We start from the raw sequence: 72,089 nt of genomic DNA, 5'->3' as shown, positions 1-72,089 counted from the left end.
TAGATGACTATAAGGCTCATCAGGAATTGCTGAAGAGGGTGGCCCAATATTTGGACATACAGGTGGAGGTAGTAAAAGAGTCCTCCCATAGTCTGGTTCACATTGTGGCCATGGCGGTCCCATTGAAAGTAGCCCTGCCTCTAAATGTGGCAATCATGGACCCTGTGAAGGCCTTGTGGCACATCCCCACTCACCCCCGGCTTCCCTTCCCCTCACATCAAAGAGAGCTGAGACAAAATACTTTGTTCCTGCCCAGTGTTATGAGTTCTTGTACACTCACCCCTGCATCTCCCCCGCCTCCACCCCACCCCACCCTGCATTAAGTCTTCATAGAATACCAGGGTTGGAAGGGACCTCAGGAGGTCATCTAGTCCAACCCCCTGCTCAAAGCAGGACCCATCCCCAATTTTTGCCCCAGATCCCTAAATGGCCCCCTCAAGGATTGAACTCACAACCCTGGGTTTAGCAGACCAATGCTCAAACCACTGAGCTATCCCCCCACCCTGGGATCCCTGGTGGTCTCTGTTGCCAAAAAAAGGGAAAGGAAGGGTCTGCAAGGTACAACACCAAAAGCAAAGGACTCCAAAAACTTGGATTTGTTTAGAAGAAAGGTGTACTCTACCAGGGGTTTGCAGCTCAGGATTGCTAACCAGCAAGTGTTGCTGGGCAGATATGACTTCAACATATGGGACCCCATGTTGAAGTTCAAAGACTTGCTGCCTAAAGAGGCCAGGCTGGAGTTTTCCTTGCTGGTGGATGAGGGGAAATCCATAGTGAGGGCTTTCCTGCAAGCTGCCCTGAATGTAGCAGATTCAGCAGCCAGGTCCATGGCTTCCGCAGTAGCCACGTGTAGGAGTTCATGTCTACAGTCCTCTGGCCTCCCCCAGGAAGTCCAGCAAACTCTCCAGGACCTTCCCTTTGAGGGAGCTTTGCTCTTTTTGGATCAGACTCATGTGAAACTTCATATACTGAAGGACTGCTGGGTGACCTTTAAGTCCCTGGGATTGTATACTTCAGTGACTTTAAGGAAGCACTACAGATCTCAGCAGTCCTCCTGGTACTCCATCCCACTGGCCTGTCAAGACGTGCAGAAGAAAAGGAGCAGGAGCTTTAGGTGTAGACCACTTCCCCCTTCTACCTCAGCATCAATGACTGCCACACCCAGACACCTGAGAAGCTCCAACCAGGCCTTTTGATGGGGCACTCGAGGACGTACCAGTTCCCAGGTTTCAGGACCCTGTTTCCCCTTTAATTGCAGACCTCCTGTCCCACTTCGTCCATGCATGGTCCCATATCACTACAGACCATTGGGTGCTGTACATGGTGGAAGTAGGCATAGGTGCCGATTCCATGGGTGCTCCAATCCTGGAGCACACATGGAGAAAAATTAGCGGGCGCTTAGCACACACCAGCAGCCAAGCTCCCCTCTCTCCCTCCCACTCCCACCCACTGGCAGCCCCTGTGCCTCCTGCACAGGAGAGAGGGGAAGGAGTGAGGACGGGGCACACTCAGGGGAGGAAAGAGGCAGGGAAGAGGCGGGGTAGGGGTGAAGTGGGGCCAGGAAGAGGCAGGGCGGAGGTGGGGCCTTGGGGACAGAGGTGGAGTGGGGGTGGGGCTGAGAAGGCGTTGAGCACCTTTGTGGGAAATTAGAAGCTGGTGCCAGTTCATTTTTACCTTTCCTTACCACCCTCCCTTGCTGTCCCTCTTCAGGGACCCCTCTCATGAGCAACTTCTGGCCCAGAAGTTTCAATTTCTCCTTTGAGTGGGAGCTGTGAAAGAGATTACACATAATCTAAGGGGGAAGGAGTTGTACTCCTCTTGTTTCCTAATCCTGAAAGCCAAGGATGGTCTCAGACCTGCGCCAGCTCAACAGCTACCTCAAGAAACTGAAGTTCCGCATGGTCTCCCAGGCTTCCATTATTCCCTCCTTGGATCCTGGAGACTGGTACAGCACCCTTGATTTGAGAGACATCTACTTTCATATATCGATTCTTCAAGGCCACAAAGGTTCCTCAGGTTCATTGTGAACCACACACACTACCAATTCACAGTTTTCCCATTCAGCCTGTCGGCAGACCCGCAGGTGTTTACAAAATGCATGGTGGGAGTGGTGGCCTTCCTGAGGAGACAGGGATACAAGCCTACCTGTATCTGGATGACTGGCTAGTCAAGGGTGAGTCCAGGGCCGAGGTGGAGTCCAGTATCCACCTCATCCAGTCACCATTCAAGGCCTTATGCCTGATAATAAATGTACAGAAGTCCACCTGCACTGTCGTGCAGGGGTTAGAGTTTTTTGGAGTGGTGCTTGACTTTACTCAGGCCAGAGCCTTCATCCCAAAAGACTGGTTTCAGGTGATCACATCCCTGATAGTACACCTCAAGGGCCATTCAATTACATCAGCCTGGAATTATCTGAGGCTTTTGGGTCACATGGTCTCATGTACATACATAGTTCAGCAACCATAGTGCATACACCTCAGACCCCTCCAGGCATGGCTGGCTTCAATGTATTTCCCAAACCTCCACCATCTGGACTTGGTTCTCTCAGTACCTCCCCCAGTTCTTCCCTCCCTCAACTGGTGGATGGATCCACTTGCTCTTTGTATGGGTGTTCCATTTTCACAGCCCCAGCCCCCATCAATATCTCTGGTCTCAGATGCATTGGCGCTAGGCTGGAGAGTTCACCTAGGGCCCTTCAGGCCCTTTGGTCTCCAGAAAAGCTCTCTGCACGTCAACATCAGAAAGCTCAGACAGTTTGCCTGGCTTGTCAGGGGTCCCTGCCTCATGTTATGGGCAAGAGCATGTTGGTTCTTACAGACAACATGGCAACCATGTTCTATCTTAACAGGCAGCAAGAGGCTTGCTCTTCCCTCCAGTGTCAAGAGGCAATTCAACTATGGAAGTTCTGCATGAGCCACTCAATTTACCTCGAGGCTTTCCATCTGCAGGGAGCAGAGAACAAGCTGGCAGCCCTCAGTAGGTCTTTCTGCAGTCACCATGAATGATCCCTTCGTCCAGACATCATGAGGGTCATTTTTCAGCAGTGGAGGGCTCCCCGGGTAGATCTGTTTGCAACCCAGTACGACAGAAAGTGTTACCAGTTCTGTTCCTTGTGAGGTCACAGTCTGGGATCACCCTTGGCTGCCTTCCTGCTCTCGGGGGCAGGTCACCTGTACTACAGTTTCCTGCATATCCCACTCATGCTCCAGGTTCTGCTAAAGATCAAGTGGGACCGGGCGCAAGTCATTCAAATAGCCCCAACTTGGCCCCATCATCATTGGTTTGCCACTCTGCTAGGCCTCTCTGTAGTGGCTCTGATCCTGCTCTTTCTATACCCAGACCTGATTTCTCAGGATCATGATCAGCTACTCCACCTGAACCTCAGCTCCCTCCACCTGACAGTCTGGAAGCTCCATGGTTAAACCCCACAGAACTGGGCTGCTTAGAGCAGGTTTGTCTGGTCCTATTAGGTAGAAGAAAGCCCTCCACCAGGGCTACTTACTCTCAGAATGGAAGCGGTTCTCCATCTGGGCTTCCTATTGTGGAGTCTTGCCTATGCAGTTGTTGCTGCTATGCGGTTGTTGCCCCACCCCAAGCACTGGCCCCGCAGCTCTCATTGGCCGGGAACCAAGGCCAATGGGAGCTCCAGGGGTGGCACCTGCAGATGGGGCAGCACACAGAGCTGCCTGGCTGCACCTCCATGTAGGAGCCGGAGTGGGGACATGCTGCTGCTTCTGGGAGCTGCTTGAGGTAAGCACCACCTGGAGCCTGCACCCCTGACCCCCTCTGACACTCCAACCCCCTGCCCCAGCCCTGATCCCCCTCCCGCCCTCCGAACCCCTTGGTCCCAGCCCACAGCACCCTACTGCACCCCCAACCCCTCATCCGCAGCATCACCCCAGAGTCCACACCCCCAGCTGGAGTCCTTCCCCACTCCCACACCCCAACCCCCAATTTAATGAGCATTCATGGCCCATCATACAATTTCCATACCCAGAAGTGACCCTCGGGCCAAAAAGTTTGCCCACCCCCAAACTAGGAAGATTGGTCCAGGCTGGATGGGAGTTCAGTCTGTGTATTAGGAACTGTGAGCTACCTGTAACATCTATTAAGGTGAGAGATTGTTTGATTCAAATCTTGCTTAGTCTATGAAAGTTAGAATTTGCCTGCATTTCTATTTTTATTTCTTAGGTAACCAGTTTTGATCTCTATGCCTGCTACTTATCACTTAAAATCTATCTTTCTGTAGTTAATAAATCTGTTTTATATTTTACCTAAAAAATTGTGGTTTTGGTTGAAGTGCTTGGGGAATCTCAGGTTGGGTTAACAAGGGCTGTTGCATATCCATTGCCCTTTTGTTGGAGTGATGAACTAATTAAGGAGTTTAAGCTGTCCAAGAGAATTTTCAACAGTGTAAGATGGTATATTTCTAGGGTGCAACACTGGGTTGATTGGCTGGTGCCTCTCTCTGTATGATTCAGGGAGCATTCATGCAATTTAGCTGGATCACATCATGTATCCACAAGTGTTACAACAGGCAGGTGCTCCACTTCCAGCTATCCTGACTGCTCACTCCACGAGAGCATAAGCATCAGCAGCAGCATTTCTAGCACAGATCTCTATTCAGGATATTTGAAGAGGATCAACTTGGTCATCAGTGCATACGTTCTCTTCTCACTATGCCATCACTCAGCAGTCTAGGGACAATGCAAGATTTGGTCGAGCTGTCTTACAGTCAGCATGCCCATAAACTCTGATCCCACCTCCTATTCAACTGTTTGGGAGTAACCTACAGTGGAACGCACGTGTGCAAGCACTCTAATAAGAAAAATAGTTACTAACCTCTCCGTAACAGTTGTTCTTTGAGATGTTTTACAAATCTCCATTCCACGAGCCGCCCTGCTACCCCTCAACACCGGAACTGGCGGTAAAGAAGGAACTGAGGGGGTGCGTCGCCAACTGAATCCTTTATACCAGCGCTATCAGTGCGTGGCACCAGAGGGCACCTGAGCCACCCCGACGGGTACCACTAAGGGAAAAATTTCTGATGACTGTGGTCGGGACATGTACACACCTACAATAGAAGGGACATGCACACACCTACAATAGAAGGGACATGCACACACCTACAATAGAAGGGACATGTACACACCTACAATAGAAGGGACATGCACACACCTACAATAGAAGGGACATGTACACACCTACAATAGAAGGGACATGTACACACCTACAATAGAAGGGACATGCACACACCTACAATAGAAGGGACATGCACACACCTACAATAGAAGGGACATGTACACACCTACAATAGAAGGGACATGCACACACCTACAATAGAAGGGACATGCACACACCTACAATAGAAGGGACATGCACACACCTACAATAGAAGGGACATGTACACACCTACAATAGAAGGGACATGCACACACCTACAATAGAAGGGACATGCACACACCTACAATAGAAGGGACATGCACACACCTACAATAGAAGGGACATGTACACACCTACAATAGAAGGGACATGCACACACCTACAATAGAAGGGACATGCACACACCTACAATAGAAGGGACATGCACACACCTACAATAGAAGGGACATGCACACACCTACAATAGAAGGGACATGCACACACCTACAATAGAAGGGACATGCACACACCTACAATAGAAGGGACATGCACACACCTACAATAGAAGGGACATGCACACACCTACAATAGAAGGGACATGTACACACCTACAATAGAAGGGACATGCACACACCTACAATAGAAGGGACATGCACACACCTACAATAGAAGGGACATGCACACACCTACAATAGAAGGGACATGCACACACCTACAATAGAAGGGACATGCACACACCTACAATAGAAGGGACATGCACACACCTACAATAGAAGGGACATGCACACACCTACAATAGAAGGGACATGCACACACCTACAATAGAAGGGACATGCACACACCTACAATAGAAGGGACATGCACACACCTACAATAGAAGGGACATGCACACACCTACAATAGAAGGGACATGCACACACCTACAATAGAAGGGACATGCACACACCTACAATAGAAGGGACATGCACACACCTACAATAGAAGGGACATGTACACACCTACAATAGAAGGGACATGTACACACCTACAATAGAAGGGACATGCACACACCTACAATAGAAGGGACATGCACACACCTACAATAGAAGGGACATGCACACACCTACAATAGAAGGGACATGTACACACCTACAATAGAAGGGACATGCACACACCTACAATAGAAGGGACATGCACACACCTACAATAGAAGGGACATGTACACACCTACAATAGAAGGGACATGCACACACCTACAATAGAAGGGACATGCACACACCTACAATAGAAGGGACATGCACACACCTACAATAGAAGGGACATGCACACACCTACAATAGAAGGGACATGCACACACCTACAATAGAAGGGACATGCACACACCTACAATAGAAGGGACATGCACACACCTACAATAGAAGGGACATGTACACACCTACAATAGAAGGGACATGCACACACCTACAATAGAAGGGACATGCACACACCTACAATAGAAGGGACATGCACACACCTACAATAGAAGGGACATGCACACACCTACAATAGAAGGGACATGCACACACCTACAATAGAAGGGACATGCACACACCTACAATAGAAGGGACATGTACACACCTACAATAGAAGGGACATGTACACACCTACAATAGAAGGGACATGCACACACCTACAATAGAAGGGACATGCACACACCTACAATAGAAGGGACATGCACACACCTACAATAGAAGGGACATGCACACACCTACAATAGAAGGGACATGTACACACCTACAATAGAAGGGACATGTACACACCTACAATAGAAGGGACATGCACACACCTACAATAGAAGGGACATGCACACACCTACAATAGAAGGGACATGCACACACCTACAATAGAAGGGACATGTACACACCTACAATAGAAGGGACATGCACACACCTACAATAGAAGGGACATGCACACACCTACAATAGAAGGGACATGTACACACCTACAATAGAAGGGACATGCACACACCTACAATAGAAGGGACATGTACACACCTACAATAGAAGGGACATGCACACACCTACAATAGAAGGGACATGTACACACCTACAATAGAAGGGACATGCACACACCTACAATAGAAGGGACATGTACACACCTACAATAGAAGGGACATGCACACACCTACAATAGAAGGGACATGCACACACCTACAATAGAAGGGACATGCACACACCTACAATAGAAGGGACATGCACACACCTACAATAGAAGGGACATGCACACACCTACAATAGAAGGGACATGCACACACCTACAATAGAAGGGACATGTACACACCTACAATAGAAGGGACATGTACACACCTACAATAGAAGGGACATGCACACACCTACAATAGAAGGGACATGCACACACCTACAATAGAAGGGACATGCACACACCTACAATAGAAGGGACATGCGCACACCTACAATAGAAGGGACATGCGCACACCTACAATAGAAGGGACATGCGCACACCTACAATAGAAGGGACATGCGCACACCTACAATAGAAGGGACATGCACACACCTACAATAGAAGGGACATGCACACACCTACAATAGAAGGGACATGTACACACCTACAATAGAAGGGACATGCACACACCTACAATAGAAGGGACATGCACACACCTACAATAGAAGGGACATGCACACACCTACAATAGAAGGGACATGTACACACCTACAATAGAAGGGACATGCACACACCTACAATAGAAGGGACATGCACACACCTACAATAGAAGGGACATGCACACACCTACAATAGAAGGGACATGCACACACCTACAATAGAAGGGACATGAGCAACACATCTTGAAGAACAACAGTTAGGGAAAGGTTAGTAACCATTTTTTCTTGAATTATCTGTGTTTGTAACCGATTGGGCAATGGACAGTCAGGCTTCTTGGTGGAAAGGAGATTTGGCCTACTAGTTAGCGCCGGGTCCAGGGTAGGCCAAGTCCAGGAAACAAGTCAAATGCTAGAACTGGAGGGTAAACTGGAGCAGTCAGCTGGAGGCAGAGGCAGGGATTAGTACCAGAGAGACAAAAGGGTCAACCAGAGTCATAAGCCAGAGGCAGAGCCAGGGATTGAAGCCAGAGGGGAGCAGGGGCTGGAACAAGGGCAAGCGCAGCTTCTGTCATGGTATGTGTTGAGCAGCCACTCATCTTTCTTTTCTTTTTCTCCTTTTTATGGCAAAACAGACTTGACTGAATAGTCTACAACCACTACCAACTATAATTCCTCAGTATTTAGTGCTTTATACCCTCCCACTCTGCCCCTTGTCTTTCAGGTAATGGAACAGTGTCTTTTTATTAATTTTTACTAAATAACAATATAATTTTTTAATCCTAAAATGTTTGAATTTCTCAAAAACATTTTCCCTTTCTTTATCAAAGCCCTTACATACCCATAAACGGTGATCAGTTGTTTCTTCCACTTTACAGAGTGCATATATTCCATCATTGTATCTACTTATTTGAAAAAGATTTTTGTTTAAGCCACAATGACCATATAAAAGCAACGAGGAGTCCTTGTGGCACCTTAGAGACTAACAAATTTATCTGGACATAAGCTTTCATGGGCTATAACCCACTTCATCAGATGCATGGAGTGAAAAATACAGTAGGCAGGTATAAACATACAGCACATAAAAAGATGAGAGTTGCCTGCCCGTTATAGCCCATGAAAGCCCAAATAAATCTGTTAGTCTCCAAGGTGCCAAAAGGACTCCTCATTGTTCTTGCTGACACAGACTAACACGGCTACCCCTCTGAAACCAATGACCATATAGTACTCAAAACAAAAGTACTTCATTAGTCCTATCCAGGCCATAAAGTATATCATAAGCCTCAACTCTAGGGCACAATTCAAAAAAATCTTCTTCCTCTTTTTTCATTAATCCAAACTTTTGGCATTCTCCTTTTAAATTTTTCTGTACTTGGCTTTTTAATTCCTGTTTACTCAAGGTTATTTCTATGTCAATCCTTCCATTTCTTACAACTTTTGCTGGTTTGTCCATCATTTCATTTTCCGTTATCCCGATATGTGTGGGGATCCACGCTAATGCTACATGTACTAACTCTGTTACTAGAAATACAATTTCACTGAATAAATCACTTCTGCATACTGAGATACCCTTTTTGATGGCCATGAGGCCTGAGATTGAATCTGGAAAAACGACTGCTGCTGCTGGACGTACATCCCAGATCCAATTTAATGCTAGCATTATTGCTACTAGTTCAGCTGTTATGACAGCTGCATAATCAGATATTCTTTTAGATGTACTAATTCCCAATTTTGGCACACAATATGCCTTTCCTACTCTTCCTGTTTTTTCTTGTTTGGATCCATCTGTATATATTTGACAAAACCAACTCCACTTTTCATCTATATATTAGGGGCTTGTCTCCATTTACCAGTGGATCGACGCTGCGGCAATCAATCCACCGGGGGGTCGATTTAGTGGGTCTAGTGAAGACCCGCCAAATCAACCCCCAATCTCTTTTTTACCATTATGTTTATAAAATAAATCTAAATTGGCATTTGGATATGTGACTTTCCATCTATAACTAATTTTCCAATGACTAAAAGTTTTGACTTTGTTCAGCTTTTCCCTCTCGTTCAACTCCTGTATCCACACATTAACTCAAACGACATGTGGCATTCTAATATTATGTGCTATAGTTTGCCTAATTCCCAACAATTCTCTAATTTGTTTGGTACTTTCATCATTGTGATTCCCATTAACTCTGGCCATAAAGTTAAGTCCTGTAGTTTCATTCATAACTTCTAGTGAAATACCACTTACACTATCTGTAGCATGCCTATAGGTGTTGTATTAAATGCATCGCATGCAATTCACAGTGCCTGGGCTTGTATTAAAACTAATTTTTTAAGATCTGATTTTGATACTGACCCAAAAGCTTGGCAGCCATAGTCAATAACTGGTCTGATTAAGGGTCTGTATACCATCATCAGTATTTTCTTTCCATCCTCCAATTAGTCCCAGCAAGACTTTTAAGCAGGTTAATCCTTCCTGTACATCAGCGTTTCTCAAACTGGGGTCTGCAGGGCCTGCTAATCCACTCCTTCCCCTCCCTCCCTCAACTCCTCCCACCCCAATGCAGGAGGTGCTGGAAGGGAGAGGGAGGAGGGGCACAAAGAGGCGGGGAAGACGCAGGGCAGGGGTGGGGCCTTGGGGAAAGGGGTTGAGTGGGGGCAGGACCTGGGGCTGATTGGGGAGGCTTGGCAGTCCACAGCAAAATTTTAAATCAAAATGGGGGTCCTCAAGTTACTAAAGTTTGAGAACTGCTGCCCTACATGTATCTTTAACATAGTTTATATGATCTTTCCAAAGTAATTTAGTAGCAAATATTACCCCTAAGAATTTGAATGTTGTAACTATATATATTTGTTCTCCATACAGATACAGTTTACATTCCTTTATAAATTTTCTTCTTGTAAAGATCAATCCTTTGGTTTAAGCACTGGAGAACTTGAAACCCCATGCATTTCCCCAGTCAGAGGTCTCAAAACGCTTTGATGATTCTCTTTTCTGCCACCTCACTATTCCTGCTCCTAACACATGGATTTGCGGGATCATCTGCGAATAGAGTGACACCTACCCAGCACTTATTTGTTTTGGGAACTCATTTATCATAATATTAAATAATACTAAATAACACTTCCTTGAGGTGCACCATTTTTAATATTGCGTATATTCAGTATTGTATCTTCATGTTTACTCCAACAACATAATAGATCATGACTCTCTTTAATGAACTGTCTTTTAATCTGGAGGAAAACTTCACTTTGATTTTCATCATTACACACCCCTTGGAAAGTTTCTGCTAAAACTTTTGTTTTCTCATTATCAGAACTTTATGTTGTGAGTCCCAAATAAGACCTGGGATGTGGCTACTCTCCAGCTGAATTCCATTCATTCTTCTAATTTGACTGTATATTTCTGATGTCTTGGTATCTTTGTTTCTCCACCCACCGTACTTCCTCTTTCTCTTTGATTTTTTTATTAATTCTCTGTTATTGCCTTACTTCTTTTATACTTCATCAGATCTTAACTATTCATTGTATTTGCATTCATTGTATTTGTTTCTTTAACTGCCATTTTGCACTCCTCATTCCTCCATGGATGTGAGTTTTTAGTTTGGGGGTTACTTCAATGTCCTAGGTATGGCTATAGAAGTTGTTGCTATTAATCCCTTTCTTACATTATCATTGAAATTCTCTATGTCATCACTCACATGATTATTCACAACTTCAGGACATTCACCTATAAATAGCTTCCAGTAAGCTTTCTTAAAATTCCAGGTGTGTAATTTTCCATTACCTTCAACCTTACCTTGCCCTTGAAAAATATTAAGTATAGGGGTATGATCATTCCCTGTTCCTTTTTCCTTATATATTTACCAGTCGCATTTATTTGCAATATCTATTGTTATAATTCCTAGGTCTAAGCATGAAAAACTACCATCTGCTGCATTAAATCTAGTTGGGGTGCCATTGTTTAAAACCAATTGATTGTTTTCATCAATTAACTTTTTTATGCATGCACCATTTTTATCAGTTGTCTTATTTCCCCACAAATTATGATGACTGTTTAGGTCACTGCATATGATATATGGTCTTTTAGCATTCTTCTCCATTTCTTGTAACTTTGAACTTTCTAATTTCCCATATGGGTTATATATATTGTAAATCATTAAAGAAATATTGTTCTTCTGCATTGGGATCTCAACAGCATTATATTTTAATCTTAATTCTTTTTTCTCTGCTGCTATGTAGTTTAATCTTTCTCTTATGAAAATACAAATGCTTCCTCTTCTTCTTAGGATATGTCTACACTACCCACCGGATCAGCGGGTGGGGATCAATTTATCGCATCTAGACTAGACGCAATAAATCGACCCCTGAGCACTCTCCCATCGACTCCTGTACTCCACCACCGCGAGAGGCGCGGGCAGAGTCGATGGGGAGCGGCAGCAGTGGACTCACTGTGGTGAAGACACCATGGAAAGTCAATCTAAGTACGTCAACTTCAGCTACATTATTCACGTAGCTGAAGTTTTGCATAACTTAGATCGATTCCTCCCCTCCCCCCCCAAGTGTAGACCAGGGCTTAGTTTTCGGTCTTGCCTAAAGGCAGTCTACTCTGGAATTCTAAAAGCAAGCTTTTCAACCCCCCATGTTTCCTGGATACATATGACATCCAGTTTAGTTTTCATTTCCACTATATTTTCTTTTAGTTCTTGACCATGTGCTATCGGACTGTGTCCATTCCAACAAAAGATTGAGATCCCCATACGAATCATATTTCACCATTAATTTCATTCAAAATTACATGAATATGGTCCATTGACAAGTTGCTAACATACACATATTTTTCTGCTGCCCTTGTTATGATTTTCATTTTTCTGATTTTTCACCAGTTTGTGATGTACAATTTATCATTTCTATCATAAATTCAATAAACCTTTATTTTTTCATTACTAGTATATCATTGCCTATTCCTTCCACAGTGTTTCATATTCTTTATAGAATGAGGCTGTCTACACTTCCCCTTTTTCTGTGCTGATTGTCTGTTCTTTCTCCACCTGATACTTTGAGAATGTCCTCACAGCTTCCACTAAAATATATTAATGTTTGTCTTTTGTAACTCTTTAAGTCAACTTACTGCAATTCACCCCTATAAGCCAGACTGTCTGTGACTACCATCACAGTTACTACATTTGACCTCGGTCCCTTCTATACAATTTTCATAGGAATGCTCTCCCCCACATTTACCAGATCTTGTTTTCCCTTTGCAAACAGCTGCTACATGCCCATACCTGTTGGCACTTATATATCCCCCTCCACCAAGGTGTTACAACTTGGTTCTGAATATCTGAAACCCTACTGTTACTTTCTCAGGTACAGCTTTCCCTTAAATGTAATCACTACAGCTGCTGATGGCTTCCTTTCTCCTCCCCATTTACTAATTAGTCACTTACTAACACTTTAACTTCTCCTATGCTTTTGGTTATCTCATCATTGGCCAGCTCTAATGGCACTCTGTATATTACCTCCTCTATTTCAGTCAAATACTTGGGTAGCTGGCAACTTATTTTAACTTTCCCTACTATTTTAGTTTTTCGCAGTTTATCAGCTTGCTCTTTGTTTTTACATTCAGCTAAAAGATCACCATCTCACAATCCTCCAGCTCTTACAATTCCCTCTATACTTTTTTTATTCCAGTCAGCTACTTTCACAGGATTAACACCTAATCTTATTTCTTTAGCTAGGGATTTCATAATTATAACATTTTGGTTTATTTCCTTCCTCATCTTTCCTTTTTTTGCTGATATGATCATCATCTGATTCTGCTTCTACTCTCTTCTCCCCTCCCCCCATCCATTCTCCTTCTCTAATAGACTCTTTTTCAGTTTCCAGAGTGACTTCATTCAGGGCCAGAAAATCCTCCATCTCCCTCCCACAGGCCAGGGCCTCCAGCCAGCCACTGATCTGCTATGGGGGTCAGGCTTATAAAAAGGGCTGCTAAACCATCAGCCAATCAGGGCCAGTGCAGCTGGCCTCACTGGTTGCCTAGCAGCAGAGTTAGTCAGGAAGCAGGCCAGCAGCTGGTCCAGTGCCTGACAATGGTGTCCAGTGCTTGGCGGTCATAGATGCAGCATGCGAGTCAGCTTCACCATAAAACACAAGAAGAAGAAAAAGAAGTTCAGTGGCTGCTCAAAGCATTCGTCTATAGCTGTAATAGCTCCTTTACCTGCTTGTTCTCGGCCCTGCTCCTGTCTTGCCTGACTCTGGGTAACCCAATCCTGATTCTTAGCTCTGATTCCTGACTTTGGCTCTGACCCTTGGCTCTGGTGCCTGGCCTTTGACTCTGATTCCTGACTCCTACTCTAACCACTAGCCACCATTGCCCACATACCAGTCGCTGACATGGTATGCTTATAAAATTTGCAGATGACACCACACTGGGAAGGGTTGCAAGCACTTTGGAAGACAAGATTAGAATTCAGAAGGACCTTGACAAATTGGATAACTGATCTGAAATCAACAAGATGAAATTCAATAAAGACAAGGGCAAAGTACTTCGGTAGGAAAGAAAAATAAAATACACAGTTACAAAATGGGGAACACCTAGCTAGGCAGTAGTACTTCTGAAAAAGATCTCAGGGTTATAGTGGACCATAAATTAAATATGAGTCAATAATTACTAAAAAGGGTAATATAATTACTAAAAATAAAATAATAATAATAATAAAGTAATAAATAATTACTAAAAAGGGTAATATAATTCTTGGGTGTATTAACTAGAGTGTTGTATGTAAGACACAGGAGGTAACTGTCCCCTGCTACTCAGCAGTAGTGAGGCCCCGCTGGGCACCACATTTTAGGAAAGATTTGAACAAATGGGAGAGTTCAGAGGAGAGCAATAAAAATGATAAAAGATTTAGAAAACGTGATCTTTAGAAAAACCTGATATATGAGGAAAAGGTTAAAAAACGGGTTATGTTTAATCATGAGAAATAATCCTGATAGTCTGAAGTTAGTGAATGGGAATCACCAGGACATAGAAGGATTTTGAGTTGTAATCCTCAGTTAGGTTATAGGGTGAGGAAGCATTTAAGGATAACCACAGCTGATTTTCTAGATAAATGTAATACAATATAAACCGAAAAAGCACATTAAAAATATACCTCTTTCTGTGCTCACAATCTCATTTATTCTATTCCTTTAGCTAAGGGGTATGAACCAAAAAAAATCAGGATGTTAACATCCTGTTACTGTAACAGTAATAGGGGGATGTATTAACAGTAATTAATCCTGTTAATTGCTTTAACCCTATTCATATGAGACATTTTGAGTTTTTGCCCTATATGTTAACCACTTAATTCCCAGCATTCATCATATATTAATTTAGTGTTTTCAATGACTTTAGCCCAAAAGGTTAAGTTTAAAAGCTTCATTCTTAAAGTAATGGGCATTTCACCTGCAGCTACCTGCAATACACACAGAGGTATTGTGATGAAGGCATCCATGCAATTCGCAACATCTGAGCTTGGATTCAAGCTTCTCAAATTCATTTTCAATGCCAAACTGAAAGCCTGGCACCCATAGTCCATAATTAGTCTTTTTAGCTTTCTGTTAGTATTCCCAAACCCCAGGAAGTTCTAGAAATACTTTTAAATAATAGTTGATTCTGCCTTTACACTTATCTCTAATTTTTTCAATATGATCCTTCCAAGTGAGCTAAATATCACACCTAAACATTTGAAGCCTTTAACTAGGCATTGAACTGCCACTGCTGCTGGGCTTAAGAGCCAGTCTGCTGACACTTTCAACCAATCAGGCAGGGTAGCCTATCAGGCAGCCTATTACAGACCAGCTGCGCTCATTATTTTGCTTCCAGACTGCCTCTGCTGTAGGCCCTGCTCCTAGACATGCTCTCCACTCTGTTATCCAAATCTTTAATTAAAAGACTGAATGGTACTGGACCCAGTACAGACCCCTGCAGAGGCCTACTAGATACGTCCCCCCAGTTGGACAGTGAACCATTGATAACTAGTCTCTGAGTACAGTTTCTCAAAGAGTCATTCACCTACCTATATTAATTTAATCTAGTCCACATTTCCCTAATTTGCTTATGAGAATGTCATGTGGGATTGTGTCAAAAGCTTTACTAAAATCACAATATAGCAAACGTTCAGCTTTCCCCTATCCTCTTGGCCAGTAACCCTGCCAAAGAAGGAGGTTGTTTTGGCAGGATTTGTTCTAGACAAATCTATGTTGGCAATTACTTATTACCCTATTAGTGTTTACACATTACCCTCTACCTGCTTAGAAACCAATTGCTTACAAATTTGTTCCAGTATCTTTCCAGGTATCAAAGTTAGGCTGACTGGACTATAATTCTCTGGGTCCTCTTTCTTCTCCTTTCTAAAGATTGGTATTATGTTTGCCCTGTTCCAGTCCTCTAGGATCTCACCCATCCTTCATGAGTTCTCAAAAATAATCGCTAATGGTTCTGAGATTGTTTCACGTAGTTCCTTAAGTATCCTAGGATGAATTTCACTGGTTCTGCCAACTTGAATACATCCAACTAATCTAAATATTCTTTAACCTATTCTTTCCCTATTTTGGCTTCCCTTCTTTCCCACTTGTTGCTAATAGTCATTGTTGTTTGCAGTGGTGTTCTAGCTAGGTGGACCCAGGATATGAGAGAGACAAGGCTGAACCAATTTCTGTTGGTGAGAGAAACAAATTTCGAGCTCTACAGAGCTCTGTGATAAGAACTGAAGAGAGAGCTGTATCAGACAACATGCTAAACAAACAAAGTCTTTGGAACAATCTCAGTTCTGAGCAGCTGCTGAGGAAGTAATGAGTAACTGATGAGAGGGCTAGGTTTTTTGTCATTTTTATCTTATGGATGTCAAAATGACTCAGTTACAATACACAGCCCTCTCACTTATCTAGCATACAGATGCATTCTCATGAGATCTTCTAGAGCATGTATTAACCTAGTGTCAAATAGAGCCATTTGTAGACAGATATATGTACACTGCTCCCACTGTAGCCAGTAGGGGTTATGAGCACCTACGAGATAGCAGAATTTCTCCTCTTTAATAACATGCTGGCAACATATTTCTGGGGAAGACACGTCTTAAATGTTGACAGTACTATATACTTTGATTGTAAGCACTTTGGGGCAGGGACTATCTTTTCATTCTGTGTTTGTACTGTGCCCAGCACAACGGGATCCTGGTCTATGACTAAGGCTCCGAGAGGCTCTGATAATATACCTAATTAATAAAATAATAATATAGCTACTTACAAGTAATTCAAAAAATAAAAATGGCACATAAAAATACTCATAGTGAACTGTGATAGGTGAAACTCCATTATTGTTTCAATACACTACACAGTGCTAACTGCGACTCCAGTCGCAGCAAACCTTTACTTATAACAAAGCTTTCTGTGAATGAATTCATTCAGTCTAAGAAGATTCCACTGTGTTTAATGTTACAGTTTTGTTCAGACTGCCAGAGCCTTTCACTTAGTGATAAATCTGTTAGCACAGCACAGAATACATCCATGTCACTTATAGAATGTCTTTGGAAAGGGAAGCCTAACAGGTTTTCCAATTAAATTACCAGGATTGAAAGGAAGCAAGAAGATACAACATTTCATCTGTGCGGATGCTGAAAGTTCCATCTTGTCAGGTGAAATGATGCAAAATTTATTTTAAAAGACATATTTTTTCCCAGCTACAAACATTAGGCCAAAGCTGATTTTAGGAAAGAAGTGGATAATGGGCTATCTTGTGAGACAGCAGCCCTGACACACAAATTTTGATTTGACCACAGTCTACCCTGAACAGCTCAGTGCTGATCTCCAGTTCTACCGCTCTACTGTGTTTGTACATCAAGGATGAAATTCATTCAAGTGCAGAGGACCCATATAAGGTCCTATGCACCATTTAGGTCCTCTGAATTCACTGGGTGGGGAATCAAGCCGTGCAATGTGCCCTCTCTGCTAGCTCTGTATTTACATAGGTCTACTGTAACCCAAGCCCTACATTGGGGATGCAGCAGGCAGTGGCTGCTATTCCAGCTCTTAGGCTGAAATAGTAGCAATATAGATACAGAATGGCAGCCTCATACCTTGCCCATAGGTTTTGAGGTGTGAATTCCATCCTCTCCAACCTTCAGCACATCAGCCCATTTATTCTGTCTGGTACAGGAAGAAGTAAATTTCACTCTCATAACAGAAAAAGGGGAATAATTAGAAATAATGGAGCATTCCAGGCAAAATCTGAAATTTTACAAATCCAAACCACCCAAAAACACACAGAATTCTCCATCCAATCTGACAGCCCATGCTAGAATTAATCCAGAAAACAGATATTAAAGCATCAAGTACTGAACAAGAAATAAAAGTAATATTGGATATAGTGGGTCACAGGTCAACGCCTCATGTCTCACTGGTTTTCTAATGACAATACCTCTGCAGTAACTTGTCTTTCAACCTAAATTTTTATCTTAATTCTGTAGTTGTAATGTTAGCCTCACTTTCCACATAAAAAACACAACAGTAATTCTTACTGTAGTAAAAAGAACAGATCTGGTTCTTAGAACCTTGGGCAACTACATAAGTAACATAACACTGCTAATAGTACTTCGATATTTTAGTTGGCTATACAGTGATGAGCCTCAGTTGCATGTTTCATGAAGATGACTCGTACATCCTTTCTTTGAAGGCATCAAATTACAGAACACATTTGGAAGGGAAAACATGTTTTACTTAAAACATTTACAGAAATATCATTAGGATCAAGGATGTATTCCTGGGGAAATAGCGCTTCTGAGTTCCTTTAAATTATGCAAAAAGAAAAGGAGTCCTTGTGGCACCTTAGAGACTAACCAATTTATTTGAGCATGAGCTTTCGTGAGCTACAGCTCACTTCATCAGATGCATACCGTGGAAACTGCAGCAGACTTTATATATACACAGAGAATATGAAACAATATCTCCTCCCACCCCACTGTCCTGCTGGTAATAGCTTATCGTGGTGGTCCAGGATATGTGAAGATTGTCCTTTTTTTGCCATTTTCTGGCAGTGTGCTTCTGTTTTAAAAAATTGGGCCCAGATCCTTTTATGATGTTTGATGCCTTGCAAATGCAGATAAATCATAATGGTTACAGTGATAATTAAGAACAGCTTTGTCTTAAAATTCTAGAGCCAGATTGTTGTTATTCTTCTCCATCCCCCACAGATTGCCATATGGAAGGTCTTTTCTGTGCATAGATCTCTTTGTTTCTGTACAAAAATAAAAGTAGGGGGTCAGCCCTGCTCCATGGCACACATCCTTAATCTCTGGTACACGGAAGTTCTCTGCAGGGTTTGGAAGGCAGAGAGGCAATGTAAGATGTACATTGTCCCTCCACCAATCTCATGCAGAATCTGCAGAAAAGTTAATACAGTCTGAGACTGCAGCAGATATGGGAATCCATAACAATCTACATGAATTGTAAGATATTCAGATTTCTATCCACCTTACTTTAACTGATCACTATTCTTTGAGAAGTTAATGAAGATAAATTTTTCACCTGGGAATTTCCTTTCTTTTCCTTTTTATTTTTTAAAGGAGGAGCATCTCATAGATAGGATCGGGTGGGAGAGATCAGGGATATATTGGTTTTATCTGGGGAGAGCAGTATAAAGTTGTGAGAACAGAGTTGAAACTGTACAAACATTTGTCTATGTTGAAACCGAACATTTGCAGGAATCAATCTGTATAATGGGATGGGCTAAATTAATGTACAGCTGCTACTGGTGCATTCCCCTTTCCTGCACCTTAGTGTAACTCTTTGCTGAAATACAGGCCAGAGTTCAGTCTTTGCAGGATTTTTTTGGAAAGCATCCCACATGGGGTTCAGCAAAATTTTTCAAATAGTTTATTCCATGAAAAATGCAGTTTCAGTCAGCCTGAAACTATTAATGAATTTGCTCAATAGTTTTGGTCATTTTTAAAAAAAACTAAATTTACATGGGGACCTTGGTACCATTCACAGAATGCACAGCTGAGTTAGTGAAGTCCCTTGGATATCCTTTAGCCCAGTGGTTAGGGCATCCATCTGGAAGAGGGAAGACTCAGGTTCAAACCTCTGCTCTGGTCTGGAGCAGAGATTAGAATCCAGGTCTCCCCTTCCCTCACCCGCATTCCAGGTGGGTGTCCTAACAACCAGGCTGTAGGCTATTCTTGGGTGTGTCCCTCTCAGTTTGTCATGTTGAAACTGTTCCACTTTGTATAAAATACTGGAATATTCATTGGGACAGAGATTTGAACATGGGGTTCCCACCACCTGGGTGAGTCCCTAACAACTGGGCTGTGGAATATTCTGTACTGGATTTTTCTCAATCTCTCCTGTTGAAGCTGTTCCACTTTGTAGAAAATATTTGAACAGTTTCTGGGCCAGAAAGAGAGAGAATTGCTCTATATCCCTTTTGTTTCTGTTCCCAACTCTGACACTGACCCACTGTGAGAGCTAAGAGAAGCCACAAATTACTGTAAGACAAGCCACTTAACCGCACAGTGCCTCAGTTTCCCCTATTTATATATTGGATATGTTAATGATCTGCTAGAGTTCAGACACAACACAGAGAGATATCCTGAGCTAGCATCTGATTAGGTGCAGCTAACTCCCTTAAAAGAAGGGTGGATTAGTTCTAGGCAGAAGACAGCAGTACGAGCATTCTGTGTTCTAGAAGTCAGGGCAAGGAGTGCTGAGGAAATACAAGAGCGACCCAGTTTGGTTTGTATTTTGTCGTTTTGAGTCTACTACTTTTTAAACCGTGTGGAAGAATGCAGGTAGAAGCTTTTGCCAAGTTGGACATCATACAGAACCCGTGCAACAAAACCCAACCCAGAAAGGGTGACTGTCAAACACACCTCAGCCTCCAGTGGATTTTTCTTGTCACTCAGCGACTGGCCTTGCTACAAACCCAACATCACCAAGACTACTTGCCCATACTCCCTCCAGCCAAGGAAGACTGGCCCTTGTTTTTTCTGGAACTTCTGCAGTACCCCTATATTCTGCTGGCCCAGGAAGTGAGGACCTGACCTTGGACCCAGATGTTAGTCTTCCACATGACAGCATGTTGCATTACCAGTAGCCTGCCAGGCCATTATACTTCAGAGATGCTCACATTGTCCTGCTGCATCTAATTATGCTATTATAATGCATAACTAGTAATAAACGCTGCATTGTTTGAAGTCATTACAACTTACAATGTTGTTTTTGTAGGGGTGGGTACAGGGAAGTTGATTGGTTTAGCAGTATGGATGGTAGATGACACTGATATTTATCCTTCCTCAGAGAGTGAACAAGCTAACTTTAAGAAAGGTCTTGAACTAGCTAATACACTAACAAAACCAAACAAAAACGTTTAATCTAAGTCAAACTCCTATGATAGAGAGGACAATGTGTAATAAGTACTATTACAGCAATAACTTCACCACACCCATCTGCTGGTTGACCAAAAGGTCAGCCAAGCAAGAGTAAGGGTTTTTTCCTCCTTTTATATAGTTTTATCTGTTCCCATAAGGAGATTATTTTCAGAATATTTACATGGATTTGTCATAGTTGCCTCCCTTGGGTGGCCCTGAGAAGAAGTTATTCCACAACAAGCTAGAACAGGAATGTAGTCAGTTACAAGAAGAGCACTGCTTGACTGAACATACATACTGAACTGTCAGAGAGAAGCCGACAACTTAACAATTGATATCAGTCACTGGAACTTTAATAAGAGTGTTTCTTCTGACTGTTCACCAGGCTCTTGATTTAAATTGGGGCTAAAAAACAAAGTGGTTCACATAGTCTGGACACAAATCACTTCCTCTCTCAGATAATCAGGCTGGAATTGCATGGTATCTCATTGTCACAAACGCACTAGTTCTCCCAGTCAACCATGGAGTCTTCCAGGAAAGACAAAGTGAACAAAACTTGAATACCTAGTGTAAAAAGAAAGAAGGGGAAAAATTAAATACAGGTGTTCCTGCTACATTATGAAGAAGCAAAAGAGGGCACGAACCCACTTTTCCCCCACACCGAGGTCATTTTTACAACTCCAGTGCTATATAAACAGCTAGAACCAACTTCAGTTGCGAACTGCAGCTCAGATTGCTGTAACAGAAAAGCAGTTCCCCTTTTTCTTTGGTCACAGACTCATGAGCTATAATTGCGTAGGAAGAAAACTAAGGAACTATTTCTGCAAGAAAAAGGAAATAGAAGTGTAGAACAAAGAGTTCTACAGCACTAGAAACAGGCAATAAGTCATTTATTCAAGGTAACAATGAAACACCCATTCAAGACAAGCCATTAGAAAAACTTTTAATAACAAATTGTGCAAGAAGGAGTATGCCAATTCAACCAAGAAACATTGTTCAAATACAAATCCCCTTAGATCTCAACACAGTTCAGAAAGGATCAAGAGAGATGGGGCAATGATTTTTCATGGGGAGAGAAAGTTGCCACCCATCAACAACCTGCTCCCACAAAGACTGCTGTGCAATTTTTGATATTTTTAAATGTGCCTGTGCTCAGGCAGCCACTTCCTGAGCACCTCCTCATGGCCTCAGGTGGCTTTACAGCATTCTGCCTCAGTTTTCCCTCCCCAGGGTCTTTTCTCTCTCCCAGGAATTCACAGGGCTTAGCTCTCCAGCGAGGTCAACATCAGAGTTCCATTCCCTTTCAGGGTAACAAAAGTCCCAACAAAGAAGTTCTTTTGCCCCACTTGGGCTCATCAGCTTGTCTTCTGGCCTCCCTGCTGTGGGACAGAGCCCTAACTCCTAGGTTGCTTCCCTAAATCCCTCTCATAACCTCAGCCTTTCTAAGCTGATTTAGATGTTTCTACAATGCTATGGATTAGAGGTTATTGGAGTAACCAAACAATGTGCACTTAAACATTTCAGGATACACAAGAATAATGCACAAACCTGTTTAGCAGCATTAGTTGAAAGCTCAAAATGTAACATGATGCAGTTCTTGAAACTGCTCTGAAAAAGATGTCATTTGTACCAGTCCAACTACTTTCCCACCCAATCCTGTGAATAAAATACTCTTTTGGGAGGATCTAAATGTCTCTTATAACCTCAAAAAGAAAAGAAGTACTTGTGGCACCTCAATTTATTTGAGCTGTAGCTCACAAAAAGTTATGCTCAAATAAATTGGTTAGTCTCTAAGGTGCCACAGGTCCTCCTTTTCTTTTTGCGAATACAGACTAACACGGCTGTTACTCTGAAACCTGTCTCATAACCTCAGTTTGTGGATTGGAGTAACCAGTGCTAAGTATTATGATAAAATTATCTTAATTTGCATAATATACCAATTTACACTGCAAGTTGCCTATTTCTTTTTCAGCTAAATTATCTGACAATAATTTCTTATTTTTGTATGGCTAACTTCTACCATTTCCAATCAACACCACCAGCACAATGCTTACATGATGAGGATTTATTGTGCTGAATGTCCATGGTCACAGTGTACAGCTTTATTCCAGGCCTCTGAAAGCTTCATAGGGTTATCACTGATCTGGTGCAGCCAGGTTAATCGTTGAAGACTGCAGCTGCTACCAGCCTGTGACTGGACAATGTCCCCTCCTGACCTCAAGTCTGATCTTCTGGGCTCAATTTGTGAGCACTTTATCTCCGATGGGGGCTACATAACCAAAAAGTGCCTGCCGCTGGTGACAAATGATTTCTATCCTCTCAAGGGCAGTTCTCAATAATATCTCCCTATTACTGATAAAATCAAACCATCTTATGCCCTGTAATTGCCGCTACCAATGCATATAAAATGCCTCCAGCCTCCTGATGAATTCTTTAAGCAATGTCCATGTTTCAGATCCATATAAGAAGATTGGAAGTACACAGGTATTCTTCCACACCCCACGCCAAAATTCTGAATAAAAGACTTTCCATGTGTGCCTTATGTTGTACTCTTTCCCACGTTCCTCTTAAGACTGAAAACCCTACTCACATCATGAAATCTAGGCCTTGGCACACATTTTTTTCTTCATGAAAAAATGCCCCCCTTGTCTTTTAGTTTACTTTTATATGGAAAATGTTGCTATCTGGTTTTCATCAAAAGAGGAAGATGGAATCCATGAAGATCCATCTGTTTCTGATGCATTCCAGCTACTAACTTCCCTGTGTTCAGCTGTAAATATAAAACTAATCTCTTTGATTTATGGTAGGTTGTCTTCAATACATTATATACACACACAAAGCTCACTATGAACTAATAAAGCTATTTCTCCTGGTGGCTGGAAAGGAAGGAAGAGACAGAGATTGTTGTTTCTATTTTTAAATACTCTTCAGGCACTCAGACACTATGTTGATACAGGCCATATAAGTACTTAGATCAGGGGTGGACAAACTACAGCCTGGGTGCCGCATCCAGCCCTCCAGACCTTTTAATCCGGCCCTCAAGTTCCCACCAGTGAGCAGGGTCCAGGGCTTGTCCCACTCCAGTGCTCCAGCTGGGGAGCGGGGTCAGCCCTGCTCCATGCGTGCCGTGGCTCCACATGGCTCCCAGAAGCAGTGGCATGTCCCCCCTCCTGCTCCTACCTGTAGGAGCAGCCAGAGGGCTCCGCACACTGCCCCCGCCCCAAGCACGGCCCCTGCAGCTCCCATTGGCCGGGAACCAATGTACATATAATATCATTGCCATGTTGAGTCTGCCATCCCAAGTTTATCCTGGCAATTATGTTACAAGTGGAACAAAACTGAGATCTTGAATCCCCCTTTCAAATTCCAAATTTCAAATTCAAATTCTGGCTGCGCCTCTAAGTAGGAGCTGGACGGAGGACATACCGCTGCTTCCGGGAGCTGCTTGAGGTAAGCGCTGCCCGGAGCCTGCCCGGGCCCCAACCCTGATCCCTTTCCTGCCCTCCAAACTCCTCGGTCCCAGCCCGGAGCCCCAGCCTGCACCCCCAACCCCTCATCCCCAGCCTCACCCCACAGCCCATACCCCCAGCCAGAGCCCTCAGCCCCTCCCACACCCCCAACCCCCAATTTTGTGAGGATTCATGGTCCGCCATACAATTTCCATACCCGATGTAGCCGTCAGGCCAAAAAGTTTGCCCAACTCTTGTGAGCTGTTTCAATAAGATTTCAGCCCACAATGCTGGAAATCTTGTGAGTTTAATTGATCTAGGGTTCTCCTCCACCACGAATGGCCACTATCACCAAGATCAGCTGCTCTTATGAGATTTCCACCATTTAGGACTAAATATTGGAAGAATAGCTGTTCTTGTGGATCCCAACTAGAAAATAGGCCTCTTTTGGTTTTGTTTATGTTCTGAAACTAAAATTTTACAGGTAGGTTTGGATCTGTACACCCTGGAATTTGAAAGGGGGATTCAAGATCTCAGTTTTGTTCCATTTGTAACATAATTGCCAGGATAAACTTGGGATGGCAGACTCAACATGGCAATGATATTATATGTACATTTCTTTTTTCTGTTTTTAAAATGTATTAGATAAAAGGAAAAGCCAGGTAATATCCCTGTCACTATCTTATCCTAGGGTGACCACCTACTGATAAATGAAATAAAGGATAAATGTATTAAAATACCAAATCTGATTTCTATAGTATAATATAGATTTCTATACAAAATAGTTTGTGTGCTACAAAGTCACACACGATTATTGCTGCAGCACAGGACAAAGTACATCATATAGTGACTTAGTATAGGATAAGGATATTAGGCACCAAATATAGTATGTTCCTTAAACTAAAAGACAAAAGGTCATATATAAATCCCTTTCTCCTACAGATCACAGGGTTACTCAGTTATAAAACCTTGGCAGCACAGAATTAAAAGTAGAGCACTTACAAATCAAAGTGGGACTATCCTCTAGATAAAAGCTGTATCCTGCCAGTTTCAACCCCAACACCCAGATTTTCACTGATTCAAGAAGTCTAGCTGCTTCCGTTGCATCAAAAAACTCCAAAGTCCAATGCATCCTGGCATAACAATGCTGCAAAAACTTGGAACAGTTAGATTTTGTACCATGGTTCTTTGAGATCTGTTTTCTTCTGGTGGACTAGGACATGCTGCATATCCATGTACTAAACTGAGATGCTAAAACTGGGGGAAGGGATAGTTATGCGGCCAAAATTAGTCATACCAGCAGAATACAAACACCAAATTGAAGTTAAATGTAAAAGGATGTGCTAAAATCCAGATTTTTTTTTTGGCGGACTAGTCTAAAATTTGGCAGGATGCAGGCATTCATGGTATTATTGTTCCGGGATATATCAGAATTTTTGTTTAAGTGCAAGAACAGCAGCTACACTTGTTCTCAGTCTCTGGCGGGCGAATGGGATTGTGACCACACAGCGGCTGGTTCCGTTTTGCATGGGGCGGTGCCCGTATGCTCTGGGCTGGATTGAGGCCAAGCAGCGACTAGCTGTTTCCTCCATAAAAGGGAAGGGGATGGGGGCGGGGGACACAGGGACAAAGCCTGTCAGGAACCAGTTTTTACTTTTCCCCGTAAACAATGCATGCCTCCGAACCGCTGCAGCTGGCAGCTCGGATAACACAGTAAAAGACGCGGGGTTTGCACAACCCTGTTCCCCTCTGCAAAGCACAGACGCGCGCGTGCGCGCCCGCCCACCGTGGGGCCCTCCCAGCACCTTCAGCCGTGCGCGTGCGCACTGCGCACTTAATTCAACCCTCCTCCCCCGCCCGTTAATAAACCAATCACGTGACCCGTTCCACCTCCTTGTCCTCGTCGTTTGTTTGTTTGGCTCCAGAACGCCGGTGAGGGTAGGAGGAAGACGAGGGATAGACCCCGCGCCGTTCTATGACGTCAGTGTGCGCCAGGCCGCTCCCTCCGCCCTGTTTGGGCATGATGTAGGAGCTTCTCTGGGAGCTCGTGTTCTATCGGTAGAACGCTGGCGGCTGATGTGTCGCGCGCCCCCACTATCCCCGGAGCGCTGCAGTCCGCGGGCCCCAGGCTGCGTTCCCAGGCGTCTGCACTAGGGGCTGGTTGGCCCTGCGGCTTCTTCTGGGGTCTGATCAGCCCTGCTCCTCCGGCTGCCGCGGCAGGTGATTGCCCAGGTGACTCGCCGTGCTGGCTGCTTGGTTGCAGAAGCAGCAGGAGGTTCTGCAGTGCGTGGTTGCGCAGCCTACTCGTCCGTCTGGGATCTTGGTTAGGGCAGTTTGGTGTGTTATAATTGGCTTCCTTTGGCTGCTGTGCATGGGCCTGTGTGGGTCCTGCCAGCCTTTGTTTTCTTGGTGGTGAGAGGAGGGGAGCATGGCAGCCTCTGGGTCGGAAAAAAGCAACAAGAAGAAAACAGAGAAGAAACTTGCAGCCCGAGAAGAAGCGAAACTGCTGGCGAGCTTTATGGGAGTCATGAATACCATGCGAAAACAGGTAGGGCAGGAGATACAGCTGAAGAAGCAGAACGTCCTGTGTTCTCTCGCTGTTCGTGGTGAAATCTGCCCTAGGAGCCAATATCCAGTGTCTAGTAGGCAACTTAATCATCTCCCAGTCTTAGTAAACTGATCTACATTAACCTCAAGTTTCCCAGTAATCGTAGTTAGAACATGTCCTCATTAGTCCAGTCCTTTGTTTTTGGTTGCATATGTGGGTTTCTACTGAGTAAGCACCGGAAACTGTAACCAAGTAATCTACACGAGATCTGAATTCTTGTTCCCATTTTACAAGTATGCAAGTAGTTTTCCCAAGGGCACACATCTGGTCAGATGTTGAACCCAGGAATCTTGCTATCCCACCTGTATTCACTAGACAATCCAACTTTGTTTGATCTTTAATAGATGAGATGTCTCCATGTCTATAGGGTGGTTGCCTAAGACAACTTTCAGTGTTCTTGTGTTAAACCAATATCTGCTCTTAAATATTTTAATAGGGGTAATTCACCAATTCAGAGTTTGAGCCAGCCAAAGCTAGTTTTTCAACTAGGCTTCAGTATCCTTTATTAAATGACTATGTTCATATAGAATAAACTAAAAATCTTGTGGAGCATCTAAAAATCTTTTAGGGATGGACAATTTAATCCTTGCACATATTGGACTTTGAGAGGAAGATGTCACAAAACGAATTGTATGAAATATAAACAATAAGTAGTCCCAGCACCCAGCATGCTTTGGGCATTGTAAAAATAATAAATAGCTGCTGACATACTTATGTGCTGTGGCACAATGAGCATCCTCCTGTGTTGAAAGTTCAGTTATTGTTATGCAGTACTTGTTGCTGAAAAGAAAACAGGAAAAGTTATTGCAGTGGATCCACTTTCTTATCTGAGGACTTCTCCGCACTGAGCCAAAAAGTCAAGTTTGAGTAGAGGGCTGAGTTATTTCAGGTTGAAACTGTACTAACACACAACACTTTTTCAGGTTTCAGAGTAACAGCCGTGTTAGTCTGTATTCGCAAAAAGGAAAGGAGTACTTGTGGCACCTTAGAGACTAACCAATTTATTTGAGCATAAGCTTTCGTGAGCTACAGCTCACTTCAAGGATGAAGTGAGCTGTAGCTCATGAAAGCTTATGCTCAAATAAATTGGTTAGTCTCTAAGGTGCCACAAGTACTCCTTTCCTTTTTGCGAACCCTTTTTCAGAGACTGTTGGAATTGAGGTGGACATGCACAATCAAGTTTTTATGCTTGGTGTAGGTGGAATGGGTGTTGGGTGTGTTTTAAAATGTATTCTCCCAATGTGGAGGAGAAATATGCCTCTTCTCAACTGAATCAGTTGAGACTCTGTTAGAATTCTAGGTGGCAACTCTGCAAAATGTTGGTTTTTGTGCTACATGTCTGCTCTGACTGCTTACCTAAGAAGCCCATGCTCGTGTTTATAGCCTGGTAGGTAGCTACTGAGTTTACCTCTGTTCTTTTGAATTGCTGAATGCTGGCGCTAGATTTGTCTTCAGGTTGATCAGCCTCCTTGGCCAATAGCCTGTTGGGTATCCAGGCTGGCTGTCACTTGATGAACATTGTCCAAAATCATGACTCTGGAAGTGGCTTTCAGACAAAATGGCAGAATTCAAGAAGTGCCAGTCACTACTGGAAAAAGATTAAATTATTGCAGGTTTGGTCCAAGAGCATCCAGGATAACCAAAATGACTCCCTGATGCAAAGGAAGACCTATTTCTTTTTTAATGTGAGGAAGCGAATCATAGAATAGAAATGTAGGACTGGAAGAGATCTTGTTAGGTCATCTAGTCCAGTCCCCTGCACTGAGGCAGGATTCAGTATTAACTGTAGAGCCCTGCAAATTGGTGGATATCCGTGGACCAAGTTTGCAGATAACGGATCGGATGTGGATACAAATTTTGTATCCGTGCAGAGCTCTAATTATCTATACTGGGGTAGTCAATTATTTTTTGTCAAGGTCCACATTATTTTGGTCAAGTTAAACCCAAGGTCCAGACTCCAGAGACAATAATAATAAAAATGATAATAATAAATAAATAAATAAATGATTTCAGGGTCCGTTCAAAAGCATTTGGCAATGTGGATTTGGCCCGCGGTCTGCCTGTTGACTACCCCAATATAGACCATCCCGGACAGGTATTTGTCTAATCCATTCTTAAAAACCTCCTGTGACAGAGATTCCACAATCTCCCTAGGTAAATTGTTCCAGTGGTTCATCATCCTTATAATTAGGAAGTTTTTCTTAACATCTAACCTAAATCTCCCTTGCTGCAATTTAATCCAATTACTACTTGTGCTGTCCTCAGAGGTTAAGGAGAACAATTTATCATCCTCCTCCTTGTAACAACCTTTTATTTACTTCAGAACTGTTATGTCTCCCCTTAATCTTCTCTTCTCCAGACTAAACAAATCCAATTTTTTTTCAATCTTTCCTCATAGGTCATGTTTTCTAGACCTTTAATCATTTTTACTGCTTCTCCTCTGGACTTTCTCCAATTTGTCCACAACTTTACCCAAGTGTGGTGCCCAGAAGTGGACACAATACTCCAGATGAGGCCTCTCGTGTCTTGCTTACAACACTTCTGCTAATACATCCTGGAATGATGTTTGGGTTTTTTTGCGACAGTATTACATTGTTGACTCATATTTAATTTGGAATTCACTATGACCCCCAGATCTTTTTCTACAGTACTCTTTCCCAGGCAGTCATTTCCAAGTTTGTACATGTGCAGTTGATATTCCTTCCTATGTGTAGTTCTTTGCATTTGTCCTTTTTTAATTTCAGCCTGTTTAATTCAGACCATTACTCCAGTTTGTCAAGATTATTTTGAATTCTAATCCTGTCCTCCAAAGTTCTTGCAATCCCTCCCAGTGGGATACCATCCACAAACTTTATAGGTGTACTCTCTATGCCATTATCCAAATTATCTATGAAGATATTGAATAGAACTGAACCCAGGACAGATCCCTCTGGGACCTCACTCAACATGCTCTGCCAGTTCGATCGTGAACCATTGATAATTACTCTCTGAGTTTAGTTTTCCAGTCAGTTGTGCACCCACCTTATAGTAGGTTTGTGTATATATTTCTCTAGTCTGTTTATGAGAAGACAGCCTTACTAAAGTTGAGAAGATGAGAAGACAGCCTTACTAAAGTTGAGAAGATGACATCAACTGCTTTCCCTCCATCCACAAGGCTTGTTACCCTGTCAAAGAAGGATATTAGGTGGTTTGACATGATTTGTTCTTGACAAATCCGTGTTAACTGTTACTTGTTTCTCATTTTCTTCTTGGTGCTTACAAGTTGATTGTTTGTTTATTTTCTCTATTATTTTATGGGTACTGAAGTTAAGATGGCTGGTCTATAATTCCCTGGGTTGGTCTTATTCTCATTTTTATAGATAGGTACTATATTTGCCCTTTTCCAGTCCTCTGGTATCTCTCCCATCCCATCCTCCATGAGTTCTCAAAGATAATAACTAGTGGCTCAGAGATCTCTTCAGCCAGTTCATTAAGTATTCTAGGGTGTCAGAGTAACAGCCGTGTTAGTCTGTATTTGCAAAAAGAAAAGGAGGACTTGTGGCACCTTAGAGACTAACCAATTTATTTGAGCATAAGCTTTCGTGAGCTACAGCTCACTTCATCGGATGCATACTGTGGAAAGTGTAGAAGATCTTTTTATACGCACAAAGCATGAAAAAATACCTCCCCCCACCTCACTTGCCTGCTGGTAATAGCTTATCTAAAGTGATCACTCTCCTTACAATGTGCATGATAATCAAGTTGGGCCATTTCCATCATGCACATTGTAAGGAGAGTGATCACTTTAGATGAGCTATTACCAGCAGGAGAGTGAGGTGGGGGGAGGTATTTATTCATGCTTTGTGCGTATAAAAAGATCTTCTACACTTTCCACAGGATGCATCCGATGAAGTGAGCTGTAGCTCACGAAAGCTTATGCTCAAATAAATTGGTTAGCCTCTAAGGTGCCACAAGTACTCCTTTTCTTTATTCTAGGGTGTGTTTCATAGACCCTGCGGACCTGAAGACATCTAACTTGTCCAGGGGCTTGTCTACGCTGGCACTTTACAGCGCTGCAACTTTTTCGCTCAGGTGTGAAAACACACACACACCACCCCCATCCCGCCCCCGAGTGCTGCAAGTTTCAGCGCTGTTAAGTGCCAGTGTAGACGGTGCACGAGCGCTGGTAGCTATTCCCCTTGTGGACATGGTTTTTTAGCGCACTGGGAGAGCTCTTTCCCAGCTCTGTGCCACGTCTGCACAAGCCACGTTAAAGCGCTGCCGGAGCAATGCTTTAACCTTGCTAGTAAAGACGTGCCCTAAGTAATTCTTAATTTGTTTTTTTTTTTTTTTTTTCCTATTTTCGCCTCAGATCCCACCCAATTTATGCTGATGTTCACTCTTAGTCATCCAATCACTGCTAACCTTTTTGGTGAAATCTGAAACAAAGCAGGCATTTAAGACTTAGGCCATCAATGCATTTTCTAGGGGAACATAAATCAGCGTTCACATCCCACTCCTCATCAGTACCCCAAACCCAGGGAAGCCAACCAGCGGACCAAATTTGTCGATGAATCCTGGTCACATGCCTCCTGAGGCACGTTGTGCATATGCTAGGACTATGTTTTCTGTAATTCTCTCCCTCCTCACTAAGTAATGGGCCTACATTGACCCTGGTCTTCCTGTTGCTTCTCATGTATTTGTAAAATGCTTTCTTGTTACACTTTATATCCCTACGTAGTTTAACCTTGTTTTGTGCCATGGCCTTTCCAGTGTTATCCCTATATGCTTGTGGTGATGTTTTTTATTCATCCTTTGTAATTTGATCTAGTTTCTACTTCTGGTATGACTCTTTTGAGTTACAGGTCATTGAAGATCTCTTGGTTAAGCCAGCACAATGTCTTACCATACTTCCTGTCTTTCCTATGCAATGGGATAGTTTGCTTGTGTGCCCTTAATAATGTCTCTTTAAAAAACTGCCAACTCTGTTTAAAACAACCAGCCAATTCCACAAAAGCTAACTTAATTCTAGGATTCAGGTGCCATTGAGGATAGAGGCCAAAACCACAGCTGACTCAACAACCAGAGGTAGTGTGGTGACTGGAACTGGGGCATGAACAGCCCTTTGGCTAGGTGTTGTGCAGTACTATGTTTACTAATAGAAAGTATACTCCTCCAGCATGAACCTCCCTAAAGGCCCAATCCAGCTCCCACTGATTTATATGGGAGTTGGATCAGGCCCCAGGTTGCCAATAACTGACATCAGGCTAGTGAATCAATTAACTTTTGGCCTTCACATCTTTCCCACTGTCCCTTTCTGTTCCCCTTCGCCCATCATCTGTGTGTTACTGTGGTGGGCCAGAAGTTATGAATTGATGTTGTAGAAGTCAGGGGTTTTTTTCCACACTATACTTGCTTTTTCCAAATAACCCAAAAAAAAAAAAAAAAAAAGCTTGCTTAAATGGAGGCTATATGCTGAGTTCTGGTACTCAATGCAAATTGAATTAATATGTTCAGCAAACCAGTCCTGCTTCGTAGGCAGACTAAAAGTATTGTATCTGGTTGTCCACATGTATGCTTTTGTTTGTTTTCATTTGGATAAACCATTTTTCAGTGTCTTACCTTCAAGTCCATAATTCAGAGGATGTGCCTTTCAGTTCTGATAATGTAGTACAGGTGGAGAGCATCTGGTGTTAAGGTGGTTTTTATTGTTTATGTAGAGTGCCATTCACTCACAGCACCAATTTGAGGCCACTGAATGGTGCTATCCCTTGTTTGTAAGCAATTTGTGGCAGGGAACGTTTTCTCAATACATATGCATCAGGGATCTCAAACTCACAGGCCATCTGTGGCCCACAAACTTCCCCAATGCCCTCAAAATAGTATCTGGGGTTGGGGAGGAGGGAGTTTGGGAACCACTGATGTAGAAGGTATTCAGGGTTAAGTTAGGAAAGTAGGTGGAGCCAAAGAAAATGAAATGCACATGTGCGGCAAGACGAGGGGCTAGTCTACACTGGCAATGTTAAAGCACGGCAGCACTTTAACGTGGCTTGTGTGATCGCAGCACAGCGTCCACACACCTCCACAAGGGGCGTAGCTACCAGCGCTGGTGCACTGTCTACCCTGGCGCTTTACAGCGCTGAAACTTGCTGCGCTCAGGGGGGTGTTTTTTCACACCCCTGAGCGAGAAAGATGCAGATCTGTAAATTGCCAGTGTAGACAAGCCCTAAGGCTCTGTTAAAATGTGGATTTGCTCTGTATTTTCACAATAATTTGATGGCTCAAGGGAAATGCTGTGGTCATTGAACCTGAGCTGCACCCATGCACTGTAAGTTCAAACCCTATCCTTGTCAGAAATCTCTATGCATGTTGCCACTGTTGTCTCTTTCAAGGTGGCTTATATATTTTTGGGAAATAAGCCCTAAGTAGTACAGCTAATTTAGAAGAGGTTCTAACTTTTCTGGGAAGTGTCTCTTGTTGCTCTTCCACATGTGAGCTGGCAACTGGGGGACTCTATCTCTCTGTGGAGGTCTAAGCCCGTTCTCCCTGCCCTGAGGTGTAACTATTGTCTGATGCTCAGAACCACTGGGTGGGAATGAATGTGTGTGGAAATATTTCTCCTCCCATAAAACTACCAATTGTAATTAAAAAGAGACATTGTCAGGATTGGGAGGCTCCAAATATGACATCTTAAAATGCTCTAACAAGTGCAAGCGTGTGTGTGTGTGTGTGTGTGTGTGTGTGTGTGTGTATGCAATAGAGGATAGAAGGCTTTGTATTGAAGCTGAAATCAGTTTCCTTCTCCTAGAGGGTTTTATTTAATTTTGTTTGTGTTCACACGCTCCATCCATCTCTGGGGTAGAGGGGGAAGGGTAGAGGTGAAGAAAAGCGTTTTAAGAGGAAAAAATTAACTACCATCTTTGAGTGAAAAATCTGACCAAGAAATAAAACTCGTTTGTATAGAAGTCCCACCTTCTCTAGGTAAATTTCAAACGACAATGTGCTTATTTTTTATAACACCAGGGAGGGTAGTTCACAACAGGTCATGTTTCCAAAGTGTTGTGCAAAAGTGTTGGCAGCTTTTAATATTGTCACTAAAAATCTTGGCTTTGGTCCCTGCTTGGACCCTACCATCTGAATTAAATGCAGAATATTACAGTTGTGCTTGTCATAAATCAGACAGCATTTCTGTTAAGCCAAATGTGTTCAGGAGTTTCTAATTCATCTGTAAAAGAACTTGCTCTGAAGCTTTGCCTACAAGGTCTTGGGTTTGGAGCTACTTTTTTAAGACCAAATTTGGTCTTTATTGCTTAAGTATTTTAAGATACAGATGTGCGAAGAGTCTTTTTCTGGTGTACACTTGTTACTCAAACAACTTTTTTTTTTTAAAACATATGCATTATTTTTATGAATCTGTTGTTGTAGCTGTAGGTGCTTCTGATTTGTGGTGTTTCCTGAGTGAACCAAAAACTACTAAAAGAGCATTTAGGGATCTGATTGAAACTCAGATAATCAGATATTTAAACTATCGTTCTGTTTTCCCTATCTGGTTCTGACTATGCACACTTCCTTCCCACAATATTAATGGGTTGTTTTGGTTGAACTTTTCTGCAATAAGGGAATCTCCTTCCTTAGAGGTTTTTAAGATCAGGCTTGACAAAGCCCTGAATGGATGATTTAGTTGAGGATTGGTCCTGCTTTGAGCAGGGACTTGGACTAGATGACCACCTTAGGTCCCTTTCAACCCTGATATTCTATGAACTTCTTGTACCTCAGAATTAAGTTCTAATGCTAGACAGCAATACTAGCGAATTCAATAAGAACCTGATGCTGTGTGTCCTCAGGTCCCACTGAAGTCTGACATAAGTCAGTGTTCATGTTCTTAAAGTCAATCTTAAAGGAATGCCAACTTTAATTCTATTCATTTATATATATTCCACCCCCAAGCACTATTCTTGCTCCAACAACTTTTCTAGTTTTAAAGGTGCTTTCTCTTCCTGTCACTGTGAAAGATCACACAAATGGGAAAAACTGTCTGACTAGACATTCAGTGCTGTCAAAATATACCAGCTAACCAAACTGAGTAAACAGAAAATTCTCAGAACAGTGATCTTACATGTTACATAGACAATGGCAGGTAAAAAATAATTTCTTTGTGGAAACTTTTAAACTAACAACTGTCTCTTTTAACTTACTTATTTTTGAGTTGATGCTTGGGAGATATATTTGTCTCCAGTATAAAGGCGCATTATTGTCTTGTTAAACAGGGTAAACCAAGATTGTTACGTAAGCCTTAACTTTGATCATCCCTTCACCTTTGTTTGGCATATCTAAACTACTAATTGTTCTTACATTTTTTACATTACCATTGTGTGATGAGCCTGCTAGCCGGAGAGCAGAGAAAGCAATGGATTTCTGAAAACCTCTTTTAAGATAATATTTTTGTTTGTATTTCTCACAAAGTTGCTCTTTATTTTTTTATTATTAGAAAACTCTCTGTGATGTCATTCTCATGGTCCAGGAAAGAAAGATCCCAGCTCATCGTGTTGTGCTTGCTTCAGCCAGTCACTTTTTTAACTTGATGTTTACTAGTAAGTCTTCTCAAAATTGGCTTATTTTAATGTTTTTAATATTTAAAATAAAAAGGTTAACGACTTTTTGCCAAGGGTCTTTGAAGAAGGTAATAGAGACTGGCTCTTAATCAGAGGGAAAGCTCTTGTACTTTCCTCTCTCCTTAATTTCTCTCCTTCCCTCATGCAGCGCTGCTTTTTACCCCTTTTATCTTCTCTTGTTAAAGTCAATGGGGCTACTGATGTGATTAAGTATCTTCTTGTGGAACGCTTTGCCAGAGGATGTTGTGAAGGCCCAGACTATAACAGGGTTCAAAAAAGAACTAAATAAGTTTATGGAGGATAGGTCCACCAATGGCCATTAGCCAGGATGGACAGGGATGGTGTCCCTAGCCTCTGTTTGCCAGAAGGAGGGAATGGGCGACAGGGGATGGATCACTTGGTGATTACCTGTTCTGTTCATTTCCTCTGGGGCTCCTGGCATTGGCCACTGTCAGAAGACAAGATACTGGGCTAGATGGACCTTTGGTCTGACCCAGTATAGCCGTTCTTCTGTACATGATTCTACATTTGTAAGTTCAACTTTCATGATAAAAAGATTGCACTATAATACTTGTATTAGGTGAATTGAAAAATACATTTTTTTTTTTACAGTGCAAATACTTGTAATCAAAAATAAATATAAATTGAGCACTGTACACCTTGTATTCTGTGTTGTAATTGAACTCAATATATTTGAAAATGTAGAAAACATCCAAAATATTTAAATAAATGGTATTTTATTATTTAACAGTGCGATTAATTTTTTTTAATCACTTGGCAGCCCTGATAAGAACAGTTATACTGGGTCAGACCAAAGGTATATCTAGCCGAATATCCTGTCTTCAGACAAAAAGAAAAGGAGTCCTTGTGGCACCTTAGAGACTAACCAATTTATTTGAGCATGCGAATTTTTTTTTTTGCGAATACAGACTAACACGGCTGTTACTCTGAAACCTGTCTTCAGACAGTGGTCAATGCCAAGTGCCCCAGAGCGAATGAACAGAACAGGTAATCATCAAGCGAGCCATTTCCTGTCTTCTGGCAAACAGAGGCTAGGGACACCATCCCTGCCCATCCTGGCTAATAGGTATTGATAGACCTATCCTCCATGAAGTTATCTAGTTCTTTTTTGAACCCTGTTATAGTCTTGGCCTTTACAACATCATCTGGCAAAGAGTTCCACAGGTTGACTGTGCATTGCATGAAGAAATACTTCCTTTTTTGTTTGTTTTAAACCTGCTGCCTATTAATTTCATTTGGTGACCCCTAGTTCTTGTGTTATGACAAGGAGTAAATAACACTTCCTTATTTACTTTCTTGACACAGTCATGATTTTATAGACCTCTGTCATATTCCCCCCGCCCCCCCCATTGGTCAACTCTTTTCCAAGCTGAAAAGTCCCAGTCTTATTGATCTCTCCTCATACGGAAGCCATTCCATACCCCAATCATTTTTGTAAAATTTCAGAGCCTGCAAGTCCACTCAGTCCTACTTCTTGTTCAGCCAATCGCTCAGACAAACAGGTTTGTTTACATTTATGGGAGATAATGCTTGCCTGCTTCTTGTTTACAGTGTCACCTGAAAGTGAGGACAAGCATTCTCGTGGCACTGTTGTAGCCAGCGTCACAAGATATTTATGAGCCACAGGCGCTAAAGATTTGTATGTCTCTTCATGCTTCAACCACTACTCCAGAGGACATGCTGATGATGGGTTCTGCTCGATAACAATCCAAAGCAGTGCGGACCAACGCATGTTCATTTTCATTATCTGAGTCAGATGCCACCAGCAGAAGGTTGATTTTCTTTTTTGGTGGTTCAGGTTCTGTAGTTTCCGCATTGCAGTGTTGCTCTTTTCGGACTTCTGAAAGCATGCTCCACACCTCGTCCTGTTGGATCATATTAGAGAAGTTCTGTATTAAAATCACAATTGAGTTTGATTCCCCAGAGTTTAAATTCCAGGGTATTACTAATTAAGAGGTCTCTTGGTTTTTGGTACTGTTTCTCTCCCTCTATGTGTGAAATTTGCAAGCTGCTAATTGCGTTAGTACATTCTAAGACAGAGTCTGTTCTCAAAGCAATTCGCACAGAGAGAGACTCAAAGCAATACTCTGTAACAACAGAAACAGCACCCAAAGACTCCCCACCCTTTTGTTGTATTAACAATTGTGATTAAAATAGAGATAGAGGATGTATGTGGATGGATGCTTGGTGTGGATAATAACTGAATGATCAGGGAGGTGCCAGCCTAAGAATCCAGTGTCCATTGGCTGAAGAAGGTGTCAAGTGGAAATAACCAGAGGACCCCCGGAGGGCAGACTGGAATCCACCCAAGAGCCTCAAGAATGGGAGAAACAAAGAACAAGATAACATCTAGCAGCACGGAGCCGTCAGGAATGTGCTATCTGCTGATTGATTCAGCAAGAGCATGATGAAGCAATTCCCATAGACTGGCCTAGGAAGAAATTCCTATAAAAATGGACTCTAGAAGGTGAGAACTTTGGGGGGTCTGATTCTGCAAACCAACTTCCAGGAGCATCAGATGAGCATCTGACAAGGCCCTGCTCCCTCCTCATGTCCAGGCCACCTGGCCAGTGGCTTGGCATGAGCAACTCTAGGGGTGGTAACTATGATAACAACCTTGCAGAACCTGTGTGTGTGTGTGTATGAATGAATGTGTGAATAAATATGAGATTGAATGGAATGTTATAGCTATAACTAGCTGCTTACTATGATTCTTTCTGTATTCACAATAAATGTGGTATTTTGCTTTTTCCCCTTTAATAAGATCCTGCTGGTTTTTAATTTATTGTTATAACAGTCCCTCTCAGATTTTGGAAGGCACTTCAGATTCTTAAACCTTGGGTCAAGGGCTGTAGCTATCTTTAGAAATCTCACATTGGTACCTTCTTTGTGTTTGTGAAATCAGCAGTGAAAGTGTTCTTAAAATGAACATGTGCTGAGTCATAATCTGAGACTGCTATAACATGAAATACATGGCAGAATGTGGGTAAAACAGAGCAGGGGACATACAATTGCCTCCCCCCAAGGAGTTCAGTCACAAATTTAATTAACACACTTTTTTTTTTTTTAACAAGCTTCATCAACATGGAAGTATGTTCTCTGGAATGGTGGCCGAAGCATGAAGGGGCATATGAATCTTTAGTGCATTTGGCTCATAAATATCTTGCAATGCGGGCTACAAAAGTGCCATGCAAATGCCTATTCTCACTTTCAGGTGACATTGTAAATAAGAAGAGGGCAGCATTATCTCCTGTAAATGTAAACAAGCATGTTTGTTTTAGCAATTGGCTGAACGGGAAGTAGGACTGGGTGGACTTGTAGGCTCTGAAGTTTTACATTGTTTTCTTTTTGAGTGCAGTTATGTAACAAAAAAAATCTACATTTGTAAGTTGCACTTTCAAGACAGATTGCACTACAGTACTTGTATGAGGTAAATTGAAAAATACTATTTATTTTATTTCTACAGTGCAAATATTTGTAATAAAAAAATAATACACACCAGAATACAATACATGTGAAAATGTAGAAAAACATCCAAAATATTTAATAAATTTTAATTGGTATTCTGTTGTTTAACAGTGTGATTAAAACTGCGATTAATTGTGATTTTTTTTTTGAGTTAACCGCATGACTTAACTGCGATTAATCGACAGCCCTAGTTATGCTCTTAAATGTGAGTAGAATTTACAAAAGTGAAGTTATTGTTAGAATATTAGCAATAAACTTTTATATGATGGTAAAGTATAAATTAATTTTTTTTTCTATTTAAAAAGTTCCTATGTGTGAATATTTAGGTTCTGGGAATACTGGTTTCGTTTTTGTTTTAAGGTTTTTCCCCTTGGCATAGTTGCTTTACTGCTGCTTTTTGTGACTGGTGGGAAAATAACTGCTCGGAGAGTGATAGACTGATGTAGTTCTATTGTTACTTTTTTCATTGCAGCAAATATGCTTGAATCAAAGTCCTTTGAAGTGGAGCTAAAAGATGCAGAGCCTGACATTATTGAACAGCTTGTGGAGTTTGCTTATACTGCGAGGTAGCTTGTTATTTAAAAGTTCGTCATTTTTTGCCAGCAAGTTGACAGCTTTGTGTGCCATTTATAAAAGATAAAATCTCCAAGAAAAAACAGTGTGTAGTTCAGCAACTTGTTACTATTCATAGCTCCTTATTTCAGTCTTCCTTAAAATTTGTTAACATTGGTAAACTTTTTTTCTCTGTACCATTGTCATTCAAATATTATTCCAACTAAAATGTTAATGTGTGCCTTGATTCTGAAAACACTTAAACCTTGTATCCTCAATGGGCCTGTGTGTGTGTATGTGTGCACTAGGGCTCATATAACCATGCGTGCGCGAGCTCTCATCTGAGCTGTGCAGAGTGCAAGCTGAGTTGAGCTAGCAAATTACGTGTACGCGAGCAGGGAATCCACACCGTGAGTTCCATGTGTAGACATAGCTTCAGCGTGTGTAGTTAAACTCTAACGTGTTCGTGTGATCAGGGCCATAGTGAGGTAACTTAATAAAACAGGGTTTCTATTGTTCCAGGTTAGGAACCTTTTTTTTTTAATTGAATATATAATTGGCAAGTTTTTGTTTTTGTTTCTAAATAAACATTCTCAAATGCCTAAATGTGCTGTTTGCATTACTACATGGAGTCTCTAAACATCAGTCTGAGAGCACCTAAAACTGATTGATATTTACCTCTGTGAAAGAGATACCAAAGGCTCGGATCCTGCAAGCTGCTCTCTGTGGTTAGGGCCCAGCTTATGCCCCGTTAACATCAGTGGAGCTCTGCATGGGCACTGATCACCGGAGTCTGCTTATGCAGAATAGCTTGCAGGACTGGGGCAAATGTTTCTAGGAAGATTAGATGGGTAGCTCTGTAAACTTCATAACAATATTTCTTTTCTCTTCTGCTTTTAAATAGTACTTCAGTTCTCTGGATTGTGTATATGGAGCTTATTTGGGCTAAAAGGGCTGTGGGGTGACACTTGATGAAGAGATGGTCCATTCCTTCAGTCTGCTACCACTTGTATAAAGGCTGATTGTACAAATGAGGGTTGCAAGATCAGGCTCTTACAAATGTCCAGAGGTTAAGAATCATCCTCTAGAATTCAGGATCAGTGGTTCCAGCTTGTCTTTATTTGCTTATTGTTATGTAAGTTATTGTATTGGGGAGGGCAGGAAAGGACCTAAAGGAAGAATACATCTCACACTTAAATGTAAGGTAAAGCTGTCTGGGAAAGAGTGGGGAAATAATTTTACAGATGTTTTTGCGTAACTTTGTTTAAATGTTTTAAACACCCAGTAGCTTGGTAGTTTGTGATGCTCATTTTACACTAAATGTGTTTTGCAGAATTTCCGTTAATAGCAATAACGTCCAGTCTTTACTAGATGCAGCAAACCAATATCAAATAGAACCTGTGAAAAAAATGTGTGTGGATTTTTTGAAAGAGCAAGTGGATGCTTCAAACTGTCTTGGTAAGAGATTACTTTAACACAGATGCGGCATTTTTCAAAGAATACTTTTAAAATGATAATGAGCGGGATGTTTTTCTTTGTAAAAGACAACAGAATTTGCACAAATCAGGTATATCTCATTCAATATGCCATAAACTTTTGAGACTTCACTTGGAAACTTATGAACTGCAAAATATTACTAAAACACTTATCCCACCTAGATAAACTCAAGTTTCAGAGTAGCTTCTACAAACAATATTTCTTATAAGAGGTTCAGTGGATTTAAGTATAGGATCCTGTTTAACAGAAATGAAGATTATAGTGTCATGTTCTTGACTCTTTTTAAGGAACAGATGTCGTTTTCATTATAAACTGAGGTCCCAGTTCTACAACTAGCTCTGCCTGTGGAGAGACCCATTAACCTGATCCAATTATGGGCTTGTACAGGATTGGGAACCAAAAGTGGAATAGCATTCCATTGTGGTAGAAATATTTCTTTCCCTTCTTTCCACTGAGATAAATCCATAAGTTTGTGTTTGCCTCCAGTTTCAGAAGAAGAGAAGCATTTAGTTCTTTCAGCTTGAATTGCAGATGAGTTGTGGGTGCTATGGGTAAAACTGTGTGCTATGTAAGTAATAAAAATACCATAATTTCAGGGATACTTATTTCATTGGCATATATGAAAACTTCTTGAAATACAAACTTTGGGAAATGTCTAACACCTTTTTATATTTTCCACCTCCCTGTGTAGGTATAAGTGTATTAGCAGAATGCCTGGACTGTCCAGAACTGAAGGCCACTGCAGATGACTTTATCCATCAACATTTCACTGAGGTTTACAAGACAGATGAGTTTCTACAGCTGGATGTTAAACGTGTGACACATCTCCTGAACCAGGACACACTGACTGTAAGGGCAGAAGATCAGGTAAGACTCCAGTTTTCTTAATAAAATATGTCTTCTACCAGCTAAATACATCAATTGAAATGTTTAAACACTGATTTACACTGTATTACATTTACTATTTCCATAGTGCTTCACAGATCGTGGAATAACTTATGAATCCTGACCCAGAAATCTTTCAGTCTAATTCAGACAAAAACAAATACAGGGCAGCATTTCAGGTGTGGAAAGCCGTGTAGTTGTGAGGATGGCTTCAAGGAAATAAGGAGGGGATTATGGAAAGAGTTCTGTCTATCCAGGTCCATATATGACAGGGGTTCTCAAACTGGGAATTGGGACCACTCAGGGGGTCACAAGGTTATTACATGGGGCGTCGCGAGCTGTCAGCCTCCACCCCAAGACCCGCTTTGCATCCAGCATTTATAATGGTGTTAAATGTATAAAAAAGCGTTTTTAATTTATAAGGGGAGGGGGTCACACTCAGAGGCTAGCTATGTGAAAGGAGTCACCAGTACAAAAGTTTGAGAACAACTGATATATGGCCTCCATTGCTGTAGTTAAGGTTAAGATTTTTGTCTCAGGTATTTTTAATAAAAGTCACAGACAGGTCACAGGCAATAACAAAAATTCACTGAAGTCCGCAATCTATCTGTGACTTCTACTAAAAATACCTGGGGGAGGGGGAAGACTAACACTGGAAGCCCCTCCGGGGACAGACCGACTGGCCTGTGCGGTGGGCTGAAGCGGCTGAAGTCATGGAATCTGTGACCTCTGCGACAGAATTCTATCCTTAGCCATAGTACATGAGCTAGGAAGAGGAGTTGGAAGAGGAGTCTATGTAACTGGAATGGACAGAGCACTCAAGAAACCTGGAAATGGAGAAAGAAATGGGATTGACTAGATAGAAGATCCAAGACAATGCTTGTAGGCAGCTAAAAGGAGCCAGAAGACCATTCAGTAAAAAGAATTACTACCGTTGTTGATGGCCCTAAAAGTTGCCTTCACTCCATCCCATTTGGAATGTAGGACTCTGCAGATACTGCTTCTGCATGTTGTTTTCTAGCCAGTCTTTGCAGCTACATAAAACTATGTGAATTTGCTTGGGCAAGATTAAACAACGAAGCTTCAGTTTCTATCAAAGTCTGTGTGTGGTCTTTTGTTTTGTTTTTTAAATGTTGAGTGGTAAGAACATGAGAACTGACTGCTACAAATTGTGGAAATGAGTGAAACTTGAGAGTTCTAGCTGTGGGCATGGAAACACTGAGACCACAGAGTAACACCCTAGAAACTAGAAATGCAAGTTCCAAAAGCGTTGGAGTACTTTTGGGGGGGTTGGATTTGGTTGTGGGTTTTTTTGTTTTTTTGTTTGCAGGCTTAGCTAACTAATAGAATAGAGTTAAAGACCTAAGCTGAGAGGGTGAGCTCCAGCTCACATAGGTTGTAAAAGATTTTGTGTAGGAAGAACTTAGCCTGCATAAAAAGCCTCTAGGAAAGTGGGTATGAAAAGATTTAAGTTGCATAAATTGTTCTGTATTATCAAAGGGAACTTACTCTCAAACTGTCTGCCAGCCAACCACTCCTGCATGAAGGGTGATTGTTGGGGTATCCGGATGATCTTTGTACACACAGTAGCTTGTGTACCACTCCAGAGTGCATTTAGCTTTAGCTAAGGAAAGTTGGTTTAGTTATAAACTACCTTTCATATTTTTCCTGTATATGTTTCCATCAATAAGTGTATATCATGTTTTCTGTTCCAATTATACATCTGTTGGGTTTACTTAGCCTGAAGGGTTAGTAATAAACCTATCTTTTTTTTCATTCACCCTTATTTTCTGATTTATAGTTCATAGGTAAAGATTATAACTGAAATGTTTTAGTCTGGTCATGGGGACAGTCCTTTGACCTTAGTAATTCAGAATGTGGCAAAGGGGTTTGGTGGCAGAATACTCATCCAGTTTGAACTCTAATTACTTGTTGTGGTCAGTTTTCAGCTCAAGTGTGTTGTGACAGCATGACCAGTCATAACTATTATTTAAAGCAGAGACTGTCCAGTGTAAACACACTAGATAAAGCAAAGAAACACTTTGCATTTCTGTATGTAAATGCAGCAACTGTTTGTTCAATTATTTTAGCATGCAAACCCTGGATGCTTTTTTCTTTAAACTTCACCCAAGGTGACAACAGAAAAAATACCCACGTGTTGCATATTGGCATACTTGGGTTCTTTACCAAGTTAACTTACTGTAATGTTAAATTTGCAGTAATCTGCTGTTAATTGTTTTAAATAACTTTTATTTGAGGGGGCCCTCCTAACAAAGGTGCTATTGTAATGTGGAATAAAAATAATATAAATATGTTCTGAGACACAAAATTCCAGTATAATTGAAATCTCCCTCACACTGTAGACTAGAAACATTATTAAAAAAAGAAAGTTACAAGGTACTTCAAGTAAGGGCAGGGTTATAAATCTTGTGTTGTATTATAACATCTGCCTTTTGCTTTGGTCCTGGTCATACAAATCCTTATGCTCATGAGTAGACTTGATATTAGTAGGGCTATTCAGGTGAATAAGAATTTTCAGGATTGGGCCTTTTATTTGAAAATAGAATTGGTTTTTATAGACCGCTCAAAATCTGAAGCCTTTGTAGGCTGTATTTATCCCAAAGTAATACATTTATTTTGTTTAGCATTAAAGTATGTTGGGTTTTTCACATTTTTGTGAAATTCACACATTGTGGAATCATAAATTAGATGAACTTTCAATGTAGGGTGGCCAGGTGCCTGGTTTTCAATCAGAAAGTTCGGTCGAAAAGGGGACCTGGCAATGTCCAGTCAGATCTACTGACCAGTCATCCAAAGTCTGGTTACTTCTGGCGGGGAGGCGCTGGGTCATCACCTGCACCAGCCCCTACTCAGCTGGGGCTGCCACCTTCCTGCGTTGGGCTGCTCCAACTCGGCTCTGTAGGCGAGTCCATTCTGACCTGGGTGGCAGGGAAGGGGAAAAGCAACGAGCGACGTGGGGAAGAGGGAAAGAGGAGTGGATGGGAACAGAGCCTGGGGAAGAGGCAGGACAGTGAGGTTTCGGCATTCCTGCCAGAGTGTCCGGTTTTTAAATATTACCAACTTGGCAACTCTATTTCAGCTACACAAGAAAAACTGTTTTGAAGCTTTAGTTACTTTTCTGGGTTTTGTTTTTGTGTTTTAGGTTTATGATGCAGCAGTCAGGTGGCTGAAGTACGATGAACCTAACCGCCAGCCATACATGGTCGACATCCTTGCTAAAGTCAGATTTCCTCTTATATCGAAGAACTTCTTAAGTAAAACGGTACAAGCTGAGCCACTTATTCAGGATAACCCTGAATGCCTTAAAATGGTGATCAGTAAGTTGCCTCCGAGTTGCACATTTTAATATTCCATACAATCAGTTCAGATACATAACTCTTTTTTGCTCTCTGACTGTTGCTTAATCTAATATGAAAATATTTTTCACTATATTTTATTTTAGTTTAAATTGGCAATAACTGTATGCCTTCTAGGGTGTCTCGTTTAGCTGAAGCTGATTAATTGCTTGTCAAATAAATAGCACCTATTAGAGTATAACAGATATAATGAGAAAAGAAATGAAAGTCAGCGGTAAATGATCCCAACTTAGTGATAAGTAATGAAATGTGGCTTCCTTGTCAAGATTATTAGGGATAATTGGGAGGGTTAGTGCACTTTTGAGACTAGCTAATAACTTTAATATTTCTCAGGTTTAGATTGGAATTAATAAGAAAAGTTTATGTCAAAATGTCTGAGCCTATGAAGCTTCCCTAGGTGACTTAAGAAAATTAAACCTATGCTCCACTATCTCTGGTACTAATGCAGGCTGACAATTGGGACTAAAGATACAGCATTCTAAAGGTGCTGAATGAAATATCTCTTTGACATAGTGTGTGTTTATTTAAATGAATACATTTAAAAAACAAAACAGGGAGGGGCAAATCCTCCTACCCCCACTTCCTGACATGGATTCCTAATGCAATCCCTAAAACTTCATCAAATGCCAGTGATGAATCCAGATATTCATAAACATTATTCAGGTTTTTGGAAAGAAAATCCAAATTTAATTTTAGCCTTTCAATTACTGCTGGAATAAACTACATAGCACTGCTTTAAAAGCAACACACAGCCATTCTTCTCCTGCTAACCTAACTCTTACAAACTTAAGTCTTCATCCTTCAGGGTGTTGAGTGATCTTGACTCTCAATAAAGCCAAATGGAGGTTAGAGCTTTTGGTATAAAGCAGGGGCAGGGTTGAGGAGACAAGTTATACCACTGCTGATATTAGTAAAATTTTTGGACATACCAGAATATTTCCTAAACAGACAGTAAAGTAAGTGCTTGCATTATCTTTGAAAAGGTCTTATACTGTTGCCACAGGTAAACTAAGGTTTTGGTTTTGGTTTGGTTTTGTTGATGAGAAGGGGAATGCAGACAGCTAGCTCTCCTCTGTGGTGTTAGCTGGAGACTAAAAACAAGTCAATGTCTTTCTAGCATGCTTGTATCCCCTATTTAAATTTTGCTGGTCAGGTTTCTCTTTTCTTATACTTCTACTTTTGGACTTCCCAGGTCTGCCTTTTCTATGCATGTTTCCTTCTGCCAGTTCCCGTGTGGTAACTTTCAGTTATGCCTTTAACTAACTAAATGGATAGATTTTTAAACTGGAATAGAGCATGCAGGCACCTTTTATCCTTGTTTTATTTTGACATTGCTGGACCTGTCTGACATGGATCCTAAAACTGGGCATCTGTCCTATCCCTATGTTCCACTATAGCGTTTCCCAACTGGGGGTCTGCAAGCCCTTTCAAGGGGGCTGCAGGGCCCCGTGGCTGAAACCCAGACCCCGAGTCCTAGCACCCCCCATGGGGCTCAAGCCGGGAGGTAAGGGGCTGAAGCCCCAATCCCCGCCAGGGCCCCCCCGCAGGGCTGAAGCTGGGACTCCTGGGAGGCGCAGGGCTGAAGCTCTGATCCCCGGTGCCCCCCGCGGGGTTGGGGACCCGATGTAGTGGCACAAACAGCTCCCTGGCAGAATTTCCTATCTAGGTTGTACTGAGCATGCTCACCCGAACGGAGCAGGCTCAGTAGATAACTGCTATTGGTGGGGAAAATGTGTTGGCTGCTGTTTTTGCCATTACACCAGGCAGTGCGGGGCAGCTGCTGCTCTGGCTGGTGCCATGGAGCAGGCAGCCGCAGTGTTCCTTCCTCTCCTGCTGGTGCCCCGAGTTAAAGCTGCTCCTCAGCTCCTGAGTCCCAGCCCCCTCTCCTCCCACAGAGGCAGCTGGTAAGAGCCGCCCGGGTGGGGAGAATCGACTCCATGGCCGGCAGACCCCTCCAGGAACAGGACCCGCCCCAGCACACAGCCCCTAGTACTCCTCTTCCTGCACCCTGAGCTACCCCCTGCCTGCACACAGCCCCAGCTACCCCTCTCCTTGCACGCACAGCCACCCCCTGTGTGTACAGCCCCAGCTACCCCCTTTTTGCACCTTGAGCTACCCCATCTGCACACAGCCCCTAGCTACTCTCTCCCTGAACCCTGAGTTACGCCCCTGCCTGCACGCAGTCCCTAGCTACCCCTTTCCTGTGCCCTAAGCTGTTTTCAAACTTTTTGAGATAAGCTCCCACCTTTGAGTTATAATTTTTTGTTCACCCCTCCCCGCCACCAACCCAGACTGGTGGGTGGCCTGCTGAGGTGAGTCGGAGTGGAGGATGGCACTCCTTTTCTGGACCACTGGCCCCTGTCCCTTCCCCCCCCCCCCCAGAAAAAGAAGTGCCCTGAGCCCCCTCCCCCTCCTTCCCTTCTACCCCCCCCCCCCCCCCGCTGGGCCCTGGAGTGTTTATAGCACGTTGAGGGGGGGCCTTAGAGAGGAAAAGGTTGAGAACCCTGGTTATACTATATATTCTCTCTTAAATGGAAAAAATTGGTGAATATTTTCATGAATGAAAAGTAGGTTTAAGAAAAATGCTGGATATTTGGAAAACATAGCTTAAAATTCGTTTCTCTTCAATTATCATATGCATACATACCTTTGTGCACAAACTGCATGGATTTCCTTGTAGGTGGAATGCGATATCATCTGCTGTCTCCAGAGGACAGAGAAGAGCTAGTGGAGGGCACCCGGCCACGAAGAAAAAAACACGATTACCGCATTGCCTTATTTGGAGGATCACAGCCACAGTCTTGCAGATACTTTAATCCAAAGGTAAACTGTTACGTCAAAATACATGCAGTGTCTCTGTTGTAATTTGCATTGGTAGTGGTGGTATTAACAGAGCACTGATGACATACTTGGTGCTGTACAGATAGATACAGAGAAAGAGGTGTGACGGGTTGGACCCCCCCTTCCTGGGGTGCCACCTGATGTGCTGGGGTCCCACTGAGCCCGCCTGTCCCACCAGACTGGGTCCACCCCACTCTTGCTGCTGTGTCAGGCTCTCAAGCCCCCATCCAGCACACACACGGGTAGGGACACATCCAGCTGAAGAATCACACAGAGTTTGCAGTCAGCTCTGTGTGGGAGGGCTCAGCTCAGAGAATTGCCCATCACTCTGGTGCACATACCTTCTGGAGTGTAAACCCAAAATTCTACTGTATGGCGTTGTATAGAACTATATACAGCACAAGCTCATGAAATTCACCCCGTCGCTCAACGTGGAGGAAGATATGCACAGCTTCCCCCCCCGTTATGAATTGCACAAAATGGGTTTTGGAATAAACAAAAAACAAGTTTATTAACTACAAAAGGTAAATTTTAAGTGATTATAAGGGATAGCAAACAGAACAAAGCAGATTACTGAGGAAATAAAACCAAAAGCGCAAACTAAACTTAATACACTAAGGAATACTGGCTACAAATAGAAAAGGAGTACTTGTGGTTAGTACCAATTGGTTAGTCTCTAAGGTGCCACAAGTACTCCTTTTCTTTTTGCGAATACAGACTAACACGGCTGCTACTCCGAAACCTGTCATTATGCATGGCTACACATAAAAATTTCTCACCCTAAACGTTGTTTCAAGCAGGTTGCAGAGTTTCTTGAAGGTAAACTGCACTCCTTGCAGCTTAAATCTCCAGGGATTCCTTTTACAGGCTGATCTGTCTTGCCTGGGCTCACCCTCTCTTTCCCCCAGCTTTTAGTTCCTTTGTTTCTTCAGGTGTTTTCAGCAGTCTTCCTTCTTGGCCGGGGCGGGAGTCGAGAAGAGCCTAGATTAACTCACTCCCCAGCCTTAAATAGGATTTACATATGGCGGGAATCTTTTGTTTCCTAGCCCATCCTCTTTCCAGTGGAAAAATATCCGCTCAAGATGGGACCCTGTACCAGACAACATGACCACATGACTTTGTAGAGTCAAAGCAGCATCCCAGGAAGCTTCTCAGGAAGGTGGGAGATTAGTATCTTCAAAGCCCTATTGTCCTTCTTAATGGAACCATCCAGGCTGATTGCCTACTGTCTGGTGGGCATTTCCCCAAGTACACACACAGTTGTAACTGCTACATAGTCAATATTCCTAACTTCAGATACAGAAATGATACATGCATACAAGTTGGATAATCACATAGTAAATCATAACCTTTCCAATGATATCTCACATGATCCATCTTGCATGAAACATATCTTAGTTATGACATATTCATATTATAACAATATTTTTATGAAGAATATGGGGTGCGGCATCACAATATGGTCCTGGGCCCAACAGCTTAATGTTTAAAGAGCAAGGTTAACTTTTTGATATTGTTAAAACTACCTATTTACATACAGTACTTAATTTTTATTAATGGTACCAAACTTATTTCTCTGCAGTACTTGATATAAAACTGATTTAGTATAACTTTATTCAAAAGCTTTAACAGCAATGCTATCCTTGTTGTTGGAAACAGATAAATACCGGGAAACACGAGCATGAAGCAATTAAGTAGGAATGCGTTGTGTGAGGAGAGATCTAAAGGGACATCATCAATTTTAAAAATTGTACTTTTCTCTGCTTTTTTTTAAATTGACTAGAATTGAAGTTGGTGTCTCTTAGCCAATTTTGTATTCATATTAATTGTACCTTGTCACATTTACTGATCAACCTTTGATATAAAAAATTAAAAACTGATAGAACTGCATACTCTTCAAGAGCCAGAAAGACCTTTTTAGTGTAAATTAAGAGGTTTGAATGTATGATAGCACAACAGATTCCAGAACACTTTTACAAAATGCAAGGTGGGGGTTTTTTTGGTTTCTCCCCCCCTCCCCCCATCATTCTGATATTAGGTGCTTGAGCTCTGCATAAAGATGACAGGTAATTATTACTGAGTCACGGTGGTGGGTGCATCTTGTTAGTTCTAGCCAGCATCTAAGTGGAGTGGGAGCCTTTCTGAAACCAAGGGAACTAACTGTTGGGCAGAAGAGGATCTTTAATTAAAAATCTTAGAAACCAGCCAAGCTTGGAGATTCAGAGAGTCAAAGACTGAGGCCAGAATGGACCATTAAATCATCTATTCTGACTTCCTGTATACTCTAGGCACTTAAATTTCACCCAGTTATGCCTGCATTGAGCCCAACAACTTGTGCTTGGCTAAAGCACATCTTTCAGAAAGGCAACCAGTTGTGATTTGAAGACCTCAAGAGATGGGAGAATCCACTGCTTCCCTTGGTATTTTGTTCCCAGGATTAATCACCCTCACTGTTAAAATGTGTCTTATTTCCAATCTGAACTTGTCTGGCTTCAGTTTCTAGGCTCTGGTTCTTGTTATGCCTTTCTCCAGTAAATTAAAGAGCCCTTTAATACCCAGTATTTTCTCCCTGTCAAGGTACTTATACCCTCTAATCAAGATACCTCCCAGTCTTCTTTTTGATTAGCTACACAGATCGAGCTCTTTAAGTCTCTCATTGTAAGACATTTTCTCCTTAAATAATTTTTGTGGCCCTCTTCTTCACCCTCTCCAGTTTTTCAACAGCCTTTTTAAAATGGAGACACCAGAACTGTATACAGTACAGTCTCACTAATGCTGTGTATAGAATTAAAATCGCCTTCCTACTCCCCAGCATGCATCTCCAAGGATCGCATTAGCCTTGCTTGCCACAGCATGGCTCTGGGAGCTCATGCTAAGTTGTTCACTTCAGAGTCCCTGACTTTCAGGATACAGTCCCCAATTCTCTAGGTATAGCCTGCTTTCCTTGTTCGTACATATATCACTTTGTATTTGGCTGTACAAGTGAGTCTCATCATATGTGCATTTAACTTACGTGAATTCAACTGTATGCGCTCGGCAAAAAAACAAAATAAAAAACAAGATACCTGTAAATAGTGCAGGTGATTCCGCCCACCATTCCACTCAATGAGCGTATGCCCCGGAGTGAGTGTGAGATGGGAGACGTGAATCTACTGTTCCCTGAGTCGGTCTCAGTTCCCACGTGCCTCTCATAGCGTGAGCATCTCGCCACGCTGAGTGTGATTCTAGTGTTTAAAAATATGTATTTTTTGTACAACATGGCCCCTAAATGCAAGCCAACTACTTCATCTGGTGCTCAACAGAAGAAACAGCGATTTGTTCCAACGCTGGAGGAAAAACTGGCTGTGATGGACTTACTGAGTGATAGTATGTCAGTCTCCAGTGTGGCGTGTAAATATGGCTGCAACAAATCTAGCATCCGTGCCATCAAGATTAGTGAGAGAGAAATTCGTCAAGCCGTGGCATCAAGTGCTCCAATAACTGCTAAGGTGATGAGCCAGGTGTGTGATAAGACTTTAGTGAAGACTGAAAAGGTATTAAACCTATGGCTGGAAGACATGATCCGTAAACGTGTGCCTATCGATGGTAACATGTTGCGAGAAAAGGCTCTTAGCCTCTACGCGCTGTTCAGACCTCCCGCCGAAGAGGGACAGCCTTCTGATGAAAAGGAATTTAAAGCCAGCCAAGGTTGGCTTAACAGTTTTAGGAACTGCTTCAACCTCAAAAATGTGCAGACTACTGGTGAAGCTGTATCTGCCAATGAAGAGGCAGCAAAAGCCTACCCTGAACAATTAAAGAAAATCATAGAAGAAAAGGGCTATCTTCCAGAACAAGTTTTTAATGCTGACGAGACTGGGCTCTTCTGGTAAAAAATGCCCAACCGCACTTACATTTCAAAATCAGAAAGACAAGCCCCTGGCTTCAAAGCAGCTAAAGACAGTCTGACTGAGTTATTTTGTGGCAATGCGGCTGGGCATTTAATAAAGTCGGGCTTTCTCTGCTGCAAATCCCCGTGACCTAAAAGGCAAGAACAAAAATCTCCTGCCTGTGTTCTGGGAATCAAATAAAAAGGCTCGGGTGACGGCAGCATTATTTCTGGATTGGTTCCACAAGTGTTTCATTCTGGAGGTCAGGCAGTACCTCGAAGAGAAAGGACTTGACTTTAAAGTGTTGCTGGTCATAGACAATGCTCCTGGCCACCCTGCGGCACTCCAATTTGCACATAATGACGTTGAAGTCTTCTTTCTCCTCCCCAATACACCTCCATCCTCCAACCTCTCGACCAAGGCGTGATTCACTGTTTCAAGGCCACATACATGAGGCTTACGTTCTCATGGATACGTAGCACTATGGATGCTGATCCTAATCTTAATGTGATGGAGTGTTTGGGAGTCCTTCAACATTGCCGATTACATCACTTATATTAAACAGGCAATGGATGCAATCAAGCCTGAAACGGTCAATGCATGTTGGCGAAACCTATGGAAAGAATGTGTGAATGATTTTAAGGGTTTACCAACCATTGACAAAGAAGTGAAACACATTGTTCATGTAGCCAGGCAAGTGGGTGGTGATGGCTTCATCGACATCCTTGAGGAAGAAATTGAAGAATTAATTGAGACCCATAGAGAAACATTGACTGATGAAGAGTTAGAGGAACTGATAAAATAGTCTACAGAAGACGAAGATGACGATGAACAGGAAGAACCAGCAAACTGGAATCTTCATAAATTTGCTGAAGTGTTCCAAGCAGCGAAACACTTGAATGATTTAATTTCTGAATACGATCCCTCTGTGGAACGAAGCCTCAAAATCACATGTAGTATTACATTACGATTTGAGACCGTATCAAGAAATGTTTGAACAGCTCAAGAGACAACAGCGACAGTTGCCGATCACCATGTTTTTCAAGGAAAAACAACCAGCAGCAGATGAGCCTACGAAATCAACTTCTCGAGCTGAACCAGAGCCAACCACTTCGTCTACGACTCGCTTTCCGTCACCCATGCTCTCCGTCACCTCCGTCTCCTGGATCGACGTCAAACCCTGATGACCCCCGTAATTAAAAATACAGTACTGTAAAATTATATTTTGCATATGTACTCTTTATTATATACTGTATACATTATACATTTATACATTACTGTACGGGGTTGTATACGCAAAACCATGTGCAGTATACTGTACTTTATAGGCGATTTAAGGGATTTTCAAGGGTAATTTTGACTATATGCAATTTTTGCCTTACATGCTGACTTTAGAACCTAACCTCCACGTAAGATGCGACTCTACTGTATTAAGGTATATTTTGTTTGAATGGACCAAGCCTACCAAGCAATCCAGGTTGCTCTGTGTGACTGCTCTGTGCTCATCATTTACCATTCCACCATTCTAAGTATCATTAGAAAATGTTATCAGCGATGATTTTATATTTACTTCCAGATCATTGATGAAAATAATAGCATGAGGCCTAGTACTGATCCCTTTGGAATCCCACTAGAAACGTCCCCATTCAGTGATGATTCTTCCTTGACTAATTTTTGAGAACTGTCAATTAGCCAGTTCTTAATCCATTTAATGTGTGCTTTATTGATTTTTATTTATTTATTTTGGTATAATGCTAATTTTTTTTATTTCAGTTACTAATAAATCCCAAACTGCAGGAAGGGAGTAAATTTGGATGGTATGCAGTGTATATATACTCTGGTAATCTCAGCTGCTTACAGAAAGATTATGTATGCTCTCCACTGTCACCTCAACACACACAAGAATCCTAACACACACTGATATCATCTATTTTAAAAATTTATTGGGGTGATGTGTTTTTATAAAAATACCACATAGCAATATACCATATCAGACTTATTGCTGTAAAATTGGCATATCAAATATATGTTACAGTTTCAAATGGCTGTATGCTGTGTGTGTTTTTGGTAGACTGTGAAGGGCCATTTGAGGCCACAGAATCTATGATTCAGAATGTAGGAGTCCCTGGGTAAAATCTTGGGTTCCATTTGAAGCGAATGGCAAAATTCTCATTGACTTCACTGGGATTAGGCTTTCATTCCATGTCTCTTCCTTTTTGTGCACAGATGTCTCCCTTGAAATCCAGGAAAATTTAACCAGACTTGCTCTTTCCTATACCTGCATCTGTCACTTGGCTCTAAGAGCACTTAAATTCTCTGTCTCCAATGATGTACTGCTATTAGGAACTGTGGACTCCTAAATAATTACACTTTACCCCTTCGATCACTTGATTCACATACTAAAAAAATATATATATGAACGCTGTCTTTGTAGGAAACAAGAGTGGAGATTTATATGGTAGGATATCATTTCCATTAAAATGATGAATTCCCAGCAAGGAGTTGTTCGGAAAGGTGCAATGCACATTTGAGACCATACCTATTTTCTTTGATCAGTCTATTCATCCTCTTCAAACAGTTACTTTTTTCTGACATTTTAACAAGGCTGTGATGTATGCAATGTGCTTTGACTCTCTCTGTTAGATCAAATTGTTTCTCTTAATCTCAGATCACATAGGTAAAATATGAAATTATTTTAAGGCAGAATGGAAACTGGCTCTGAGTACTACAGGTTCAGTCATTAATTGGTAGTTCTGTTACCTTGGCTTATCCAGTCTCTTTGCCAACATTAATAATAAAAAGGCTAAATTCCATAATAAGTACTTCCTGTTAATTGAGGTAAAAGGGGGGAAGACCCATTAATAACTGTATAAACTAGTACAGAATCCCTAGATATTTTTTTTTGAAGGTTTAATCTTGTAAAAGCCCCTGATATATGTTCTGTGTGTGCTGCAAGGCAATAACTTGCAACTTGAAGAAAGCTTGTGTTTGCTGTCAGGTGATCTTCAACCGAAACCTAAATGAGATATTACAAGTAAAATCATAGAATCATAGAATATCAGGGTTGGAAGGGACCCCTGAAGGTCATCTAGTCCAACCCCCTGCTCGAAGCAGGACCAATTCCCAGTTAAATCATCCCAGCCAGGGCTTTGTCAAGCCTGACCTTAAAAACCTCTAAGGAAGGAGATTCTACCACCTCCCTAGGTAACGCATTCCAGTGTTTCACCACCCTCTTAGTGAAAAAGTTTTTCCTGATATCCAATCTAAACCTCCCCCACTGCAACTTGAGACCATTACTCCTCGTTCTGTCATCTGCTACCATTGAGAACAGTCTAGAGCCATCCTCTTTGGAACCCCCTTTCAGGTAGTTGAAAGCAGCTATCAAATCCCCCCTCATTCTTCTCTTCTGCAGGCTAAACAATCCCAGCTCCCTCAGCCTCTCCTCATAAGTCATGTGTTCTAGACCCCTAATCATTTTTGTTGCCCTTCTCTGGACTCTCTCCAATTTATCCACATCCTTCTTGTAGTGTGGGGCCCAAAACTGGACACAGTACTCCAGATGAGGCCTCACCAATGTCGAATAGAGGGGAACGATCACGTCCCTCGATCTGCTCGCTATGCCCCTACTTATACATCCCAAAATGCCATTGGCCTTCTTGGCAACAAGGGCACACTGCTGACTCATATCCAGCTTCTCGTCCACTGTCACCCCTAGGTCCTTTTCCGGTTTGAGTCAGACCACATGGAGCCTTTTGAATTTTCCAATGTTCTGCAACAATTACTCTGACCCATCACAAGGTCAGAATTATTTGACTGTGGATGGAGCTTTGTGTAGCCCTGCTTGGTCAGAAGAACTCCTCCTGAGTTATATGGCCTTGAAGGTGTCACATTAAAGAGGAGTGACAAGTGGGTAATTGGAGATCTGAGAATTAAAGACTGGGTAAAAGCATTCTGTGAACACTGGCTGCTGCTCATACACTTGTGCTGCTAACTAGCCATATATTAGATGTTCCATTTGGTATATGTTGAGTAGTTCTGTATTTACTCAACACCAACAATACCGAAAGAGCTTTTAATAAGTCTCTCAAGCAGCACTGTAATTAATCTTTTATTAAATTAGTATTGCGGTATCGCCTAGAAGCCACCAAGTAAGGATCAAGGCCCCAGTATGCTTGACATGGTACATGCACACGGACAAAGCGTTTGCAATCTAAGGCTCTAATCCTGCAAAGATTGGCGCACATGCTTAATTTTACGTATTGCCAGTGATCTCATGGAAATCAGTATGACTGCTCTCAGTGCAAAAAGTTAAGCACATATGTAAATCTTTACAGGGCCTTAGTAAAGAATGAAACTCAGTTATATGCAGCCTGCTGCACACAGGTTTGATAGAGAGGTAGTCCTTCATATTTAACTTTAATGTAGAGAGTTTCTTCCTATTGAAGAAACACTGCTAAAGGTTGTTTCTATTCCAGTAATTTGGAAGGGGAAGCTATTTGGTGGGAAGGAGCATTGTCTTCAAAGAGGGTGATTAAGCATCTTCCTCAACCTGTCATCAATATTTAAAAACAAACAAAACCCCACCACGACTTAGGAAGGAATTTCAGATGACAAATCACAAAGGAATTAAGTTCTGTGTAGGAACCAACACTGTTGTTAATGCCCTCATTCAGCAAAGCTGGTACTTAAGTGCTTTGCGGGACTGGGGCCTTAGAACGTTATCATTAAATAAACCCACAGGGATCCCAGTTAGTGTCTTCTACAGGTTATAGAAGGATCATTGAGTCCCATGTTGCTATCCTTTTATTTTGGGATTTAGCTGGTGTTTAACCTTGGAAAGTCCTGCCTTTCCATATGTCTGAGTCATCCCTTGCTGTGATTATATAATACTTCTCCAAACTAGATTGTTGAGTAGCCTTCTTGGAGTAATACTAAAAAAATGTAATAGAGTAACAACATGGTGGTTGCATGACATCTGCTATTGTAGGAGATAAAATATCATTTAAATCCCACAAAAGTGAAGAAACTTGAGTGTTAAAGGGACACAATCAACTTGCAAAAATTGCACTTCTCCGTAAAATATTTTCTCTACTAGTGTTACAAATAAGTGTAAAAGGTGCAAAAGATTTCTTTCAGGTTCTTTATTTAGTACACAAAGTGCTATCAAATGCAGAATTTCTCCTGTACAAACTTCTAGTCAGTTTTCCTGTTTTTTCCTTTTTCATAAAATGGGGAAGAGGAAAACCATTTAAAATAAAATTAAAAAAAAAAAGTGATTGCACACATTGGCACAGAAATTAGGAGGAGTGGTTGGAAGCTATTTCTACCTTTTGTCAACATGCTATTTAGTCAATTAAGTGTCCTTTTTAAAGTTAAATTCTGCTTTCCTAGATGCACCATGGCTAAGGGCTCCTGTGATGCATGCCCTTCCCTCACTAAGAGGGGGAAAGAGTGGTGCATCATTAGGATGACCGGACAGTCCCATATTTGATCCGTCCTGCAGGTGTCCCAACTCTTCCTTAAAAATGGGTAAATCGTCCCGTATTTTCTGTCTCGCCCCTCCCCATCAGTACTAGCTGGATCCCTGCTTGCCAGCCCACCAGCGGGGTGAGGGGAAGGGGTCTAGTGGCCAACGATGGGGGAGGGTGTGCAAGTTTGGCAGCGGGGTGAAGATGCAGCACGCGGGGCCGGCCGCTCCCCCTGCTGGTCTGTCAGCACAGCCCCCGCTGTGTGCCGGCTCTTGGCCAGCAGGATCCTACCCTCCGTCCTGTTTCCAGGAGGCACTGGCTACGAGCTGCGATGGTTGGTGAGTGTGAGCAGGCGCCAGGTGGCATCCGGTTACATGTCGCCTCTGCTGCCTACGCATCGGCCCTTTATGTGCTTCCCCTCTCGCTGTCCTCTCCCTGCTTTACCCATAAGCGCCGACTTTGTGGGTGCTCCAGGGCTGGAGCACCCACGGGGAAAAATTGGTGGGTGCTGTACACCCACCGGCAGCTCCCCGTCCCAGCTCACCTCCGCTCTGCCTCCTCCCCTGAGCTTTTTCCCCTAGCTTTTTCCCCTAGCTCCCAGTGCTTTCCGCCGCGAAACATCTGTTTCGCTCGGCAAGCCTGGGAGGAAGTGGGGAGGAGGGGGAACGCAGCGCACTCAGGGGAGGAGGTGGGGCTGGGTTGAGGATTTGGGGAGGGGTCCAGAGGGGCAGAGTTGGGGCGGGGACTTTGGGGAAGGGGTTGGAAATGGGGCTGGGCAGGGGTGGGGGGGTGCCCGAGCACCCACAGGTGCCATGAGAAGTTGGCACCTATGGCTTTGCCCCATCATCCCCACCAAGCCCCGCTGCTCCTCCATATCCCCTCCAGCGGGGCACGTCCCATTCCCAGTGCTGTGTGGAGAACCAGCCCCTGGTCGGAGCTCTCAGCTCACCAACAGCTTGGCCTGCAGGCTCCTTCCTTCCCCCGCTGCCTGTGGCTGGGCCAGAGCCCCGGGAAAGCCCAGGCCCAAGACCCTAGGGCCCGGGGCGCTGGCCAGGAGCTGAGCCCTGCATGTGACAAAGTCCCACACAGCGCTGGCATGTTGAAGCCTCTCCTCATGCTGCAGGGGGTCAAACCCACTAGATCTCCTCTGCGGTTGAGGGAGAGAAGCTTTTTGCAATGAAATCAGGTAGAAAACAGGATGATCTTACACAAAGCAGCAAGAGAACTTGAGGTTTGAGTATTCCTTACTTAGGCTAGTGTTTTTCCAATGCTGTAGCATACCTTCTCTGGAAGCTGTTGGGAGGGTCAGCCTAAACAGCATCCTCATGTGACTTTACTGATTGTGACCCAGGGTGCCTGGGGCAGCCCTCACTGGGAGTGCCAACGTCAGGGCAGCCTGCAAAAGGGAGAGCAGATGCTTCCAAGACTGGTGGGTAACACTGAAGTTAAACTCCCCAACCAGTCACAGACTGTGCTTCCGATCCCCCACACTGGTTATCAAGAAGCAAAAAAAGAAATCCCACAACCCCTTTATTGCATTCCAGTTCTCTGGCTCCCAGTCAGCACCTAGATCCAGTACAGTGAGAAGTTATTTTAAAAAAACTCTGCTCACATATACAAAAATGTTCTTTTGACCCCAAAGGGTCAGCCACGTTACCAGGTCAGAACAGGTTTGGATCTTACCCTGCCAGCCAATCCTTTAGTGTCTAAACCTAAAGGTTTATTATAAAGAAAAAAGAACAAGAAGAGAGTTGTTAAATGGTAGAACAGTCACATACATACAAAGATTCAAAGTCCATGAGGTTCCTAGCAGTATTGGTGAGTTTGCTGGCTTGAAAGTCCCTCTGGAATACATCCACAGCTTGGATGGATCATTCAGTGCTTTGGTCAGAGCTTCAGTTTGTAGCCACGTTCCTCCAGAGGTAAGAAGCAGGATTGGAGACGATATAGCTGCCTTTTATAGTCTTTTGCCATGCGGCTTGTGCTTCCTTTGTTTCAAACACAAGCTGCCCAGTACGGCTTGGAAGCCTTTTCTGTCCATAGGCATGTCACTGTATGCCTTGCTGAGTCATAAGGTGTATCTGCCTTCTCTCAATGGGTCAGTTGTATAGCTGATGGTCTTTAATGGGCCATCAAGCAGGCTAGGCAGTACTGATGCCAAACTGTCTGGGAGTGTCACCCAGAAGCATAGTACAAGTTTTGTAATACAGACATATATATCCATAACCCATAATGCAAAGGTGATTCAAATACATAAATGAGATTATCATATTTGGCAAATTATATCATTTTTGCAGATATCTTACATGACATATCTGGCACAACTCATTGCAATTTTACAAAATTAATGTTTGTAATATCCATAGTGTCCCCCAAATTCCATACAGCATCATGCTGATAAACAGTAGTCCCACAGGTAACATAAAATAGAATGGCCTTCCACCACCCTTGGGAGGGCCCTTCTGCCCCACTCTTGTGGGGCATTGACAGATTTTTCTCCCCAGAGGCCTACCTCCGATCAAAGCTGCAAGGCTTCTCCCTGGAGCCTTTCTGAGCAGACTGGATCCTGATTCCTAATCTCCCTCCTGGCCATCTGCCTGGGTTTTGGCCCTTTCCAGGGCCTGCCAGAGGAGCCTCCTTTCCTGCCACCTTCTCCCTTCAGGGCCAGTCACAGCACAGAACTTTCCTCCTGCGGCTCTTCTCACCAGCTGAATACTCCCAGCCCTTTATTTCAGAGTTGTAGCCGTGTTAGTCTACATAGGCAAAAAAAAAACCAAGGAGTATTTGTGACACCTTGGAGACTATCTGATGCCCTCCCAGGTGGGTCTGAAACTGAATTCAGCCACCTGATCCACTTGGGGGAGAACTGATCCATCACAGGCAAGGCTAAGCCTGACTCCCCATAAGGGGCGAGCCAGCCTGTCACATAGGCTCAAGAAATTAGTGCTAGCCCATTGCTCATTATCACCAAAGTCTGCGTGCATCTTGTCAACCTTTGATGTGCGTGAAACTCCTAAGGCAGATTGCAAGATTTTTTGGGCTGCGGTCGTCAATATATTGATTTTACTTAGCTCTGTTATCTTTACATTGAGTCCAGATATTGGTAACATTTCTTTCTCCGTGTCTGACCAAAGTATCATTCATGCTACCTCCTTGAAATACATATACTTAAGGTTATCCTGAAGACCACCCAGCAACTTTAGCTAGTGCAGAACGCTGCCACCCTTCATCTGAATGGAGTAGGGTGATGCATGTGTAATCCCTATGCTCAAATCTTTTCACTGGCTCCCTGTGCACCACTGGGTGCAATTTAAGCTGTTGGTGAAAATCTTTTAAAGCTCTGAACGATCTGAGATGTAGCTGTTCAAAAGCTGCCTCTTGTGCTATATGCCATCACTGTGTGTGGTCAGCTCCTCGGTTGGATGTTTCTAGGACTTTCCAGCGAAGGTCCCCCGCTCATTACCACCATGTTTTGTGCTTGTGTCTTCTTGCAGTCTGTTAGAACTCAGATCCCTGACAGTGTGGCTGCTAACATTTCTGCCCACAGCATTATCAGTTTTTATTAGTGCTATCCACTGTGGATAGCTATGTATAACGTGTTGGTAAATATTGTAAACAAGCTCCTAGCTGTCATAGCAATTAGAGCTCTATGTGAGATACAAACTTTTAACACTCTCTTTTGTAAAATTGGGCATATTTTTATTCTGTAGTGTGTTTTCTCTGTATCAGATGTCTTCTTCCAGTCCCATAAAAGAAATACATAGACAAGATGTATAGTTTCTGACATGATGGTGGTAGGAGGTCAAATCTGTTTTTTGGGGTTTTTTTGTGCTTTTATTAAAGTCTCAATTCTCAGGAAGCTGTTTTGGGTGCACAAAAGGAATAAGAAAATAGAAATTGGTACTGCCATGGTTCATTGCAGCTAACTGCATGTGTGTCTAAGAGAATTTTTCAAAATGTATGTGCCTGAGAAGTGTTCTTCAATTCACAGTACTGGTGTTTTGTTTTGAAAAGGAAACTTAAAATTGATCATGTCTAAATCTCTGTGAAAATCTTTGTTTTGAAAACTCTCACTGCAGGTAGACATTACCTGTTCTTTATAATGCAGGATTACAGCTGGACAGACATCCGATGTCCCTTTGAAAAGCGCAGAGATGCAGCTTGTGTCTTCTGGGACAATGTAGTTTATATTTTGGGTGGCTCCCAACTCTTCCCTATAAAGCGAATGGACTGCTACAATGTGGTGAAGGATAGCTGGTATTCCAAACTGGGACCTCCAACGCCTCGAGATAGCCTTGCAGCCTGTGCTGCAGAGGGCAAAATTTATACATCTGGTGGTTCAGAAGTGGGTAAGACACAATCTTTTTTTAAAAAAAAAAAAATACATTAAATGCTTTTTAGTTGCATGACTTCCTTGTTTGAATAGAATCTATACATGTTGCTGTAATACTAGACTGTAAAGTTCTTCCGTTCAGTAATAGGGTCTCTCTTTTCCCAGATGCTGAGAGATTTTATCAATTTCTATTGCATTTTTAGATGATATTTTACTGAGTAAAAATTAACAGTCTATCTTTTATCTGTGTCAGAAAGAAATTACTGCAACTGTCTGGAGTAAATTACCTGCAAGCAAATACATTTTGGGGGTCAAATTCTGTTCTCTGTTTACTGGTGTAACTCCCAGTGAATTCCACTGACTTTTGGTTCAGTAATAGCAGAATGTAGCCCAAGATTTTTTTGTCACCGCGAATGCAGCACCAAGACATTGCATTTGGGTAGCTAGTGTGAATAAGATTTCTGTTAATAGTCTTACCATAATGGGCCTAATAAATATGAAGCCCAAATATCAGCCATCTTAATAATGCCATTTAATGTAACTATATAGTATTTTCAAATGCTGTCCGTTTTTATTGGAGGGAAAACCATACTTAACTGTTCATGGAAACAGATTTCCTATCCCCCAATTTTAGGGGATTATTTGTTGAAAAAAGTTGCTTCTTGCTGTTTTTTTTTCTTTCATTCTCTGTTAACTTCAGTTAACGAGGCAGAAGTTAATTTTCTCCTTCAAAAACAGATTTTTGACTGTGTAACAGTCAAAAAGATCCTGTAAACCACAGAGGAAGATAAAACTATTGCCTAGACAAGTGCCTTGGTTCTGATTTCAAAGTTTAGTATTAACTCAATGTATTTCAATTGGCTTATGCTTAATTTACCCTGATGTAAGTAAGGTCTGCATCAGGCCAATTGTTGCAATGTAATGTATGTAGAATCACACAGATTATTGCTGTGTAAGAACTAAAAGCTCTGCAGTCTGCCAAAATATCTAATACTGTGACAGTACCATTCATAGTAAGTCATTTTGAGTTCTGCTTTGCTACAGAATAAAGCAAGCAGAAGATAAACCACCATCATCATCAATGCTTAACACTGAAATATTATTCCCTTGATATTTAGATAGCATTTGATTTTAAAATACTTCCATCAGGTTTGACTTTGCAATTGATAAGGCAACAGTTCATAGCTGCCATCTAGTGTTGTACATATGAAATAACTGTTTTCCCTCTTTCAAATCATTTCCTCATCTCATGCTGTGATATTCAGACCCTAGCCTTCTCTGTCCAAAACAACAGTCCATGAAGGTAGTGTGACCGAAACTTTGACTGCATAGGTTTTTTTGCCCAGCATATCATGTGAAGTTAATACACCTGTAATAGGAAACTCTTCTAGGATTTCTGTGTTTTCAGTTAAATAAAATGTATAGTTCTCCTTTTCTCACTATAAACATTCAAGCTAATTTAGTTCTCCTCTTACTATTCTGTTAGAATTAATTTTGGCAGTGTATTTTGGAATCTTTGACAAACATTGGCCAATTGTCCAGAAGAATATTTTTATTCAAACTGTGACAAACTTTTACCATCCTGTTTAAGATCAGCGTGAATAAGTAACATTTTAACCTGTCTTATATCTAAAGATTTTTTTCCCTAATCTTCCTATAATACTTAGTTGTAAATTACAGAATTTTCAATAAACTCAACAAGCCAGTACCTTATTGTGTGTTGTGGGTTTGGCTATGATAAGAGTCTGAAAAACATGGGACCAATTTAATCCAGATTGAGCATTTCACTGGCTGATTTCTATTTATTCACTGTAGACTACTTTGGCTAATATGGCCTCTTTCCCCCTTATTGCTTTGGTGGGAGTGCATTTTAGTTTTAACTTGAAAATTTGTGTTAGCTATTACAAGTGATGGAACTCTGTACTTTATTTAGACAGAGAGAGAGATTCATTTATATTGCATTGATAATGTATTCAGAACTGAAGTTGTATTTCAGATTTTTTTAAATAAAGTTCTGTGGCCATTCCCTGTTAATGCTAACTTGCACAATTCCCATTAGTGTTAATGAGTGTGTATATTTATATAAAGGAAGAATATGCTCCATTCCATGTGTAGTTTAGCTTTATGATTGTTATTATCCCATGTTGTCCCTGCTAAACGGAACTAAGGTGTGACACAGCCTGTTTCATAATTAGTTAATGTGCAGTTTGGCTAGTCTGATATGTACAATATACATATATGTTTCATAGACGTCTATGCAGACCTGATGGCCTAGTGAAAATGTAATGCTCTGCCACATGGGTTCCTAGGGTTTGAATCCCTACCTCCCAAGTCAGGAAAGAGTTTGGAGTTCTGCAGAAGTAGCAGGCTCAGTCCTGCTAGAGTGGTAGAGTGGAAGGGGAAATACCTTGCCTTCAGTTGAGTGATGGTATCTGATGGAATGAAGAGTTAAAATGACTGAGTAGCTAGAGGAAACCATATCCAACCTTCTTCAATTGGGCCGTGATTCAGATAAGCACTTAAGCTGGTGCTAAAGTATCATTGAATTACTGTTGCAATCAATAGGACGCTTTCTATTGACTTCAGAAGGAACTGGATTGGCCCTTTCAAGGGAAGGGCACTGATACATGACCTTTAGAAAGTGAGAGGCACATGCCATCTTGCCATGCCCAGAAAAGAAGTAAAACATCAAATTGTAGCTTTGTAGTTAAGTGGCTACTAATCACATGGAAGTAAGCTATAACTTAATATAGCCACATCATTCCAAAAAGAATACATTGTGACCAAATGTTATGGAGTGAATTAATCAAGCTGTGTATTGTCATGTGAATCATGTTGTTTTGTATGAATCTGTGCAAAGACAATTTACAAGTCTTTATCAGTTTTGACTGTGGCATTTAAGAGTTCAGCCCATTTTAAATAATGAAGCTGACATCAGATAAACTATCATTTTATCAATTACGTGTAAATGTAGTTTCTCATGTCTCTGTTCATTTCTTCTTTTAATCCACCTCCCTGAGCTATCCAAATGACTTTCATTAAATTTTAAAGTACAGATATCAAAACTTATCCCAGGTTTAAGGCCAGCTAGTTTTGGGGGGGATTTTTAGGGAGGCGAGGTAGAGAGGAGTGGGATAGAAAACAGCTTTCCCCTTTTACTAGTGATTGAAGTATTGACTCAGTATTGTTCGGTTTTTCTTTTCAAATGCGACCGCTCAAGTATTACTTTGTTTTCTTGAAGGAAATTCTGCTCTGTATTTATTTGAATGCTATGATACAAGAACAGAAAGCTGGCACACAAAGCCCAGCATGCTGACTCAGCGTTGCAGTCATGGGATGGTGGAGGCAAATGGCCTGATTTACGTATGTGGAGGAAGTTTGGGAAACAATGTTTCTGGAAGGGTCCTGAATTCCTGTGAAGTTTATGATCCAGCAACAGAAACGTATGTACCAGTGCTAATGCCCTTTGTCACTAGCAGCTCTTGTGGACTTGCTCGCTTTTTAAATAGCTAAACTATAGACAACTAGGAAGAATTGTGCAGTTACTGAAGAAGGGACAGGAATAGTGAATAGGAACACGGGATATTTGACTGACTGGCTGCAAACTGGAGGTCTGTGCTTTAGGCAGCTTTCCTCCTCCATATCTTGCCTTTCCCCAATCCCAGAAGATGGGAAAGAAATGTAAATAAATGACCAAGAACTAGGTGAGTAACTCTTCATTTTTTTTATTTTTTTCAGGTGGACTGAGCTGTGTCCAATGATAGAAGCCAGGAAGAATCATGGGCTGGTGTTTGTAAAAGACAAAATATTTGCTGTGGGTGGACAAAATGGCTTAGGTATTCAGTTTTTTTAACTCTTGGATTTATCCATAAAATATTGTTTCTGACCATATTCTTTACACGTACAAGTTATTAATGATTAATAATCATGTTTTATTACAGTAGTACCTAAAGATCAACCAGGAATAGGGCCCCATTGTGATAGACACTGAGTGAGCAAACAGAGTAACAGATACTCCTTGTTCTGAAGATCTTACAAACTAAATAGACAAGACGGACACAGGGTGGGAGAAAAGGTAAAACACACTAGCAGAGTGAACAATGTGATAGTGGCAAACAGCATATAAGTTCCACAATTTTTGGTGGGGGCGGTGGATTTACTTAAGAAGGGGATCAACTGGAGGGATCAGGATGGGGTAGAAGAGGATTAGAGGGGCAGGTGTGGAGTGAAACTAAGATAAAGAGACTATGAGGGAGGAGGAAGGTTGAAGCAAACAGCTAATCAGTATTGGACAGAGAAAGTTCATTGCAGTCATGTTCACGTAACTGAAGGACTCTTATGAGCAGACGAATAAAACACTGGTTTCTAGTCTTCCAGCTAAACTAGTGGATGAGTTATCTTGATAACATGAATATTAAAATTGGAATTATGCTGCTTTGTAACTTGGAAGACCATTTGTTAGTTTTTGTTCATACATCAAATCACTACAATTATTGATAAAGCTACTTCTACTATTTTTGGAATGTATTGCTTGGCAGCATGGCAGTCATGCAAAATAAGAATAGAAGCGATCTCATATTCACTTTTTTGTATACTCACACTGTAAAATCCGATCTAGGTCAGAAATTAGAATACAGTCAACCTATCGTTTAGAACTTTGCCTTATGCTTAGTAGAAATCTGGTACCATGCAGTCACATAAAGATATTATTAAAAGGCTGAAATTAGAATTTAGTCAGGACACAAGGGTAAGCACCCCTCTGATGTGAAAAGAGCTCTGGGATCTGAACAACCTCAGGTTATTAAGGGCCCTCATTATTGCATCATATGCAAAAGATGGCAGCTTCTTCAACAAACCCTCTTCCCTTGTTTTCAATTCCCTTCCTTTACTGCGTCATTAAGAATAATTAACCTACCTATTTGTTTTGTTCAGCACTCTGTTCCCCCCTCCCTCCTGTGCGGTTTCTCTGGATATGCAAGACATACGCTTGCTCAGTTTAAGAGCGCTGACAGGATCACAGCTGAGGGAGGTTTCCCTTGCAGCTAGGTTGGAAGAATTGCTAAATCTCTAGTTGCTTAACTTGAACACTGGCAGTGTCAGAAACTGCATTTTATATTGATCTCCATTTCTTCACTTTTGGGGTGACAGCAAACACATACTCTCCTCCCTCCATTGTTGCCTCCCTTCCTGCCTCCGTGTATCCTAGATACTTCCCAAACTTTCCTACTTGAAATTGGATCTGGGGGAACCGCCAGTAGTAAGTACTTTGTGGAAGCTTGTTCCCACTGTTAAATGAAACTATTCTAGAACAGGTTAACTGGATTAACTTGTCATTTGACAAGAGGGTAACTTCATTACTTTTCATTACATATTTTTGAGAAGTGGCAACAGTGTGCTTAGCTCTATGAGAGAGAGAAAGATACAGTCACTCCCCTGAGGATTTTACAGTCTAAAGGATTATTACAAATCAATAATTAAAAAGGGTGAAACTACCTGTTTTGATTGCCCTGGATACATAACATAGGATTTGCTGGGCAGTCTTGGGCAAGTCTCTTATCCTCTGTCTCCCCACCTGTAAAACAGAAAATAAGAATATTTATCTACTTCACAGAAGTGTTGAAAGTTAATTAGGTAATGTTTCTAAAGTGCTTTGAAGATGAAAACTACTCAAATGCTAAATTTATTATTACTTATTCATGCTAACAACAGGAATATTTTGTTTCAGATTAATGTTAATTAAATGGCAAATTATAAACTATCCCAAAATATTTACTAATGGTATTCCAACATAATGAGTAGTTTCCAGTGCAAAGTAGTATATGTAGGTGCATCTTACATGCACGCAATAAGACAATCAGAGTTAGAAACTCCACTCTCTGAGCCTACTAGTTGAACACCCAATTTGAAAACATACACCACTTACCCAGTAGGCCAAAATACTATTTTGCAGTTAACTTTTTTAGTGAAAATTGGCCTGATTGACTAATTACTTCCTTTCAGTGCAGTCACTGTGGTATAATAACAGTGCCATTATCATGGATTCCGTATCTTTTCTGGTCATAAAGTGTTCTTAAAAAGAAAAGGAGGACTTGTGGCACCTTAGAGACTAACCAATTTATTTGAGCATAAGCTTTCATGAGCTACAGCTCACTTCATCCGATGAAGCTCACAAAAGCTTATGCTCAAATAAATTGGTTAGTCTTTAAGGTGCCACAAGTACTCCTTTTCTTTTTGCGAATACAGACTATCACGGTTGCTACTCTGAAACCTGTCAAAGTGTTCTTAAAATCCCATGTATCTAAATAGTTAGAATTTGGGACTGGGAATCAATACTCCTCTCTGCCTTGGGGGTGATAGTGTTGAGAGGTACTGTTTGTAAAGTGCTTTTTAAGATTTCTGGATGAGATGCTATAAATTCAAATTTTTTGTGATCTTGTAACTACTTTTCAGCACTTCCCCTGTCCCCTTCCCTCTTTTGAAAGAAAAAGAAACTAATCCCAATTAAAGAATATGTTGCCTTCTAAGAAACGGGGGGAAAGGGGTTGATTTTTAATTAAAAAAAAAAAAAATAGGATGTCAAGCTTCAGCCCAGAGTGCAAGCTTTAATGAAGAATTATTAAATAGCAATTTATAACTGGAAATGATACACGACTGGAACTCCAGCAGCACAAACATTACCCACATGTGGGGTTATGCCCACACTACACAAATATGTGTGTTCTATAAATACTCCCACAGGGAGAAGATGTATGATAGATTAAAGAGCCCTCTACTACTATTGGTCAAAGGCATTTTCTGTGAGATTTTTATGTAACGATGGCAGTGTTCATATTGCTGTTAATTGTTACTTTGATTCATTTCAAGGTGGCCTAGACAACGTGGAATATTATGATATTAAGATGAATGAATGGAAGATGGTGTCACCAATGCCGTGGAAGGGTGTAACAGTGAAGTGTGCTGCTGTGGGCTCTATAGTCTACGTCCTGGCTGGGTTTCAGGGTGTGGGCCGATTAGGGCACATCCTTGAGTATAATACTGAAACAGACAAGTGGGTAGCCAACTCCAAAGTCCGTGCTTTCCCAGTGACGAGTTGTTTAATCTGTGTTGTTGATACTTGTGGAGCAAATGAAGAGACGTTAGAGACATGAAGGCCTCAAGGAGAGGTCAGGACATTTTTCAGAGACTTGGAAAAGATGGCCATTGGTGCTTTGCTTCTATGTTTTATTGATTCTTGTTAAACTGAATAATCTGAAAAACTGAGATGCAATCCTCATATTTGTATATACAGTATGTGACCAGTTTAATTTTTACAGTTTGTTTTAAAAGATGGGATGTATTTCAAGATTCCACTAACATAGTTGAGAACACATGACCAGTTCTCTTGAAAATATTTTTTGTGTGGCTCTGCCAAAAAACAAACAACCTCCACCCTCGCCCCACCCAGTTACTTAGAAAATGTTAGTGCATTTGATGTAGTTTAGCCTAAATCTTATCTTTACTTGACTCAAGATAGTTAAGTGAAAAGCAGACTGTGAAGAGTTACAAAGGGATGTTACAAAGAGTTACAAAGCTCTTAAAACTGGATGACTGGACAACAAAACGGTAGATGAAATTCAGTGTTGATAAATGCAAAGTAATGCGTATTGGAAAACATAATCCCAACTATACATATAAAATGATGGGATCTAAATGAGCTGCTACCACTCAAGAAAGAGCTCTTGGAGTCGTTATGGATAGTTTTCTGAAAACATCCACTCAATGTGCAATGGCTGTCAAAAAAGCTAACACAATGTTGGGAATCATTAAGACGGGGATAGATGATAAGACGGAAAATATATTACCTCTATATAAAGCAATGGATCGCCCATATCTTGGATACTACGTGCAGATGTGGTCACCCCAGATATATTGGAATTGGAAAAGGTTCAGAAAAGGCAACAAAAATGATTAGGGGTATGGAACAGCTTCTGTATGAGAAGAGATTAATAAAACTGGAACTTTTCAGTTTGAAAAAGAGACGACTAAGGGGAATATGATAGAAGTCTATAAAATCATGACCGGTGTGGAGAAAGTAAAGATGGAAGTGTTATTTACTCCTCATAACACAAGAACTAGGGGTCACCAAATGAAATTAATAGGCAGCAGGTTTAAAACAAACAAAATGAAGTATTTTTTCACACAGTGCACAGTCAACCTGTGGAACTCTTGGCCAGAGGATGTTGTAAGGCCAAGATTATAACAGGGTTCAAAAAAGAAATTCATGGAGGATAGGTAAGGCTGTGTGTCTGTCACAGAGGTCATGGAAATGATGAATTCCGTGACTTCAGGGTCCGATGCGGCTGGCTCCAGGGCTGCCCGAGCAGATCAGGCAGCCCCTCAGCCAGCAGCACTGGCCGCTGCTGGGGTAGTTTGGGTGTGGGAGAGGGCTCAGGACTGGAGGCAGAGCTTGGGGTGTGGGGTGGCTCCCCGGAAGCGACTGGCACGTTCCTGCAGCTCCTAGGTGGAGGGACTGGGGGCTCTGCACGCTACCCATGCTCACAGGTGCCGCCTCTGCAGCTCCCACTGGCTGCGGTTTCCAGCCAACGGGAACTATGGAGTTGGAACTCGTGGCGGGGGCAGTGCGGGGAGCCCCCATGGCCTTCCCTGCCCCAATGGGAGCTTCAGGGACATGGAGAGCTGGGTAGGGAGTCTGCCAGCCCAACCAATTTCCCCCCCCCCCGAACCAACTGGGGTCCTGGGCTGCATGCCACTGCCCACCCCGCAGCACCAGTGGGGGTCTCAGACCATGTGCTGCCCACTGCAGCACCAGTGGGGGTCTCAGACTATGTGCTGCCCCCCCCAGCACCAGCAGGGGTCCTGAGCCACACACCCTAGCACCCCCGGACCACCACCACCACCCCTGAGCACCCGCAGCCCCCCCCGCCCAAGTTTTAGTTAGGGGTACAAGTCATGGATAGGTCACAGGCTGTGAATTTTTGTTTACTGCCCATGATCTGTCTATGACTTTTACTAAAAATACCTGTGACTAAAACGTAGCCTTAAGGATAGGTCCATCAATGACTATTAGCCACGATGGACAGGGATGGTGTCCCTAGCTACTGTTTGCCAGAAGCTGGGAATGGGTACAGGGGATAGATCACTTGATGATTACCTGTTCTGTTCATTCCCTCTGGGGCACCTGGCACTGGCCACTGTCGGAAGACCACTTCCTAGGCTAGATGGACCTTGGGTCTGACCCAGTATACCCATTCTTATGTAATTTCTACAGCTCGGACACAGAGATTCTCCAGATACCAAAGGTGAGTGAATATAGCTTGGGTCACAAGCAAAAATGAATTTGCTCATACTGTTCTTTCTCATTGATGCACATTGCAGAACTACGATTCTACTTATATAACTGTAAGTACCCGATCTTGCAACACAAGGGTGTAATGGATTAGGAGTGATGTGCAGATAACTTGCACAGTGCCTTTCTGTACTGTGGCTGGTTTACTCCCGTACTGGTCATTCCTCACCTTCATGACCATTTCACTGCATACTGATTTTAAAAATTAGACAGGCCATATGTACATTACAGAAACACTGATGCCTAGATATTTGATTTGGCACTTTGAGGGCCTTATACAAAAAACCCTCTAAATTATCACAAAACTCAGAATCTTGAAGTTTGATTGCATATTTAATTCATCAACAATAATAGTGTTCTGTACTACCAGGTTGGGCACTTGGGATCAATTCCCAATCTGTTTTCCCATTCAAATGTGCTGTAAGCACTGTGGAGGCCAACCCATTTGTGAAGATTTGGGGTGGAAAAGTAGTCAGTAAGATAGTTATATTGACTTTCTTCCTATTGGAATTGACTGTATAAACATAAAATTCCTTACAATAATTTTATAGAAACATAAAGTTGGAAAAGATTTTGAAAAATCTGTGGACTAGAAGCATACAGTACTGTAAATGTATCCAAATCATCAAAAACTTCACTGTAAACATGGCAACAATATATCTTCCA

General features: G+C 42.1%; 1 protein-coding gene across 4 annotated transcripts; it reads left to right on the top strand.

The window, feature by feature from the left end:
- Window positions 1–26,488: 26,488 nt before the first annotated feature.
- KLHL7 (kelch like family member 7) lies at window positions 26,489–69,455 on the top strand. Of its 4 annotated transcripts, none has more exons than XM_077811385.1 (11): window positions 26,489–27,118; window positions 35,646–35,748; window positions 39,731–39,824; window positions 41,144–41,268; window positions 41,999–42,174; window positions 45,356–45,530; window positions 48,250–48,392; window positions 61,853–62,093; window positions 65,319–65,520; window positions 65,816–65,913; window positions 66,019–67,375. In XM_077811385.1, the coding sequence occupies exons 1-11, from the start codon at window positions 26,999–27,001 to the stop codon at window positions 66,066–66,068; spliced, it is 1,527 nt and encodes a 508-aa protein (XP_077667511.1). In that variant the 5' UTR covers window positions 26,489–26,998; the 3' UTR covers window positions 66,069–67,375. The 4 variants fall into 4 exon arrangements, with proteins under 4 accessions (XP_077667511.1, XP_077667510.1, XP_077667509.1 ...); XM_077811384.1 differs by lacking the exon at window positions 66,019–67,375 and adding an exon at window positions 68,942–69,455 and having other exon boundaries at window positions 26,490–26,790; XM_077811383.1 differs by lacking the exon at window positions 66,019–67,375 and adding an exon at window positions 68,942–69,455 and having other exon boundaries at window positions 26,490–26,802.
- Window positions 69,456–72,089: the final 2,634 nt, after the last annotated feature.

This window comes from Eretmochelys imbricata, chromosome 2 (genome assembly GCF_965152235.1).
Source record: "Eretmochelys imbricata isolate rEreImb1 chromosome 2, rEreImb1.hap1, whole genome shotgun sequence".
In the NCBI taxonomy this organism is placed as follows: domain Eukaryota; kingdom Metazoa; phylum Chordata; order Testudines; family Cheloniidae; genus Eretmochelys; species Eretmochelys imbricata.
The sequence above is the reverse complement of the archived record's forward strand: the minus strand, read 5'-3'. Positions and strand labels throughout refer to the sequence as shown.

Excerpts from the sequence above, each read along its gene's own strand:
- KLHL7 (XM_077811382.1), top strand. The coding sequence starts at position 26,999 with ATGGCAGCCTCTGGGTCGGAAAAAAGCAACAAGAAGAAAACAGAGAAG. Across the intron at positions 41,269-41,998 it reads GGATGCTTCAAACTGTCTTG|GTATAAGTGTATTAGCAGAA; the intron begins GTAAGAGATTAC and ends CTCCCTGTGTAG. Across the intron at positions 65,914-68,941 it reads GGGTGGACAAAATGGCTTAG|GTGGCCTAGACAACGTGGAA; the intron begins GTATTCAGTTTT and ends ATTCATTTCAAG.